This window comes from Oncorhynchus gorbuscha, linkage group LG17 (assembly GCF_021184085.1).
Source record: "Oncorhynchus gorbuscha isolate QuinsamMale2020 ecotype Even-year linkage group LG17, OgorEven_v1.0, whole genome shotgun sequence".
NCBI lineage: Eukaryota > Metazoa > Chordata > Actinopteri > Salmoniformes > Salmonidae > Oncorhynchus > Oncorhynchus gorbuscha.
In genome coordinates this window covers 31997018-32057965 of record NC_060189.1, presented here as the reverse complement: position 1 = coordinate 32057965, position 60948 = coordinate 31997018, and the positions used below count along the sequence as shown (strand labels likewise).

Genomic DNA, 60948 nt, shown 5'->3' with positions numbered 1-60948 from the left:
AGCCCGTCTGGTCAGCATGTTAGGTTTAGCTTAGTTCAAAACATTTTACAATAAACAACAGGAGCGTTCATCAGTGTATTGGTCTCAATCTTAATTCCATTTATTCTTTGTACCCAGCACCTGCAAGTTGTTGGATGTGCTGTTCTCTAGATTTGTGTTAGGACCAAACCTAGTGAGAGAGTGTTGTCTTCAAGTGTTGTCTTCTTCCATAGGAGGATCTGATCCATTTAGACCCAAACAGATTAATGGACCTGTTTTTGTGCTTTTCTGGGAAAAGAATGGCTAGAACACTCCTTTTGACCTTTCAGAAAATAAATGTTTCCAGTCTGTCAAACAGCCATGGTGGAGCTCATTAGGGCCCACAGCAAGGCTGTAGTGTGTGTGTGTGTTCAGAGGAAGACATTGTTAGTGCCATCAGAACCTCTCATCATATCTGCTTTACAGGTGTGAATTCACTCCCTGGGTTTGCCTCAGACAGGGAAGCTGAAATGATCAGTTGACACACAAACGGCGAGTCACGTGCTGCTCGTCAGAGGGGCCAATAGGTCAGCTCGTCAACACTGACACAAGGCAGAGAAATGCCCATTCATGGTTGTCTTCATATTCCCTAATTGGCCAACTGTATGTAGCGGTCTTCAAGCCTTTGCCGCTCTCAGCTACATGTTGAGGAACGATGACTGGGGTTGAGCAGTACGTAGGGGAGATTACCAGCAGCACTTCTGAAAAGGAGTACGTTAATAAACCGGTCTGATTACATCACTGGAAGCAGGGAGACACATATGCTTCCCTATATCACTGGGAGGGATGGTAAACTCAATTGATTGTGGCTTTTACGTGCCGAGGGCCCTATACAACAGCAGATAAATATTCTCTATTTCTCCCTTTACAAACTCCCACATGCCTTTTCAAATCCGTCATCCCAGCCCCAGCATGCGCCCTCCGCTGCTGTTGCTTGGCAACCCACGGTCTCGCTCTTTCTGTGAAGGAAGACGCTCTCGACATCCGACCGCTCTGCTCGGAAAAGTGAAGTCCTCATGAAACAACACGTAATCATATTGAGTAACACAGCGCCCAAAAAAGATACGTGTTGCTATGGTGATCTCAGTCTAGCTCATTCTCTGCTGTAAGTGGTTCCTAGAGTATGGGCAGCAGTGAGCGGTAGATTTGGTTGGCTTGGAAGGGAAGCAGGCTCAGTTCCGGATCGTTGCAAGACTTTTAGGACAGCCATTCGTTTCAAGCGAACGTGTCGACATCTGGTATAGATAGGGGGTACTGCCAAATGAACAGTGGGGTGTTCGCACCAATCCAGTCAGCCACTTAACTTCCCGGATGGTGATCTCCTTCAGGTTTGATAGAATAAAATAAAAACGTTGGCTGTATCTTTATCTAAAATTAGATGCCAGTCATCAAATCATAGGTCAGGCAATTATCAGAATGGGTAATTAATGTCAGTGTAGAAGCAGGGTGAGGGTGTGCATTAATAAATTGAAGGACAGAATGAGATATTTGGGTTATCAAATCAGTCCTATTCTAATGTAACACAATTCCTTCACAACAGACAGATCCACACACACACACACACACACACACAGGAAAGGAGTTAAGGTTAAGTTCATGGTCTTTTATTGGAAAAACAAAATTAAAAGACTAGCATGTACAACTTGGAATGAACTAAACTGAACAAGATGAACAGTCTAGAGAAGACTCAGGTGTTGAAGACCCTAGATGCGCTGTAGATTGATTAAAACCCACACTCAACCATGGTCAGTCGAGAAACAGAAGATAAAAACATTGACGATATAACCGCGTTTCCTTGCCAAAAAGACTTCCCCTAGCAGGTAAAAAGAGTCCGGAAAAACCAGACTCTTCATCTCATCTCCAACCCCCTCGAATCATACCCAAAGTTCAACACATAACAAGGAAACAGAAATCCAAATATTCCCAACATGCCAAACAGTTCTAAAATGATTTTTTTTAAATGATAATTTTCTTAAAAATATATTTTTGTAATTAAGCAAACTGCAAAGGTCCCATTCATTTCATCTCTATGCGAGTTTAGTATGACCCCCCCCCCCCCCCCATCCGAGCACTTCTCTTTCTCTCAACATAGACTGTACCAAAACCCCACGGCGGTACCCTCGACACCGCTGTGGAATCAGTGAGCCCATTGGCTGGACTGCATCACCAGTCTCAAGCTGCATGCATGAAGAACAGAAACAGGAAAAGAAAAGACGATTGGCCAGCCCAAACGTTACCATTAGCAACAGGAACCAATAAGCAGTTTGCCAAGTGCTTTCTTCAGTTGTTGACGGTTTTGTTTACAGGTATTATTTCTGTTATTACTGATGTCTAACTCATCTTTGGGGACAGGACCACTAACCAGTACATGCAGATGTTTATTTTTTAAATTGTATTTATTTTTACTTTTATGTGGACTGATTTTTCAACATTCAGTTATGTTTTCTATACAGAAACAGTATGAATAAATGTATATTTTTGCAAGAGGTAAGTAAAACATTTGACTGATTTTTTTTGTCTTCTAAGGTCAGGAGAAGGGTAGGGGAGCTTCATTTTGCTGTCATCATTTGTACAAACTCTGTGAACAAAAGAACAAAACAAAAGCAGACATTAGGAGAATGAAGAGAAAACCACCAACCACTGATCAAGGCAGCAATTACATGTCAGATCCAGACAATCAAAAAAAAAAATCCATTAAAGACAAATCATAATACAATTAAATCTTATGAAGACTGTTTACATAAGCCAAATATCCTATTAGAGAGATGGACCAATTCTATAAGAAAGGGATGAGAAAATGACTTAAATGTAAAATAAAGGGATCAGGATGACAGAACAGGTGGATCGGGCAGTAATAGGATGATCGCAGTAGAGTGAAGAGAGGGGGATCAGGATGGTAAAATGGAGAGAAGGGGAATGAGTGAAGAGGGGATCAGGCATCAGAAAATTAGAAGAGGATCAGGGCAATAGAAAAGGGATGAGGAGAAGGGGGAAAAATAATAGGGATTGTAGAAAGGAATCAGGGCGTAAGAAAGTGAGAGAAGAGGGGGATGAGAGTGGTAGAGTGGGATCAGGTAGTAGAAAGGGATGAGAGGAATTGGAGCTGTAGAAAGGGATGAGGGGAGCGGCAGAAAACAAAGACTGGCTGTACAGTAGGAGTTTGTGGGTGACAGCTCTACTGACTAGTCCCCCATAGGGACACTGCTGAGATCTCCTACACAGCAGAACGAAGCACTGTCCTCTTCTTACCTTCATAGTTGACCTGTCCGTCTCCGTCAATGTCGGCTTCTCTGATCATCTCGTCGACCTCCTCGTCTGTTAACTTTTCTCCCAGGTTTGTCATGACGTGACGGAGCTCTGCTGCACTGATGTAGCCATTCCCATCCTGCAAGGGAGAGGTGGTGAGCGTGTGACATCTCACGGCAAACACAGGTCCAAAGGGAAACACAGTTCCAAAGGGACTTTACCATACTAATTTAATTTATGCTTGCAGTACGCTCACTTTAGGACAGGCATGCCTGCTACGTGTCACGGTACACTAGTGTGGATATTGGAACAAAGCCATGGTTGTCTTTTTACAAAAGGGACTACCTTGTAACTGTGTATGCAGGAAGAGCTACCATACAGGATATCACTGATCATTAGGGCTAACCACATTTAGTATACTGGTGTTTAGGCCGTTGGTCGCCCAAGATTTTTGGGTCAAGCAGTGGCAAAAATATGTCTGATTGGCACATGTCTGAGTGGACTGCTCCATTATGGATGCTGTTTGGATGGCACGGTTCAGTCTAAGACATTGTATATGGTTACATATATATTATGTAAGAACAATGGGGCAACAAATAAAAAAATATATATATTTTTTATAACAAACGCATTCTCCTGCTTTGGATAGGGGCCACTGTCCACGGTTCTGAAGCACGTTAGTGCGCTGTTGAATTGGCCCCTTTTCCTAGCCCATGTTGCTAAGAGCATAATAGCAAAGTTAACCAGCATATTGGTGTTGAGAACAATGTGGCGGAGGCAGCAGAGTTGAGATGAGAAAACAGCCCTTGCCTTAATTGTCAAAGAAAATGTATTAGGACTAATCAATAGCCTGACTGTCAAGTGTGCCTGGCTTTAGGCTTAGTATAGCAGCCTTGTATAACCAACATTGAGCTGTAGGCCTAAGAGTGCATCATGTTAAGTAGAAATACCGTAACTTAAGCCTTATACAGGGTACTGTAGCAATCATTCATTTGTTCATGTCATGACAGCTGTGTGAGGATGTTGGCCTGGGGGGGGGGGTATGACAGACTCTCTACCCTACTGATGTTACATTTGCAAAACCCTTGGTTAACATAGATTCTGGGAACATCAGAAGGTGGGGGGAAATTAACTATATTCTGGTAATCCGACCAATTGAACATATGCTGTGGTACTTAATGAATATGATGTCAGTTCGGTAGTCAGAGACATTCTCATCAATGATAAGATTACAAACTACAGTGGAAAGTCTACAGAGTTATCGGATTCACATGTAATTGTTCAATTGAAATGTTTGAATATGAAATTATTAATAACGGGATGAAATGTGATTTTAGCATCTAAAATGTGAGATTAGGGTTTTCATAAGATAGGGCTCTGCTCAATCAGTGAAGGGACATGGGCTATAAAACTTTTCAAACACGCCCTCCTCTACCTTCCTATATAAGCCCTTAACGACAATATAACCTCCTGTTCCGAGGACGACAGTCCGATGTCAGAATGGTTCAGACAAGAACTACAGAACGAAGCCAACATCAGCGTGAGCTTTGAACTCTTATTCACTACAGAAGTGATACCTCCTAGCCGTAGAGTTAGCAGCCGCAGGTTAGGAAAGAACAGACCGAGTATCCAGTCTACCACACAACGACATAATCAATTTACCAGCAGAGACATTTTGTATTGCTGACTCAACTTGTTAGCCAGGGTTCGTGCAGATAACTAAGAATTTACAGATTACGATTAATATTAACTGCTATTGAGGTAAAATATTACTTGGCCTTTAAGAATTTATTCGGAAGATAACAGCTCTATAAATATTATTTCGTGGTGCGACTAGTTAATTACATTTACATTATTAGCTCAATCAGGTAATATTAATTACAGAGCGATTATTTTATAGAATAGCAGGTCACTTAATCTGGCATAGCCAAAGACATGACACAGCTTTCATGATTTGAAATGCAACCAAGCATTTTAGTTCAAATAAAGCGAGCCTTGAATAATAAGCTTATACAAACCATTCCATTTCGGAAATTGCATTCAATCGCATAGTCTTTGCTCTAATAGTAGGCTTAACAAAAAAACATTACTCTCTGGTAAGCTTATCATTTATGTAGTGTTGTTTACATTTGTTCCAACCAGTCAGAAGTTGTCACCTATACATTATCTGTTTGGCACACATAATATGCACACAGCAGTTGCTCCTTACCATTCTCTTGACCTCCAGTATTTTCCACAACTAGTCAAGTTACACATCCGACTTCCCCTTTACCTCCTGAGCAACCAGTAAACATTCTGCCGTTTCAAATGTATATTTCATGTCCATTTTGCTGTCACGTGTTACAGTTAAGTTCGTTATAACCAATGTATTAATATGATGATACGCTATAGGACAAGCCCCACTGGTGACATACATGTATCTCATGTATCACAGAGAGGGAGCAAGGGTTGAGGGAATAGTGTTTTTCCCTTAACAAATTAGGGATTTAGGTAACAAAGGGTGCTCGTCACACAGTAACTCTGCCTTAAAAAATAAATATATAATATATATAAAAAATAAAAAAGGCCCGGCATAATCAAATCAATTGCTGGTCAGACCCCCTCTCGGCATTTGTGTGCGTCTTAATTATTTGAAACAGTTCACTTAAAGCATCAGACAAGCGCAGTGCATATAGTTAATTAAAACACGTAGGATGTGTCAATATGGAAAATACACATTTTAACCAATTGATTGATGGAAAGAAGTCTTGGTCGACCAAGATTTTTTATTTAGTTGGGGACAGCCCTACCGATCATTCACTGCTTGACAAACAGTGGAGAAATATAGATAACACAAATACAACAGTACATTTGGAAAGTATTCAGACCCATTGACTTTTCCCACGGCCTTATTCTGAAATGGATGAAATAGTCCCCCCCATATGTGCACACAACACCCCATAACGTGAAAGCAAAAACAGGTTTGTAGAAATGCTTGAGTTCAATCTTGGTTTCATCAGACCAGAGAATCTTGTTTCTCATGATCAGAGTCCTTTAGGTGCCTTTTGGCAAACTCCAAGCAGGCTGACATGTCTCTTTTACTGAGGAGTGGCTTCTGTCTGGCCAATCTACCATAAAGGCCTGATTGGTGGTGTGCTGCAGAGATGGTTGTCCTTCTGGAAGGTTCCCCCATCTCCATAGAAGAACTCTGGAGCTCTGTCAGAGTGACCATCGGGTTCTTGGTCACCTCCCTGACCAAGGCCCTTCTCCCCCGATTGCTCAGTTTGACTGGACGGCCAGCTCTAGGAAGAGTCTTGGTGGTTCCAAACGCATTCCATTTAAGAACGATGGAGGCCACTGTTCTTGGGGACCTTCAATACTGCAAAAGAAATGTGGTACCCTTCCCCAGATCTGTGCCTCAACACAATCCTGTCTCGGAGCTCTACAGACAATTCCGTCGACGTCATTGATTAGTTTTTGACATGCACTGTCAACTGTGGGACCTTATATAGACAGGTGTGCCTTTCCAAATCCTGTCCAATCAATTGAATTTACCACAGGTGGACTCCAATAGAGTTGTAGAAACATCAAGGATAATCAATGGAAACAGGATGCACCTGAGCTCAAGTTCGAGTCTCATAGCAGAGAGTCTGAATACTTATGTAAATAAGGTATGTTTTATACATTTGCAAAAAATTCTAAAACCCTGTGTCATTGTGTTGAGTATTTTCCATTTTAGAATAAAGCTGTAACGTTAACAAAATGTGGAAAAAGTCAAGGGGCCTGAATGATTTCCAAATGCACTGTACAAAGCTTAATCTCATACAATATCAACTATGTAAACGTGTAATCCCTCCCAAAAGTACAGTAAAGACTACACACACTAGGGCTGGTATACCGTATTTTATGATATACCGGTATTGATGCAGCGACCGGTTTGGTTTTTACTTTACCTTCTATACCAGTAATTTAATGTTTGGTTTGTTAAATGTGAGATGCCATCTGTAATTTTAATTTTTACTTTGCTACTTGACTCCTCTGTGCTAATTTCCACACAGACCTAGCCACGCTCCCTGTCACTCAAGGAGCACATTTGATGTGCCTCAACCACGAGACACTTTCGTTCAGGCTGCTTGGTCAATATAGCACATGCAACAATGTTTTCACTTTGACTTAATATAAAACCACCAGCATTCTATAATGGCACTATTAGTTAGTGTTTCTTATATCAGCAAACAGATAGTATTTTCTTAACAAGTTGCCCTAACTAAATCTTGAGACTAATTGTTAACCACTAATGCTAATAAATGTACTGAGTAAGAGCAAACGTAGCTAGCCAATACAGCCTGATCATACCAGTGATGGTGTAGACTTAAATCAGCATGTTGTTTGTGCAACAGTATCTTCTAAATCAGAGGAATATGCAAAGAATATGCTAGCTACATGAAGTAGCTAAGAGAAAACATGCAATGTAGTAAAAGCTTATAAGGTCCCCTAGGAAACGAGTATCAACACTTTAGTTCCTACCCTGTCAACTCCTCCCTGGCATTTTCATTCGTTGTCATCTCAAACACTGTATTCAAAGTGCCCACTAGTTTATTCTAACTATAGAATTAGAATAGTCATTCTATTTCCATGATTCCAACATTCTCTAATTCGCAAGTGAAATTGCAATATTTGGTTAAAAATAAGTCCTAGATTATTATATTATTGCCCATATCGTGCAGCTCTACACGGCAGTGTGGAAATTCTCAATTGAGCAGTGGTGTAAAGTACTTAAGTAAAAATACTTTCAAGTGCTATTCAAGTCATTTTTTTTGGTATCTGTACATTACTATTTTTGATAACTTTTACTTCACTACATTTCTAAAGAAATCTGTATTTTTTACTCTATAGATTTTCTGACACCTAAAAGTACTCATTACATTTTGAATAATTTGTAAGTCGCTCTGGATAAGAGCGTCTGCTAAATGACTTAAATGTAAATGTAATGTAAATGAATGCTTAGCAGGACAGGAAATAGTCCAATTCACACACTTGTCAAGAGAACATTCCTGGTCATCTACTGCCTCTGATCTGGAGGACTCACTAAACACAAATGCTTTGTTTGTAAATCATGTCTGAGTGTTGGTGCTCTGTTGGCCATCTGGTTTGCTTAATATAAGGAATTTGAAATTAGTTATAGTTTTGATACTTAAGTACATTTAAAAGCAAATACCTTTACTCTAGTGTTTTACTGGGTGACTTTTACTTGAGTAATTTTCTATTACCTTATATTTAAATTATTCTCAAGACAAATTGGGTATTTTTTCCACCACTGCAATTGGAGTGCAGGAAATGCAGAAATGTTAAGTGCTGAAATTTGTTTTGGTCAAAATTGAACAGTATAAAAATCAGAATGAAGACTTGAAATCACTTGTCGGCCATGTCACCCAGCCCTAACACACACACACAAGGCTGGCACTATCCTTACCTTGTCGAATACCCTGAACGCCTCACGAATCTCCTCCTCGCTGTCTGTGTCCTTCATTTTCCTGGCCATCATAGTGAGGAACTCTGGGAAATCAATGGTGCCGTTGCCTGGGGGGGAAGAAAAAGGAAAACTTTATTTTTTAAAAGTTTAAACAGAAAGAATTGAAAGTTGTTTATCAGGGATTTAAGCCCCTGTTGCAGTGGGCCATGCATGGTCCAGAGTGGGCTGAGTACCACTACAACAGGCTCTGGAAGGGGTTGAGATGCCTCTAATGCAAAGCAAAAGAGAGCCATGACAGGATCACAGAGAACAGTGAAGGTCACTGGATCAGAACTTCAGGGGGTCTGGCTAAACCATTTGGGAGCAGACACTCACCAACACTGATCACATTTAACCTGGATTAGTCTTGGCTCGTCAAGGGTGTGTGTGTGACGGGGAGGGGGGGGGCTCCAGGTACAGCGGAGTGAGTTTGTGTGTGAGATCATGTGTGATTCCTGGTTAAGAACATTCCTGTGAGCAGAGCTGTTCCCTCTGACATACAGTTCCCCAGTGAATTAATGCATGTCTGTTCTCCACTCCACATGTCCTCGTTCGCTCGGTCTGTGTGTGTATGATATATACAGTTGAAGTCGGAAGTTCACATACACCTTAGCCAAATACATTTAAACTAATTTTCACAATTCCTGACATTTAATCATCGTAAAAACTCCCTGTCTTAGGTTCTCAGTTCGGATAAACACTATTTTAAAGAATGTGAAATGTCAGAATAGTAGAGAATGATTTATTTCAGCTTTTATTTATTTTATCACATTCCCAGTGGGTCAGAAGTTTACATGCACCGAATTAGTATTTGGTAGCATTGCATTTAAATTGTTGAACTTGGGTCAAACGTGTCAGGTAGCATTCCACAAGCTTCCCACTATACGTTGGGTGAATTCTCCCATTCCCCCTGACAGAGCTGGTGTAACTGAGTCAGGTTTGTTGGCCTCCTTGCTCACACACACTTTTTCCAGTTTTGCCCACAAGTTTTCCATAGGCTTGAGGTCAGGGCTTTGTGACAGCCACTCCAACACCTTGACTGTGTTTTTCTTAAGCCATTTTGCCACAACTTTGGAAGTATGCTTAGGGTCATTGTACATCTGGAAGACCCATTTGCGACCAAGCTTTAACTTCCTGATTGAAGTCTTGAAATGTTGCGTCAATATATCCACATAATTTTCCATGCTCATGATGTCATCTATTTTGTGAAGAGCATTAGTCCCTCCTGCAGCAAAGCACCCCCGACAACATGATGCTACATCTGTGCTTCATGACTGGGATGATGTTCTTCAGTTTGCAAAGAGGCACTGAGTTTGAAGGTAAGCCTTGAAATATATCCAGAGGTACACCTCCAATTGATTCAAATTATGTCAATTAGCCAGTCAGAATCTTCTGAAGGCATGACATAATTTTCTGGAATTTTCCAAGCTGTTTAAAAAAAAAGGCAGTCAAATTAGTGTATGGAAACTTCTGACCTACTGAAATTGTGATAGTGAATTAAGTGAAATAGAAATCAGTCTGTAAACAACTGTGTCATTCAAAGTAGATAAGAAATTTGTGGAAAGTTGTTAAAAAAAAACTAGTTTTGGTGTGGTTGAAACTAGTTTTAATGACTCCAACCTAAGTGCATTTGTAAACTTCAACTGTATGTATGTGTAATATATATATTATATATAACACATACATATCTATCGCTCATTCCATTACATATACAGGGCAGTGTAGTACAGACTGACTGTTCCCCAGTGTGTGTGTTACTGTTGCATTCTATAGGCCGAGCGGGCCGAGTCCCTCCTTATGTATAACGCACAGACTGGGTGTTTCAACTCCCCCATTGAGTGAATGGACGGGTACTACAGTGTGTGTAAACAGGGTGTACCACGGCTGCGCCGAGCTCCTTCCCTGGTCCCTCAGAGAATGTGCATCCCAGCAGAGCAGAGCTCAGAGTGGATTATGTCATGGATTTCACTAGGCCATTATTACCTGCTGCCATTATTCAACTGGCTTTGTTGCAGGCAGTCGCTAGGTCTGACTGACCTAAATAGTGACAGTCAGTCATTTATAATCAATTAAAGTACTCCCAGTACTAAGACAAGTTAGGCCGTGGATAAACATGTCCATAACTCTATAAATAAGAATCAATGTTCATCACTGTTGGGTTCACTTCCAGAAGGGAGAGCAGGGAAGTGACTGAACACACCCACAGCTGCATTATAACATAGCCCAAGGAGATAGAGTAGTACTTCGGTCTTGCTTAAATTCCCAGCTTTTACAGAAATTCCCTTCTTGCTTATTCCCCCCAGGAATCTACCACACGGGGATTTCTGGAAAACCTGGGAACTTTACAACCCTAGCAGGATCCACTCCACAGGGATGTTTCCCCATACGTACATATCTAGGATCAGCTTCCGCTTCTCTAACCTTAACTATTAGTGAGAAAAATATGCGTTCTGGTGCAACTTCACCCTACACCGTAGCAGGTAGAACTCGCTCACCATCAGCGTCGACCTCGTTGATCATGTCCTGTAGCTCTGCCTCGGTGGGGTTCTGTCCCAGCGACCTCATGACGGTGCCCAGCTCTTTGGTTGTGATGGTGCCATCGCCGTCTTTATCGAACAAGGAGAACGCCTCCTTGAACTCTGCAGAGAAGACAGCAACAGTTAGTCGTGTCCAAAATAAGGAAAGGTCACAGCTGAGCTACATTAAAACAACTTGATTAGACAGTCACTGACTTCTCATAATGCATGCCATTTAGCAGACACTTTTATCCAAAGTGACTTAGTCATGAGTTCATAGAATTTGCATATGGGCCATCTCATCTAGGTTACATTTGTTAATTGGATTGAGTTACATTTACAAAGCAATAATATAATCACACCTCAGTTTGACCTCATGGGCTATGATATGGTGACGGCTTGAAAGGATTACATTAGTTTATTGTAAAGGTGAGTGGCTAAAAAGTCTCGTCAACAACAGGCATGTCTGCCAGGTCTCAGTCTGCCAGGTCTCAGTCTGCCATTACATACAGAGTAGGAATGTCAAGCAGCCGTCCAGAGCTAGCTAGCCGACATGACTCACGCAAATTAAATATTAATACACAGCTGAAAACTGAAATGTGTGTGTGCATGTGTGTTGAACTGTTTACCGGCAATCTGCTCCTCTGTTAGTTGGTCGGCCTGAGAGGGGGGGGCAGAAAGAGAGGGAGAGGAATAAAAAAATAAAAAAATCTCAATGGCTTGGTATTGTGACTGAAGACTGAACACAAGCAGCACTACATAAAAATGGACCCATTTCTTCCTTTTTCCTTCCCAGTCCACCTCTGAGCAACAGTATGTACACAGTGATCTCTGAGCAACAGATACAATACTACATAGTCTAGGCAATGAGCCATCTAAAGCAGAGCAGAGAATACAGTAATCCGATGTTGAAAACACACGGTCAGGCTGCCTGTCTACTCTGACTGCTGAGCTACATTGCACATTAATGCCACGGAGGAAAGGCCAGACATTTCTCACTTGAATTTAACATAGTCCTGGCCTACATACACACAATGCAGGAGTACACTTAAGACACTGACAGTCACCTACACAGACTCATATACACTTCAAGCCAAACCAGCCATGTTTCCCACAAAATCTGATATCACTCATGCAACTACACAGGTGTACTGACCAAAATGTCTGACAATAAGAAAGCAACAGAAGGGCAGGCTAACTGGTTAATCTAGACTAGAGCCCGTTTCTGCTTACACACCACCGGCATCCCCCCTCAACCAGTTTCACCTCCCCTATCATTCATACAGAGGGCATAGTAGAGTTTGGGGACCTGAAACTCGCCAAAGTGCAGGTCGGTGAGGTCAGCCACCAGCTTCTTTGCCTTAGGCTGGTCCTGCCAGGTGTCCGCCTTCCTCGCGTCTGGCTTGCCGCCCAGACATAGATTACCCTTCTTCGGCTTTCCATCGAACACCCCAGCCTTGGAGGAGAGGGCATTCATGGCCTCCCGCACAATCACCAGCCCCTCAGCCAGGCACTCTGCCCGCTTGGCATTCATGTTGCCTTGGCGCCTGACGTCCACAAGTTCAGTCTTGGTAACATGCAAGCCGTTCTTCATGTCCTGGACCTCTTTGACCACGTTGTCGATGCGACTGTTGATAGAGTCCACCAGCATCTGTAAGAAGGTCTTGAAGTTCCTCTCCTGCTGCTCAATAAGCTCCTTGTAGAAGAACTGCTGCTGGTCCAGAAGCTCATACACCATGGACAGAGAAACCAAGTCATCATCCTGGTAGCAGTGTGTCTTCTTGGGCAACATGGTTCGCTTACGTCTCCTCAGCCTGCCTGTCTGGAGCTATGTTGTCAGGTCTCTGGCTCCTAGACGTGGGGAGCAGTGTCAAGCTGTGTCAAGTCTCTGGGAGTGGGGCTCAGCTGGCTGAACTTAGCACCAGACAGAGGAGGACTAGACTGACCGATAGTGAAACAGGGTTTACCTGACCTGAAGCAGGCTACTGTGGCAGTGATGTGACTGACTGGCTACCTCCCACTGTAGTGGCAGCCTAAAACATGTGGAAGTTAGGATATCCAAATACAGACAGCAGCCCCATGGGTCGTTTCAACAAGCTCTGGGGTTGATGTATCGTGTCGTGCTTTTCGCCACCTCGCAATCTGGGCTGTCAGCGTGGTGGTATGGTTACAGAAACCAACAAGGGGCCCTGAAGGATCATTTCCATGATTAAAGCCCGGTCACATGGTGCTTAGGGCCTCCCACCAGGTTGGTTGGACAGAGAGAGCATCCAGGGTCAGAGGCTAGATGCTGATGGCTCCCTGTCTGGCAGCCCCACACACACACACACAGAGCCTGGCAGGGGCTGACTGTCACATCAAGGTGTCAGGTCTATTGTACAGTCACTGTCAACTAACCCCTCTGATATATTGGCTTTCATCTAAGCTATACCTTGGCTTTGTTTCTCTGAACCATCAGCAGTATTGTTTGGCAGTGTCCCCAGAGGGGAGGTCCTCCTCCTTACCCCTGTTGGCTCCTCAGGGCTAGCCCAGTACAGCCCCAGCCTACAGGACCTCAGCCAGGAAAACCCTTCTTCCCTCCAGCACCCCAGGCAGGGAACAAGACCCCTAACACAAACACTCACGCCACTATACGCACAGCCACACACCCATCTGCCAGGAATCTGACCTGGATTCACAAGCGCAACACAACCTCCCCAGGAATCTGGCCTCCATATGAGAACTAAAAACAGCATAGCTGCTGATCAGCGTGGTATTGCCACTTTCACAACATTGAAAAGTAGTCCCCGAGGGCCATGTGGTGGTAGAGTAGTGCCACAGAGAAAAACATTTGTGAGTGATAGGCTTCTTGTCACTGCCATGTCTAGTTTGTGCATCTGCCCACATGACTAAAGCTCCACTTTCCTCCTGAACACATCACATAGGCCTGTAGCAGAGGGATGGAGTTAATCAGACACTACCACATCATATGAGCGTGTGATATAATGTGCAGTGATATCACAGGGCATAGTAATCCTCTATGCTATATGATCACATACACCAAACCCACCCTTGCTCATCAATCGCTTGCAGAAATATTCAACACATTGGTTATTGCTACTTATTGTTGAATGGCATGAACATGGTAAATGAGCAACTTTGTCACAGAATGGTATATAGCCAAGGCTTTTTTCATGCATTAGAATCACCCTACTTTGGATAAATAATATAATTTGAGCTGGTTGTCCACACTGAGTTGGGAGGCTCTGCTAAGACAGTCAGTCACCGTGCATGTATACTAACAAAGCCTGTGGCTATTCAATGCCAGTAAAGCGAGAGAGAAAAAGTCCAGTCACAGTAATGGCATTTTTTTCCCTACATCGTGTCAAAATACTAACTAATAGAGCAGATAATCTCAGAGTCCATCTTTTAGCCATTTCTGCATGGAAACACACATTCATTTCCTGGTCATGGCACACAACAGGACGCCGTGTAAGGGTCAATGACTCCACAACTACAGCAGAGAGCACAGAGGACCGACAATCTTTCCGTTCACGCCTTCACAGCACACAAACAAACACACATCTAAAAAGATTTTCTGATTGCCCACCACACCCAAGCAAACATCCGAGCAAGAGCCAAAACAGTGGACCCAGTGTATCCAGGCAAGTGGGCACACTGATGTGCGTGTCCATATGAAAGGCTTTATTCAGTCTACAATCAGTAGCTTTGTTATCACCACTTTGGTGGAGACATTCCTTCCATGCTTTCAGAGAAACAATGTGTGCATTGAGCACAACAACATAATTTACTTAGAGATGAAGGTTTTCACGCCGTCCTCCCGCTGCTTATACAGCACAATTAAGCCCTCCAATTTAGGCAGCTGAGAGATATCTCATGGACGTTGATCCTCCTGTGACAACCGTAAAGTTAATTACGAACGGGAGAACCACATGATATTCAATACATTGTTCTCCATCCGTGTATAAAAAGTGATAAGACCAAGGCACAAGTCAAGCATCTGCATGTCCGGTCAGAGATAGGGCAGCTATTCTAAAAGTATTACCATGGAGGCTATATCATCACTTTCGATCTCACACACAATGGCGCAGATTACATTTGATTAAATAGAGAGTGTCCATAAATGACCGGAAACCGTGATAAAAATAAGTCCATAAATGATTTGTAAGCATTGAAAAGTGGGATAAGCAGATTGAATCAAAACACCATTAATATTCCAACAAGTAGCATATAGTTCCATAGATGGAGTTCCCCTGATGTCTCCAGAGGCCAAAAGATACATGAAACACATTTACATTGCTCAGACTAGTAACAGAACCTGAAAAAGATTGATAATATATCAAATGATACGATCAAGTGCATTGCTGAATCAGATCAAAGTCACCTAATAAAAAAAAGAAATAAAAAATGCAACATCGTGTCAAAAGTACTTAATCATTTATATAATTCTGAATGATAGTGATTTTCTGGGGGGGGGGGGGTAGGCACAGCAGCATGCACTGGTCCCTCGAACAGCATTAACAGATCGCTACATTCGTTCGTCTGCCTGTGCATGTGGAAGTGACAGAAATCTCAAGGGTTTCACAGCTTCCGTTTGATCAAAATTGGATAGCTCACATTTTCGGTTACATGACCTTAACACGTAACATTACCGGCTCAGAACACCGATTTTGTTAAACATTTAAATCAAACTGCGCCTGATTCACGGACGCGTATAGTTAGGTATGGCTCGCTGACATGATGAAAGCCATTGCCTCGATTATCAGCCTAAAATAAACTTATTAAAGAGTTATCATGCGTCTTATATCCGACGAATGTGAATTGCAGCCTCCAATAAAGATATGACACCCAACAATCTGACAAGCCAGCATCGACGCATGATCACTCGAACCGTTCAACGTTTCACGCGAATCCTCCTCTGCAGGCAAACTTTGCATTCCTGCCTTTCATTATATTTAACTAAAAATGATATTTCGAATCAATCACAAAATATTATACTTACCATGTCTGACGGCGCTGGATGGATGGGTTGGTTGGTTTGTTTTCTAAAACTAGACTACGAGACTGACCAGCTCCCGTGGACCTCTAACGATGGGCTGAAGTTGTGTAGCTCTCGCGATCTGTGTCTATATAGCTTGGTGTATTCCTCCGCCGCTGAAAACCGTCCTCACTCACTTCCGCATTTTCCCACTGCAGGACAGACAGCCTGGATCCCTCACTCCTCAGCATCAACTTGCCTAGCAGAGATTCATTGGCACTAAATAAAGTTATTGACCACACACAGCACAACAGTGACACTTACATGGTGAAAGTAGGCTACTTACACACTCAACTATTCATACATCTACATTTGACCAGCCTTCCTTTATTTTTGCATTGTAGATGAGCAGCACCAGATAGATATTTATATTTCAAAGGAAAAGGCACACATATGCATTACATTATTCTATTGGTGCATATGGCGATAATGATAATCTGAGAATATAATAGATTTATTTCAACAGATGATAGAGCTGGGAAAGTAAAAAACATATAGTGGTTCAAAGTTTTCATGACAAATTAACCATTTAAACTTCTGCAACAGAAGTAGGCAAGCATATTAATATTGAATTCATATTAATTCCCTAATATCAGTCATTGGCAAATGTACCAATAATGGAGTTTTATAGTTGGACTCCTTGGTAGTACAAATAAAATATTTATTTCCAATATTTTGCAAACTCAGAACCAACTTGTTTCCAGAAGATTTCATGATATCCTAAATCTGTAATTTCTTCCAATAATGAAATTATAGAGAGCATGCCTTAGTAGGGGATCCATATTCAATATATATAGCCTATTCTTTGTTATTCTCAAATAAAGTGAAAAGCATATATTTAGTTCATGCATTTGTATTTTGATCGTTGTATGCAAATAATTACTAGGTTGTGTATCTCAATTCTGCATGCTGTTTGTGATAATAAAAAACACATAAAGGTGTCCTATTTACAAAAAAACAGTTGCAAAAAAAAAACAGTAAATTGTTGACATAGGCAGAGAATATGTTGTGGAAGCGGCTTTGGTCATATGGCAAACAGTACAGATTGTAGTTTACTTCGACAAATGTATGTCTGTGCACTGTAAAGTACTCAATGCAACCCGTGCCTATGAATTGGCAGGATTCTGATGAGCTCGAGCTGGAACACGGGCGCTCTACTTTTTGCAACGCACTGTTTTATCTCTGCGGAAGAATACTTTAGAACACACGGGCCTGTCTCTTTGTTGACGCTGGAGAAATTGCGGTTATTTTTGAGACGGCGCTCCTCATTGGCTACTGTGGACCTGCAATATTCTGTTCACTGTACGAGCGCCTAAGATTGGCTACGTTGGATCTGCAATGCGTCAAGCAATGGCGGCTAATGTTACCTCAGTGGTTTTGGAAAATGGTGTAACCGGACAGTCTACATTGTAACACAGAGTAGTTTCGCAATACTGTAATAATTGCTTACGACAAGACGTTTCTTTCAGTCTTTGTAGTTTCTCAAAATGTTTCCTCCTCACCTGGCAAGGGCTCGATTTGAGTTTTTCGGGAGGAGTGGTGGTGATTGGCGATTGGTCACCGCAAACATACACGGAACATGTAGTCGCGGAATTTTAAATGGCGGGTTTCGATTAAGGAATATAGAATTACAATATTAGAAAGCTTGTGCTGATTCCAAGTCTATTTTGTAAATTAGACCAGTACTGGATACAAAAATCAAGATTTACCAATTGACTATGGCTAAACAAACTGTTTAATAGTAATGATGATTGATTTTAGACAATTATCTCGCAGCCTGCAACAATCAATGGACTGGCAAACCATTGAATTAACGATGAATCCCAACAACATTCACGCTTTAATCAGTTTATGGAAGTAACTGATTGATTCATGCTCAAAGATGAATAGGCTAAACTAAATCATAAAATGTGCCATCAAGATAACATGATTTAGCCTAAAATTATAGCTACTACCCCTCCAACAAACCACAGTCGCTTCCGAGATGACGTCATATTTATCCGACTGTTTACATGCAGGGGAGAACAACACATGGCTCTATTTCCAGCTTTTGTACGATTATCAAATACAAAACCTGAGAATGCACCTAAACGTAATACCCAAAATGTTTATTTATGTTTAGTGTGAACCAGCTAACCCTCTTTCTGTGACGGCCCAGGACTATGAAAGAGAGATCTAGTGAAAGTAAACGCAAGTGCGACGTTTCTGCCTTTGACAGAACGTAGTAAAAGAGCTGCCAGTGTCAGCTTGATAGTTGATCTAGTTTGTTAGCTAAATAGCTCCCAACACAATTGTACTATAGCTAGCTAAGTGTCTTTGCCATCGGTAACACAGTCTGCTCGTAACATAGCTAACGTCCCCCCAAAATGCAAAACCCTAACCCATGGACACAGTGCGAGAACTAATTTCGATTGATTAGACATGCCCCCTCTCTCTCCTCGGAACTAGAATGGCTGAGCAGTCAAAGTTTCTGCACCGACGATGTTCTTTCTGTCCACCAGTGAACCACTGAGAAAGCCAATGAGACACAACCAGCAGAAACAAGATGTTATTATCATAAAATTCTTTAATCGTTATTCAGTTATTTCCCTACCTCTGTGACAGAATAGTATTTCATGCTCAATTGTACAGGAGACAGGATAAGGCATTCTGCCCTATTTGAGAAGCACTGGAGGTTTTATTGAGTGGCTTTGAATGTTGGGATGATATGACCTGAGCATTGACCGTTGTTGAGAATTTCACCCAAAAGTCAATAGCTTGTGGTATTTGTACTTAAATGTTTACTACTAACATTTCTGACACACACCAGATAGGGAGGATAAGAATGGCTACCCATCCAAGAAGAATAAAAAGAAGCACAAGAAGAAGAATGGAGAACCCTCTACAGCAAGCAGTGGCTCATATTCAAATACTATCTACTCCAGTGATCTCCTGAAAAAGGCTGAGACTACACCTCACACGTATGACCTCACTCCCTTTGTTCCCAGTGAGACCCAGTCACTCAGGTTTACATGCTCTGGTAGGGATTTCAGCACTGGGCTCAAATGTATAAAGCATCTCAGAGTAGGAGTGCTGATATAGGATCAGTTGGACAAGGGGTGAACTGTTCCTAGACCAGCACTCCTACCCTAGGATGCTTTTTAAATACTTGCCCATGACTGGTAATACTGTACTAGTTGTTGCTGGGTAGGACAGAGATTAAGTGTCTGTGGCTTAGTGCGTTACATGAGGTCTACTCTGGGTGTCTAGGCTGACTGCCAGTTGAAGGAGCTCTTCTTGACAGACTCTGAACTAACTACGACACACACACACACAAACGTCTCTATGCCTCTCTTTCAGGGACTGACTCCTAAACAGGAGACTTGTGTAACTCTTCTTTGAAGCTACAGTTAAATTAGCCTAATGTTAGGATTATGTTTTGGATCTGTTCTGTACTGTACTACCAATGTTTTACGACTAATCTGTGCTTTACTATCAATGTTTTCTGACTTAAAAGTACACCATTATATTTGAGCTCTGTACTCTACTCTTATTGTATTTGTATTGTATTTTTATACAATCATGAAAACACTAACTTGTTACATGTCAGCCAACTCTTCTTTAGAGGTGTATACTCTGCATTGATCCTAACGTTGTTGTTCTTTCTGTCTATAGTGAGGAGGTGCAGTGTCAGCTGGAGGGGTCTTTTGTGTGGCTGGACGACCTCTAGACCCCCACCGATTGGCCCTTCTGCGTGGACAGAAGAGCAGACCTTTCCAACTTGGAGTACAAATCGCTCTACAGAGAAGACATCGCTAGGTAGGTAACCTCCCTTCCACTGCACCACTGCAGCACATTCCACTCTCCGTCTCTCCCCTTCACTCCCCCCTCATCTCTGCACCACTACAGCCATATCAGCTCTTGTGTAGCCGCTCATTAGCCATCATCTGCCCACTCTTACCCTATCCATGCTAGTGAGCTGAACAGAGCTGAGCCAAGCTAAACAATACTGCACTGGCCTGGCAAATAAAATATCTGAGCCAGCACAGTCCGGTTCAGGTTGGCACAATAGTGTGAAAAGGGTATCTGTTGGCCAGCAGCCTGGTTCTGCTCCCAACTCAAGGTCAGTCAGAGGGAGTCAGTCAGCTCCAGCTGCAGGTGCCAGAGCCTTCATTACAGTACGCATCATCACGGGGGGGTTGATAATAAATGCTGCACTGAGAGTTTTGGGTCTGCAGCCCTGCAGTAATCCATATCTCACAGGTGGTTTTACTACTTCAGCCCTCTGCCTGCCTGCAGCCCACAGTCAGGGTGAGGAAGTGAAAGAGTTTACCTGCTGTAAATTCCTTCCTTCCTGTCAGAGCGCTTCTTAGATATAAGCCATATGTCCTAGTAAGTTTAATAATAGGATGTATGCTTGTGGAGGTGTATATAGAAAGTGCTTGTGGAGGGGTATATAGAAAGTGCTTGTGGAGGGGTATATAGAAAGTGCTTGTGGAGGGGTATATAGAAAGTGCTTGTGGAGGGTTATAGAGAAAGTGCTTGTGGAGGGGTATATAGAAAGTGCTTGTGGAGGGGTATATAGAAAGTGCTTGTGGAGGGTTATATAGAACGTGCTTGTGGAGGGTTATAGAGAAAGTGCTTGTGGAGGGTTATAGAGAAAGTGCTTGTGGAGGGTTATAGAGAAAGTGCTTGTGGAGGGTTATAGAGAAAGTGCTTGTGGAGGGTTATAGAGAAAGTGCTTGTGGAGGGTTATAGAGAAAGTGCTTGTGGAGGGTTATAGAGAAAGTGCTTGTGGAGGGTTATAGAGAAAGTGCTTGTGGAGGGTTATAGAGAAAGTGCTTGTGGAGGGTTTTATAGAAAGTGCTTGTGGAGGGTTATATAGAAAGTGCTTGTGGAGGGTTATATAGAAAGTGCTTGTGGAGGGTTATATAGAAAGTGCTTGTGGAGGGTTATATAGAAAGTGCTTGTGGAGGGTTATATAGAAAGTGCTTGTGGAGGGGTATATAGAAAGTGCTTGTGGAGGGTTATATAGAAAGTGCTTGTGGAGGGTTATAGAGAAAGTGCTCGTGGAGGGTTATAGAGAAAGTGCTCGTGGAGGGTTTTATAGAAAGTGCTCGTGGAGGGTTTTATAGAAAGTGCTTGTGGAGGGTTTTATAGAAAGTGCTTGTGGAGGGTTTTATAGAAAGTGCTTGTGGAGGGTTATATAGAAAGTGCTTGTGGAGGGTTATATAGAAAGTGCTTGTGGAGGGTTATAGAGAAAGTGCTTGTGGAGGGGTATATAGAAAGTGCTTGTGGAGGGGTATATAGAAAGTGCTTGTGGAGGGTTATATAGAAAGTGCTTGTGGAGGGTTATATAGAAAGTGCTTGTGGAGGGTTAAAAAGAAAGTGCTTGTGGAGGGTTATATAGAAAGTGCTTGTGGCGGGGTATATAGAAAGTGCTTGTGGAGGGTTATATAGAAAGTGCTTGTGGAGGGTTATATAGAAAGTGCTTGTGGAGGGTTATATAGAAAGTGCTTGTGGAGGGTTATATAGAAAGTGCTTGTGGAGGGTTATATAGAAAGTGCTTGTGGAGGGTTATATAGAAAGTGCTTGTGGAGGGGTATATAGAAAGTGCTTGTGGAGGGGTATATAGAATGTGCTTGTGGAGGGGTATATAGAAAGTGCTTGTGGAGGGGTATATAGAAAGTGCTTGTGGAGGGTTATATAGAAAGTGCTTGTGGAGGGTTTTATAGAAAGTGCTCGTGGAGGGTTTTATAGAAAGTGCTCGTGGAGGGTTTTATAGAAAGTGCTCGTGGAGGGTTTTATAGAAAGTGCTTGTGGAGGGTTATATAGAAAGTGCTTGTGGAGGGTTATATAGAAAGTGCTTGTGGAGGGTTATATAGAAAGTGCTTGTGGAGGGTTATATAGAAAGTGCTTGTGGAGGGTTATATAGAAAGTGCTTGTGGAGGGTTATATAGAAAGTGCTTGTGGAGGGTTATATAGAAAGTGCTTGTGGAGGGTTATATAGAAAGTGCTTGTGGAGGGGTATATAGAAAGTGCTTGTGGAGGGGTATATAGAAAGTGCTTGTGGAGGGTTATATAGAAAGTGCTTGTGGAGGGTTATATAGAAAGTGCTTGTGGAGGGTTAAAAAGAAAGTGCTTGTGGAGGGTTATATAGAAAGTGCTTGTGGCGGGGTATATAGAAAGTGCTTGTGGAGGGTTATATAGAAAGTGCTTGTGGAGGGTTAAAAATAAAGTGCTTGTGGAGGGTTATATAGAAAGTGCTTGTGGAGGGTTATATAGAAAGTGCTTGTGGAGGGTTATATAGAAAGTGCTTGTGGAGGGTTATATAGAAAGTGCTTGTGGAGGGGTGGCTCGGGTGGTTCTTGTCCTTAATGATCGTTTTGGCCTTCCTGTGACATCGGGTGTTGTAGGTGTTCTGGATGGCAGGTAGTTTGCCCCCGGTGATGCTTTGTGCAGACCGCACCACCCTCTGGAGAACCTTGCTGTTGAGGGCGGTGCAGTTGCCCACCCAGGCTGTGATAAAGCCCGACAGGATGCTCTCGATTGTGCATCAGTAAAGGTTTGTCAGGGGTTTGGGTGACAAGCCAAATTTCTTCAGCCTCCTGAGGTTGCCTGTGTGGGTGGACCATTTCAGTTTCTATGTGATGTGTACGCCCAGGAACTTAAAACTTTCCACCTTTTTGATGTGGATGGGGGTGGTGCTCCCTCTGCTGTTTCCTGAAGTCCAGATTTTTGTTTCCAACCGCTGTGTCTTTGAGAGACGCAGAGTATGTGAATGGATGATCTCCACATGTGTGGTTCCCACCTTGAAGCATGGAGGAGGAGGTGTGATGGTGTGGGGGTGCTTTGCTGGTGACACTGTCTGTGATTTATTTAGAATTGAAGGCACACTTAACCAGCATGGCTGCCACAGCATTCTGCAGCGATACGCCATCCCATCTGGTTTGCGCTTAGTAGGACTATCATTTTGTTTTTCAACAGGAAAATGATCCAACACACCTCCAGGCTGTGTAAGGGCTATTTGACCAAGGAGAGTGATGTAGTGCTGGATCAGATGACCTGACCTCCACAATCACCCAACCTCAACCCAATTGAGATGGTTTGGGATGAGTTGGACCACAGAGTGAATGAAAAGCAGCCAACAAGTTCTCAGCATATGTGGGTTCCCCCAAGACTGATGGAAAAGCCTTACAGGTGATGCTGGTTGAGAGAATGTCAAGAGTGTGCAAAGCTGTCATCAAGGCGAAGTTACTTTGAAGAATCTAAAATCTATATGCGGGTGGACAAACAAAACCCCCAAAATTTGGACGAACTCCAAACAAGAATGGGCTGCCATCAGTGGCCCAGAAGATAATTGACAGCATGCCAGGGCGGATTGCAGAGGCCTTGAAGGGTCTACACTGCAAATATTGACTCTTTGCATCAACTTCATGTAATTGTCAAGAAAAGCCTTTGACACGAATTAAATGAATGAAATGCTTGTAATTATACAGTATTTTATACCATAGTAGCATCTGACAAAAATATCTAAAGACACTGAGGCAGCAGACTTTGTGGAAATTAATATTTGTGTCATTCTCAAAACTTTTGGCCACGACTGTACACACAATAACCCATAATGACAAAGCGAAAAAAGGTTTTTAGAAATTGTTACAAATCTATTCAAAATAAAAAACTGAAATGCCTTATTTGCCTAACTATTCAGACCCTTTGCTATGAGACTCGAAACTGAGCTCAGTTGTATCCTGTGTTCATTGATCATCCTTGAGATGTTACTACAACTTGAAGTCCACCTGTGGTATATTCAATTTATTGGACATGATTTGGAAAGGCACACACCTGTCTATGTAAGGTCCCACAGTTAACAGTGCATGTCAGAGCAAAAACAAAGCCATGAGGTTGAAGGATTTGTCTATAGCGCTCCAAGACAGGATTGTGTCGAGGCACAGATCTGGGGAAGGTTACCAAAAACATTTATGTAGCATTGAAGGTCCCCAAGAACACGGTGGCCTCCATTCTTAAATGTAAAAAGTTTGGAACCACCCAGACTCTTCCTAGAGCTGGTCAGGGAGGTGACCAAAAACCTGATGGTCACTCTGACGGAGATCCAAAGTTCCTCTGTGGTGTTGAGAGAATGTTCCAGAAGGACAACTATCTCTGCAGCACTCTACCAATAAGGCCTTTATGGTAGAGTGGCCAGACGGAAGCCACTCCTCAGTAAAAGGCACATGACAGCCCGCTTGGTTTGCCAAAAGGCACCTAAAGGACTCTCAGATCGTGAGAAACAAGATTCTCTGGTCTGATGAAATTCAGATTGAAATCTTTGGCCTGAATGCCAAGCGTCACGTCTGGAGGAAACCTGACACCATCCCTGCGGTGAAACTTGGTGGTGGCAGAATCTTGCTGTGGGGATGTTTTTCATCGGCAGGACTTGGGAGACTAGTCAGGATTGAGTGAAAGATGAACAGAGCAAAGTACAGAGATCCTTGATTAAGACTTGAGTGGCCCAGCCAGAGCCTGGACTTGAACCCTATCGAACATTTCTGGACAGACGTGAAAATAGCTGTGCACCTATGCTCCCTATCCAACCTGACAGCTTGAGAGGATCTGCAGAGAAGAATGTGAGAAACTCCCCAAATACAGGTGTGCCAAGCTTGTAGCATCATACCCAAGAAGACTCGAGGCTGTAATCGCTGCCAAAGGTGCTTCAACAAAGTACTGGGTAAAGGGTCTGAATACTTGTGTAAATGTGATGACCACTTTTTTATTAACTGCTAAAGGGCAACAAATAGAGCTCCTGGCACATGTCCAGTTGATGTCGGGTTTATTGTGTTGTCGATGTGGCATCTGTATCTTAAGAGACCTGCAATCAATACCTGTTAATACACTCACTCACTCACTCACTCACTCACTCACTCACTCACTCACTCACTCACTCACTCACTCACTCACTCACTCACTCACTCACTCACTCACTCACTCACCCACTCACTCACTCACTCACTCACTCACTCACTCCACAGCAAGCTAAGAGAAATGTGATTAATGATTGCCAATGATTGGAATGGTGCTTGGTCTATTGCTGTAGGGGGGACTTTGGTTTTACCTTTTGGATGAGGTCATGTGATGCTGCACCCCTTTCACGACTCTCAAAACAACCATTTCTCAAGACATTGCACTACTGTGTTTTCTTTACAGAGATTCTACATGTTACTGTAATGATTATAATGTCTTTCAAGGTACAAGAGGAAAAGCCGTTCTTCTCTGGGTTTGGACCCGCGATCTCAGGCCATGAGCTGGTCTGAGTCTGGCCAAGAGAAGAAGAGAGGGGACAGAGACGCGACCGCTACTTCTCCCTCACTGTCCGCCAGCTGCTGAGGTCAAATCCACGCTGCCTAGACCACCACCAGAGGTCACTACCACCTTACCCTTCATCCCTGTGCTCCCTTGCCTGGAAGGTGAGTCTGAGGGGGGTGGTTCTGCCCTGGGCCAGGCCCCCTGGGTCAACCCACTGGGGGTGTATGACTCCTGCACCTCCCTGTGGCTTCAGAGCAGGGCAAGCAGGGCGGAGCAGGGCAAGGCAGAGGAAAAACCCTCTACTCCCAGAGACAATGCTGCCGCCCTGCTGGCTGAACAGGTGGAGGACTTTAACAGGAGGTTGAGGGAAACCTCCAGACACACACACCTGGCTGCAGTTTGTCCACTTCCAGGTTCGGTATTCAACGTTAAAACCCCACAATTACACACCACACCAATCAGTGTCATCACATCACATGAGATTTCACTAGGATTTCAAAATAGTTTTTGCTGGCCTTTTCACTAGGACAGGAAATGTGTCGTGATACAAAAAAAAATCATATGATTATGTACTAGCTACTATCATTACTTTTAAATTATACTAACATCCCGATCTGTATTACAGGACGAGGTGACGAGTGCCCCCGGGGTGTTTGGTGACATCTCTGAGAATGAGACAGAGCGCCAGAAGAGGTTAGCGAGGCCACGCATTTTGGATCGAGCGGTGGACAGTAACCCCAGCTGTGTGGAGCTAAAGCTGGAGCTACTGCGTCTGTGCAGGGAGCTGTGGGAGCCAGCAGCTCTGTTGAAGGAGTGGAAGAAACTGGTGTTCCTGCACCCCAACAGCCCCCCCCCCCCCCTACCTGCTGTTTGTGCAAAGCCACTCAGCACCTTCTATGTGTCAAAGGTCAATACGGTGTACGGGAAGTGTCTGAGCACACTGGCAGTAGTGCAGGATGGGAGCATGTTGTCTCACCGGGCGCAGCCGGGCACTGATGAACACATGCCACATGCAATATACACTACATATTATTATGTTTTAAATTCAATTTAGCACAAATAACTTATTTAAGGTAGACTCAGCGATATGGCGTCGATGCAGAAAGTAAACGGCATAGTGGGGCAATTTCCGCAGCAACTAAGAGCGTTGACGCGTGACGCTCAATTTCTCCGCTGTTTTGGTGCTCTAGCTACCACACTGTGAACAGCGCGTAGCGAACCCGTTTCACATACAGGTCCTGTGTGAGAGCGAAGTCTTGCATCTTATTCATCTTAATGTCTGCCCTGCTGCTCGTGGCAAAATAATTTCTCACTCACTGCCTGCTCTGTGGACATAATACTGTACATTCAAGCCTGTTCAGATTTTTTGTTCTCATCCTTCGTTCGCACAGGGCCGTCCCGTAGAGGGGCCGTCCCGTAGAGGGGCTGACACAGAGAGCGAGAATTATGGTTCAAGTTTCTCCTCGTCAGTATGTTATGTGCTGCTGCTGTATTGAACTGTTTGTGGTTCATTCTGCATGTTTGCACTGTTACCGTGAGAGTGGAAGAGAAGAGTTGATGAGTCGTCATTTTGGTGGAAGAGAAAGGTGCCGTTGTCTCTAATATCATGTTGTAGGGATTGTTTCGATGGTCTAGACATGGAGGGAGTGATTGAGAGCTGTCATTCTTCTACTGGGGTCAACTAATAGATGACGTGTGTGTGTGTGTGTGTTGTGTTTATATATCTTTCAACTCGTATGGATTTGATGAGCTTGTAATCTCTTGTGATAGACTAAATTGAGTTAGCTGGTTAGCTGGGCTCCCGAGTGGCTCAGCGGTCTAAGGCACTGCATCTCAGAGCTTGAGGAGTCACTACAGACACCCTGGTTCGAATCCAGGCTGTATCACAACTGGCCGTAGTTGGGAGTCCCATAGGGCGGCGCATAATTGGCCCAGCGTTGTCCGGGGTTGTCCAGTGTAGGCCGTGATTGTAAAATAAGAATTTGTTCTTAACTGACTTGCCTAGTTAAATAAAGGTAAGAAAAAAAAGAAAGCTAGTTACATTATTGTGGTTATATCATGATGTCATTGCCAGATGTCTATGGGTGCAGCAGAGCCATAGTACCAGAGCCTCAGCAGGCGAAAGTTGTGGAATGGTGCAAATAGATGTCATAAATAGAACTGACATAATTCCTTCTACAAGACAGTTATATCTGCAACTTTCTGTAACACCTTTCACCTTCCTGAGAAGACCCCTAAACGGGTTTGTGCTGTGTCATGTTTCTGACCACTGACAGGAGAAAAGGACCCGGGAGGAAGGGAGGGAGAAGGAGAGACTAGAGAGGGAGTGGGAGAGGCAGAAAGAGGGAGGATAATGGATATCCAGTGTCCACGCTGCTGATCCATGATATGAATACTGCAGCGATGGCTTAGCCTCCTGGCCCTCTGGCAGCTGCCCCTCAATTTGTCTAATGAAACTATTATCTAGTTAGACTGGCTGGCCATTGTTCAGTCTGGGTAGGGCTGCCACTGGGCTGATCCTGGAACTATCCTGTCAGGGCTTTAGCCTGTTGAACAATGATAAGGATGGGACGCACTCCAGGAACAATTCAAGCCTTTCCCCCCCGTCTAAATAATAAGATTTAGACAAACAGAAGCCAGTATTCGGCATTCATTAGAGCGTCTGCTAAATGACTTAAATGTAAATGTAAATGTCTGTCTACCACAGCTTACTGTTATTATAACAATGGCTGGTTGTCTAAGGGTGGAATAACATGATATACATTTGATGTTATCCAGTGATGCCTCGCTTATTCAAGTCACCTGGAATTTTGTTTAACATACTGTAACTTTTTGGGTTCACAGATCACCTGCTGCAACTCGGAAAACAGGCTAGCTGTTTCAGGTTCAACACATGTACGTAATCACTTGTGGAATCTTTGGTATTCTCAACTCGACTTGATAGGTACAGAAAGCTCTTTTATTTGAGTGATTCTCTTGCTATAATATGATGGTCACAGACTCCCTCTTGTGGTTGGATAGTACATATTTGAGCGTTTCTGCAGCTCTGACAGATCAAACAGTGTGGGAGATCTAAGCATGGAATAAGCAGCATGTAATAAAACTGGACCATAGCCTCTGCCTACATAAGAATGCTGGTCATATATCTACACCGGGCTCCTTGCATTCCGCTGAGGGAGACTGTCAGTATCTTTGACTGTTTGCTTCATTTTAGAAAAATGCTGACAGCAGGTAGCCTGGTACCAGATCTGTGTGTGCTGTCTTGCCAACTCCTATGGTCAGTGTCATGCCAATGATTATAGGTGTTGGGCAAGACAGTACAAACAGATTTGGGACCAGGCTACAAGGCAGAGCAATGCAAACCCCAACTTGTAGAGAAGGAGACGGCAGCATTAATTATAACTCGATAAGGATTTAATGAATAATGAAGGCCGCTTTTGAGAAGCTGCCATTTCATGTGACCTCAGGGATGTGTGCCTTTAATTCGCCAGCTGAATTTTTCATTCAGGAAAGATTAGCTATCTGTTATTACTTTTCAAACCTTTTTTCCTGACACCTCTCACTTTATTTTCCTCATCCTACTCAGTTTTCTCTTTACTCAAAGTCTGAGTATATATTCACCTTTAAAAGCTCGCACTAAACGAATGGACCTGTGCTGGTTCTAATAGGCGGGATTGAAGTGGGTGCTTTGTGTCACGGCACGAGTCAAAAGGCCTCCTGTGGGGCAGGGGGCAGGAATACAAAAAAAGTAAGACAAGACGGACAACACAGACGGAAGACACTTGGCAACAGCACAGATGCCTCAGCAGACAGACAGTGGAAACAGCACTTCACTACAAGAGACATCATCACCACACTACATGAAGGGAAACCTATGACAACAAAAATATACATGGCACAAACAACGTTAAGGCCAGGCAACAGCACGAGGGAAAAAGACTGTCACAGTACAAGCAACATAGCCCTACTGAGCAGACAAATAGACAGACCGCACCAACAAATAATGGCAGCGCAAGCGGACAGACAGAAAACGGACACCACAATCAACAGTATAGGTTATTGGCTCGCATAACAGCTACAGCTGTCAGTGAGAATGTCCACCATTGAGTCCTTGAAAGCTGAGACGGTGACAAAACTTTCCAGCTTTATCATTTTTTGCAGATGTGTTCCAGTCGCTATCTGCAGCGAACTGAAAAGAGGAACGACCCAGGGATGTGTTTGCTTTGGGGACTTTTAACAGAATGTGGCAGGAAGGTTACTGTATATAGAGGAGGATGGTTGCAATAGGTATCTCGGGTAGGGGGGAGTGAGGCCCAAGAGGGCTTTGTTAATGAGTATCAACCAGTGGATGTCGCGTCTAGTATAAAGAGATGGGCAGTTTACAGAGGAGTACAATAAGGATGTCATTCTCAGATTGGCAGGTAAGGGTGCACTTGATCGGCTAGATGTTCTGTACCATTCTGCCGTTCCGATTTGCAACGGCAGAAAGGTACAGAACATCTAGCCGCTCAAGTGCACCCTTACCTGCCGATCTGAGAATAACATCTCCATAATCTAACATTTGATTCAGGGTTAGTTTGGCAGAGGAGCGATGACAATACAGAAAACCAAGCCTAGATTAGACGGCCTGATTTAATGATGTGGTATTGAATGTTCTCTCGGGTCTTTGTCTTTATCTCTGCAGCCATCTTCCTCCAGCAGTGTCATTTCCTCAGGCATGCAGGCCACTCAGAAAAGGCTGTGCGCCTGTTCCAGTGCCTGCTGGATTTGACCTTCTTCAAGCCAGACACTGTCAAGGACCTATCCACCAGACAACAGGTAGACAGACACACACACAGTCATTCCCCATGTACCTCTGCAAAGAACACATATGCATCTGGCTGGTTGCTCTCTCCAGAATAGACTCGTGATGAATTGGGGGTCTGTGTTACCGTATTGGCTGTTTATCCAGAGTCAGTGCACCAGTGGGATGTGTTTACCTTAGACTAGGGCTGTGTGTTTTCCGTCACAGGCATTAAAGCAGTGCTGGGGACCCATCCAGAGAGTGCCCTTCAGGCTATGGTCTGGGCCTTGTCACTTTACTTTAATCTCTACATGGAAACTTTGCTAACAGGGCATTTAAAATGCATGACCAGCTTTTAATAGAGGCTTTTTACCAGCAGTGGTTCATTCTAATTCCTATCCAACTGAGCTCTGGCCTTCTCAGCCAAATCCCTTTCTGCTGAGAGAAAGGTAGAGGAATATTACCCGTATCAAGTACTGGGAGAGAGAGAGGTCTCCCTTTCCTCTGTGAGTTTATACTGACAACTAGCTGGCCAAATAGAGAGGTACAATAGAAAACATTTTGAGAGGTTTCATATTCATGGAATATTCAAGCATGGGATACGAATTAGTGTTTAGTAACTTAGCTATAATACGTGCTGAATTATGAACAATGTTGCTTGCGATCCTCCGAAGGATGTGTCTGGGGGCTAAGCTTTCTCTCTCTCTCTCTCTCTCTCTCTCTCTCTCTCTCTCTCTCTCTCTCTCTCTCTCTCTCTCTCTCTCTCTCTCTCTCTCTCTCTCTCTCTCTCTCTCTGTGTGTGTGAGAGACAGAGAGAACTAATAATGGCCTGTTTGCAGTGGCTCACAGCTCGCTCTCCCCCCAGGACATGTTGCTGTGTGTGTCTGCATGGAAAACACAGCATTAACTGTTTTAATTGATCAGAGATTCTTTAGTGGATATTGGAACATAGTCTAGGTCAATTGAGCTTTGTATAGTTAAAATGTAACACCATCTTGAGATGTTGCTTCAATATATCTACATCATTTTCACTACTCATGACGCCATCTATTTTGTGAAGTGCACCAGTCCCTCCTGCAGCAAAGCACCAACACAACATGATGCTGTCACCCCCGTGCTTCGCGGTTGGGATGGTGTTCTTCGGCTTGCAAGCCCCCCCTTTTTCCTCCAAACATAATGATGGTCATTATGACCAAACAGTTCTATGTTTGTTTCATCAGACCATAGGACATTTCTCTAAAAAGTAGGATCTTTGTCCCCATGTGCAGTTGCATACCGTAGTCTGGCTTTTTTATGGCGGTTTTGGAGCAGTGGCTTTTTCCTTGCTGAGTAGCCTTTCAGGTTATGTCGATATATGACTCGTTTTACTGTGGATATAGATACTTTTGTACCTGTTTCCTCCAGTATCTTCACAAGGTCCTTTGCTGTTCTGGGATTGATTTGCACTTTTCGCTCCAAAGTACGTTAATCTCTAGGAGACAGAACGCATCTCCTTCCTGAGCGGTATGACGTGGTCCCATGGTGTTTATACTTGTGTACTATTGTTTGTACAGATGAACGTTTGGAAATTGCTCCCAAGGATGAACCAGACTTGTGGAGGTCTAAAAAAAAATTCTGAGGTCATAGCTGATTTCTTTTGATTTTCCCATGATGTCAAGCAAAGAGGCATTGAGTTTGAAGTTAGTCCTTGAAATACATCCACAGGTACACCTCCAATTGACTCAAATTATGTCAATTAGCCTATCAGAAGCTTATAAAGCCATGACACAATTTTCTGGAATTTTCCAAGCTGTTTAAAGGCACAGTCAACTTAGTGTATGTAAACTTCTGACCCACTGGAATTGTGATGCAGTGAATTATAAGTCTCAAAACAATTGTTGGAAAAATTACTTGTGTCATGCACAAAGTAGATGTCCTAACCGACTTGCCAAAACTAAACTTTGTTAACAAGAAATTTGTGGAGTGGTGGAAAAAAAGAGTTTTATTGACTTCAACCTAAGTGTATGTAAACTTCCAACTTCAACTGTACACTACCATTCAAAAGTTTGGGGTCACATAGAAATGTCCTTGTTTTTTTACATTTTACATTTAAGTCATTTAGCAGACGCTCTTATCCAGAGCGACTTACAAATTGGTGCATTCACCTTATGACATCCAGTGGAACAGCCACTTTACAATAGTGCATCTAAATATTTTAAGGGGGGAGGGGGTGAGAAGGATTACTTTATCCTATCCTAAGTATTCCTTAAAGAGGTGGGGTTTCAGGTGTCTCCGGAAGGTGGTGATTGACTCCGCTGTCCTGGCGTCGTGAGGGAGTTTGTTCCACCATTGGGGAGCCAGAGCAGCGAACAGTTTTGACTGGGCTGAGCGGGAACTGTACTTCCTCAGTGGTAGGGAGACGAGCAGGCCAGAGGTGGATGAACGCAGTGCCCTTATTTGGGTGTAGGGCCTGATCAGAGCCTGGAGGTACTGAGGTGCCGTTCCCCTCACAGCTCCGTAGGCAAGCACCATGGTCTTGTAGCGGATGCGAGCTTCAACTGGAAGCCAGTGGAGAGAGCGGAGGAGCGGGGTGACGTGAGAGAACTTGGGAAGGTTGAACACTAGACGGGCTGCGGCGTTCTGGATGAGTTGTAGGGGTTTAATGGCACAGGCAGGGAGCCCAGCCAACAGCGAGTTGCAGTAATCCAGACGGGAGATGACAAGTGCCTGGATTAGGACCTGCGCCGCTTCCTGTGTGAGGCAGGGTCGTAATCTGCGGATGTTGTAGAGCATGAACCTACAGGAACGGGCCACCGCCTTGATGTTAGTTGAGAACGACAGGGTGTTGTCCAGGATCACGCCAAGGTTCTTAGCGCTCTGGGAGGAGGACACAATGGAGTTGTCAACCGTGATGGCGAAATCATGGAACGGGCAGTCCTTCCCCGGGAGGAAGAGCAGCTCCGTCTTGCCGAAGTTCAGCTTGAGGTGGTGATCAGTCATCCACACTGATATGTCTGCCAGACATGCAGAGATGCGATTCGCCACCTGGTCATCAGAAGGGGGAAAGGAGAAGATTAATTGTGTGTCGTCTGCATAGCAATGATAGGAGAGACCATGTGAGGTTATGACAGAGCCAAGTGACTTGGTGTATAGCGAGAATAGGAGAGGGCCTAGAACAGAGCCCTGGGGGACACCAGTGGTTAGAGCGCGTGGTGAGGAGACAGATTCTCGCCACGCCACCTGGTAGGAGCGACCTGTCAGGTAGGACGCAATCCAAGCGTGGGCCGCACCAGAGATGCCCAACTCGGAGAGAGTGGAGAGGAGGATCTGATGGTTCACAGTATCGAAGGCAGCCGATAGGTCTAGAAGGATGAGCGCAGAGGAGAGAGAGTTAGCTTTAGCGGTGCGGAGCGCCTCCGTGATACAGAGAAGAGCAGTCTCAGTTGAATGACTAGTCTTGAAACCTGACTGATTTGGATCAAGAAGGTCATTCTGAGAGAGATAGCGGGAGAGCTGACCAAGGACGGCACGTTCAAGAGTTTTGGAGAGAAAAGAAAGAAGGGATACTGGTCTGTAGTTGTTAACATCGGAGGGATCGAGTGTAGGTTTTTTCAGAAATATATATATTTTTTGTCCATTAACATAACATCAAATTGATCAGAAATACAGTGTAGATATAGTTCATGTTGTAAATGACTATTGTAACTGGAAACGGCAGATAAAAAAAAAAAAATGAATATCTACATAGGTGTACAGAGGCCAATTACCAGCAACCATCACTCCCGTGTTCCAATGGCACACAGTGTTAGCTAATCCAAGTTTATAATTTTAAAAGGATAATTGATCATTAGAAAACCCTTTTGCAATTATGTTAGCACAGCTAAAAATCTGTTGTCCTGATTGAAGACGCAATAAAACTGGCCTTCTTTAGACTAGTTGAGTACATCGCTGTGTACTACTCCCTTCACAGAACAGCGCAAACTGGCTCTAACCAGAATAGAAAGAGGAGTGGGAGGCCCCGGGTCACAACTGAGCAAGAGGACAAGTACATTAGAGTGTCTAGTTTGAGAAACAGATGCCTCACAAGTCCTCAACTGGCAGCTTCATTAAATAGTACCCGCAAAACACCATCCTCAACGTCAACAGTGAAGAGGCAACTCTGGGATGCTGGCCTTCTAGGCAGAGTTACTCTATCCAGTGTCTGTGTTCTTTTTCCCATCTTAATCTTTTCTTTTTATTGGCCAGTCTGAGATATGGCTTTTTCTTTGCAACTCTGCCTAGAAGGCCAGCATCCCGGAGTCGCCTCCTCACTGTTGACGTTGGGACTGGTGAACAGCTGTGGGCAAGGTTCTGACAAGCTTCTGGGTTTTGTTGGTGGTGGCAAGGACACACCCAAGAAACACCAACATCAAACATCAACTCACGTTTGGCTTCTGTCATGGCTGCCAGCCTTTCTTGAGGAGCGAGCCAAAAAACTATGCCAAGTCAGCGGGTGCAGTTCCCCTTTAATGAGGAAGAGAGAGCCTCCCTGTGGCTTTACTCTGTAATCATCAGAATATTAGAAAATGATCTGAGCAATTTGTCCAGAAATTAGAGCAGTATTAAACAGTACCACCTTAAATTCTACACTAATGAGTTTCTGCTGTTCTCCGTGGAGGTCTGGTTTGCTAATCACTGCAGCACTCTGTTGATGGCAGCCAGAAACGTGCACTGACAGCATTATGTTGATGGAAGAGAGACACATGCTGTCCTGCCATGGTCCTGTTACTGTCAAGCAGGCTGTCCTGCAGTGCAGCCTAATGTTCTTCCTGTCAGGAGAACTGCTGACCTCAGCGCAGACAGAGACAACTGCCCTCAACCCATAAAATGATTACATTGTTGAAATAACCGACATTCCCACTCCTCCACCGACTCTGATTGTGCTTAGTGTTAATTACTGTGTTATTTAGGAATTGATTGATATAAATATATGTAAATATAAATATATACGTGGTAACACGTTACATGAAGTTTGCTCACAAAACGACTTCTAACTTCCTTCATACTGGACACAGAGACATACAAATGGTACCCACAAGTGTCCCTTTAACCTTCCCTGTGTTGTATCACTAATTACACTAGTAACCTCATAGCGCAAGGAAATGTTGGCGATATAAGTCGTAATGTTAAAGGAATACTTCAGGATTTTGGCAATGAGGCCCTTTATCAACTTCCCCAGAGTCAGATGAACTCGTGGATACCATTTTTATGTCTGCATGGGATTTGAAGGAAGTTGCTAACTAGCCTTAGTGCAATTGCTAACTGGCGTTAGCACAATGCCTGGAAGTCTATGGGTGTCTGCTAATGCTAGTTAGCCTTGGCTCACAAAACGACCTATAACTTTCTTCATACTGGACACAGAGACATACAAATGGTATCCCTTGAACCTTTAGAACCTCTGTGTGACAGATGATAAAGATCAGGAGGAATCAGAGGTGAAGGATAAGACCTGGCTCAAGTGGAGGATCTGGTTGGACGCGGAGACGTTACATGAGGCCATCTATTGGCTGCCGTGGAGGGCAGACAAAACCAAAGGCCAATCGGTGGAGGACTGTGAGGACCCGGACTTACAGGTATTGGCTGTAATCACTGGTGATAGTGGTGCCAAACCTGGGATATATCTACCATTAAAAATGGGTCCTAGCGTTGCTATTTACAGTGCATTCGGAAAGTATTCAGACCCCTTGACTTTTTCCACATTTTGTTACGTCACAGCCTTATTCTAAAATGTATTATATAGTTCTTTCCCCTCATCAATCTACACACAATACCCCATAATGGAAAAGCAAAAAACGGTTTTTAGAAATGTTTAGAAATGTATAAAAATAAATTAAACTGAAATATCATATTTACATAAGTATTTAGACCCTTTACTCACTACTTTGTTGAAGCACCTTTGGCAGCAATTACAGCCTCGATTTGGGGAGTTCATCCCATTATTTTCTGCAGATCCTCTCAAGCTCTGTCAGGTTGTATGGGGAGCGTCACTGCACCTCTTTTTTTCAGTTCTGTCCAGAGATGTTCAATCGTGTTCAAGTCCAGGCTCTGGCTGGGCCACTCAAGGACATTCAGAGACCAGAAGCCACTACTGTGTTGTCTTGGCTATGGGCTTAGGGTCGTTGTCCTGTTGGAAGGTGAACCTTCAACCCCCGTTCGAAGTCCTGAGCAGGTGTTAATCAAGGGTCTCTATACTTTTCTCCGTTCATCTTTCCCTCAATCTTGACTAGTCTCCCAGTCCCTGCCGCTGAAATACATCTCCACAGCATGATGCTGCCACCATCATGCTTCACCGTAGCGATGGTGCCAGGTTTCCTTAAAGGCCTGATTGGTAGAGTGCTGCTGAGATGGTTATCCTTCTGGAAGGTTCTGCCATCTCCACAGATGAACTCTGGAGCTCTGTCAGAGTGACCATCTGGTTCTAGGTTACCTCCCTGACCAAGGCCCTTCTCCCCCGTTTGCTCAGTTTGACCGGGCGGCCAGCTCTAGGAAGAGTCTTGGTGGTTTCAAACTTCTTTCATTTAAGAATGATGGAGGCCACTGTGTTCTTGGGGACCTTAAATGTTTTTCTTCGACCTCATGGCTTGGATTTTGCTCTGACACACACTGTCAACTGTGGGACTTTATATAGATAGGTGTGTGCCTTTCCAAATCATGTCCAATAAATGTAATTTAACACAGGTGGACTCCAATCAAGTTGTAGAAGGATGATCAATGGGAATAGGATGCACCTGATGTCAATTATGAGTCTTATAGCAAAGAGTCTGAATCCTTATGTAAATTATTTCTGTTTTTTATTTTTAATACATTTGCAAAAATGTCTAAACCTGTTTTGGCTTTGTCATTAGGGGGTATTGTGTGTAGATTGATGAGGAAAACATTTATTAAATCCTGCTGACACTTCCTATTATAGCCTACAGTTCCTGAAGCCTGCTGCTGGATGACCTGGCTCTGCTGGGGGACGTTCATGATCCTGACTCACCTCTGACGACCTTCCCGTCAGCCCTGTGGGTCACATGACTTCGCTGCAGGGCACCAGGAGGGGGGCGTGGCTGTGCAAGCAGGGGGAGGAGTTTCTGTTCTCTACTCAGGAGAGATCCGTCTTCTCACTGCACTGGATCCAGTATGAGAAGCTCAAGGTAACGCCAGGTTACCCTAGCTACAAGCTTTAGAGTCAGGCAACCATATGCTCAGCCAAGGGCAATTCCTTTGGTTTGAAAGGCTTTTTCTAATCGTGAAGGAATTAAAAGTAATTGTAAGTGGAGGCCTGGCGAGGGGGTACGGGCAGAGCAGTGGCAGGGAAGACTGTCACTAGGTTAAGTAGGCTCTAGTTTAGTCTAATCTTGATTATTGTCCAGTCGTGTGGTGCAGTGCTGCAAGGAAAGACCTAGTTAAGCTACAGCTGGCCCAGAACAGAGCGGCACGTTCTGCTCTTCATTGTAATCAGAGGGCTGATATAAATACTATGCATGCCAGTCTCTCTTGGCTAAGAGTTGAGGAGAGACTGACTGTATCACATTAATCTGTTGAAAATCCCAAATTGTTTGCATAGTCAAGTTACACACAGCTCTGACACACACACTTATCCCACCAGACATGCCACCAGGGGTCTTTTCACAGTCTACAAATACAGAAAAAGTTCAAGAAAGCATACACTATTATATAGAGCATTTAATGCCTGGAACTTTCTTCCATCTCATATTGCTCAAATAAACAGCAAACCTGGTTTCAAAAAACAAATAAAGCAACACCTCACGGCACAACTCTTCTCCCCTATTTGACCTAGATAGTTGGTCTATATACATTGATATGTAGGCTACGTGTGCCTTTATGTAGTTCTGTCCTTGAGCTGTTCTTGTCTAGTGATGTTCTGTATTATGTCATTCTGTATTATGTTTCATGTTTTGTGTGGACCCCAGGAAGAGTAGCTGCTGCTTTTGCAACAGCTAATGGGGATCCTAATAAAAGACCAAATACCACTACCGCAGTGTCTTCACGAGCGGTCTCTATCCTCACCAAGCTAGCAGAGGGTAGTTCGTATGCCCCTTCGCTGGACAGGTGGCTCCAGTGGCCGTTCTGAAGCCCAGGAAGGCATATGAGCAGCCGGTGGTGAGCTCCCTGCCGGGCAGGTCAAAGGACTAGTGGGGTGGTATGCCCTGTTCCATTACCTGACTGTGGGGGTTGATGCTGCAGATGCAGTCTACAGCCTGGCCAGGGAAAGGCTGGAGCAACACCCCAGTATGTCAGCCCAGGGGTCAGCGAGCAGCGAGCGACACACAGACACAGAGCTCTACTGCCTCTGAGGGTGATGCCCTGGCTGTCCAGCAGGCGGCACTGCTGTGCTACCACAGCAGCACCTGCGTGTACCCAGTCAGCCATCTCAGACTGGAGCTGACCTCGGCGCTAGCCTGCTCTGCCTCGAGTGCCCCCCTGTGGCAGCTCTATGTGCCTACCACAGCGGCGGCAGGGCATGTCGCTTCTTCCACAGCGTGACCAAGGCTAGCGCCTGTTCGCCATCAGTGCAGAGCAGGAGAGGAAGCAGCTGGTGGACTCTACAGACGTGGGAACACTAGGATGGAAGACTTTAATCAGTATTAATTTAATCAAATAATGTTGATAACAGAACACACACACAGATAGTACTAGTCTGCAGTAGCTCACATTTAGATTGAAGTTCATTGGGTTAGCTAACTGGATGATTTTCCGGAGTTGTTATTGCTTTCTTGGCAGGTCTGGTTGCTATGGCGACACCTTCTCCAACCTTCCAGAGAACGGCCTAAGCAAACGTATTCGCTCACTGTTTGAGAACGCCATAGCAACAGAGCACGGGGTCCCACTGTCCGTTGCTGTGGAGGATGTACATGAACTTCCTGGTAAGACACCTCTTTAAAACATACCCCTAAATCATTATCCAGTTATCAGTTCCAATAGCCGAATGATGAAGGAGCATTGGAAGTATGGCTGAAGCTGACGTCAGGTGTTTTGTTGTGTACTATAGGATGTCAGAAGGGAAGGTGGAGAAGGGAAGAGTGCTCTCCAGGATGTCCCATGGGCCAAGGTGAGCACAGTGATAGATGAAATGATGAAACAGTGATAATTACTAGCTCTTTGGTGTGTTTTAGTAAGAATATATGAACTTGTTTCTGACGTGTGTGTGTGCGTGTGTTCATCCACAGGGTTTATACATGGACACGGTGCAGCTCTTTCCTGAGCACGTGCAGGAGTTCCTGGACCTGATGAAAGAGAAGGAGCTCAGACAGAGTTCCCATGGAGCAGGTGGACATACTGCTGGAGGACTGAGGCTCTAAAACTCAGTGCAACAGGAGCCTGGCTTCCTCAGACACTACTGTGGACACCCAGACGTCGTGCACTGACCAATAGAACAGTGTCCTCAGAAAAAATAGCATTTTACTTTTCAAACAGTGTGAATAAATGATTTTACACACGCTGTATTATGTGTTAATTAAAAAATGTCCATATTTTGATGGATTTAATATCTATTTTTATATCAAAGACTTGAGTTTAAACTGATTTAAAAAAAAGATTACTCTGATAATTTAAAATGAATGTTTTGTTTCCCAACACTGGTCTGCCAACCTTTATTTAAAAATAAGCTCTAAGCCTTTCACGCATTGTGAATCCTGAGGGATGCTAGTGTGCATTTCCTGCGGGATAACGACATCACAGCTAAATGGTGTGGAACGGAGCACACCGGAGTGTACACTTTGGAGTCAGGAGGGAAGGAGAGAGGAAACACAGACATGAGGTTAGAGAAGGTTTATATAGTCTCATTACTGCTTATCCTTCAGAGTAGTAGAGCATCCACTCTGGCTGTCTCAGGTGAGTCTGACACTTCTGATGACCTTTACCCTATTATAATGTGCCTCTGTGAGTTTACTGGATTGGCCTCTGCCTTTACATGCTACTAACTAAATGCTACATTTCTACTTGATACCAACTACTCAGGCTGTGCTATGGTGATGTAGAATTCCATTAGTGAAATATATGGTAACATGGATATCATGTAGTCTTCATAGCTTCTCACTTCATAGCTGTATTTGTTTTTTCTTGAAATCAAATCAACAGAACTTTTACCTTCTATATTTGAAAATGACTTCCATTCATGATGATCTATATTCTGATCACAGATAAAGAATGTAATGATGATGCATTTCCTGTCCGGGAAGACTGTGAAGTTGACACAGTGTGTGGAGAAGCTATATGTCATCACAACCAGTATGTCACCTGCCATGTCAACCGCTGTGGCACCTGTGAACCTGTGTTCCGAGGCTATGACAACATCACTGTCAACTGCACCCAGTGTAAGACCATCTTCTGTGGCTTATATCTCTTATCTGCAGTGGGATTGGCCTTGTATATCAGTATGATTTTAGACATTTAGGCTTGGACATAAATTAAGTGGTTCAATTGTTTCCTTTGTATAAATTCACACACATTACTCTATAGGCTATGTCTATCTGATATGAGTAAATTTGGAATGATATATGAAATTGGAAATATCTCATGTTATTGAACTCTTCATCAGTGACTCCCAAGTGTCGTCTAATACACCTGGAGATGTTGAGCAAGCACAGGACAGGAACCATGTTAACTGGGGGGAGTTTAGGGACAAAGTACCATCCAAACTGTGATGGAGCTGGTATGTTCAGACCTAAACAGTGCAGAGAGGAGGACACCAAACTATGCTGGTGTGTTAACAAGGCTGGAGTCCCAGTCTCTGACAAGACACATGACCCCCTCAAATGTGACAGGCTGGTCACAGTCCAGTGAGTGAAATCCTGAAGAAAACTATATATTTTATTATGTATTATATATTGTTTCTAAAATACGTAAGTGATCAATAATTATGTTCTGTCTTTCATTTGTAGTGTAATTGATATTCAATTCACATTTAAAGTGGAGTTCACACCTGTTGCAAAAACCGTGGATGAGATACGAAGGTTTGTTTCCTTCTGTAGTAACCCATTGATATGCAGTTTTATATTAAATACAATTTTTATTGAAAAGTTATGTTGTCACGGCACCATTGTTGTTTCAGGCAGTTGGTATTAAAGCTGGACAGGGAATATACGCTGGATAAAACACAGATCCTAGACATAACTGTGAGTAAGCAGGCATGTTTCCTCATAGATTATCGTTTGAGATTGTAAGTGAGCTCTGTCTTTATGAATATGTTATTTGTGCCGGTCGGCCACGTCCTCAGGTGCGGGAACTGTACCAAGTAGTGTCCATCCGGCTGACTGATGACAGGACAGACAAAGAGCCAGTGGACATAGCAACTGTGGCCTACTACATTGAGAGAGATGTGAGACATTTTGTAAGAGCTGTATCTGTTTTCAGACCTTTCAAAAAGGCTCTGTTTGCTTGTAAAGTCATTGAATATATCTTTAACAGTCGACGGGGGCTCCATATTTTAAGAAATAATATTTTTTTTTGTATAAAGGTCTGTTTAATCTGGCATGCCTGGTGCTAATATTTTGCTTTAACTATGCAGTGAAATGTAACTGTTTTGCCATCCTGTCTAGTTGAAAAGCAACAGGTTTGGGTTTGAGGTGGACGGCCGGAGACTAGAGGTGGCGAGGGACTCCGTCAAGGTCCTATTCTTTCACTATGACCACCAACACATGGACATGATGACCATCAATCCAGGCTTTGCTGCCCTCATCCTCATCATTGCCCTGGCCATTATCATTGGTGTTTCTGTGTCTGTGAGTAAGAGCAAAACTAATTGTACACTAGATTCAGTACAATACCACTGCAATCCTCACATCACAACTTCTCTCTCTCTCTTTGTCCATCACTATTGTCAGGTGGTGGTACAAAGGAAAGCTCTGCTGGAGAGGAGATTCCAGTTTGAAGTCATTGAGGTATAGTCTGATACAACAAATTGCAGCATTAATCTGAACTCAATGTATTGTCCTGTGTTTTACTCTCCCTTTTTAAATGCAGGTTCAAGGGCAGAACAACGACCTGGAACAGCAAGAAGCAACCATGACCTACTTTGTCATGTGACATACTTTATCTTTGTTGGTTATAGTAGATTTGTTTATTTTTTTAGTTGTCACTCAGTTCATTTATATGCAAAGTTGTTGTCCAATTATCTATTTCCCTGACTGAAACAATAGTCAGCTGCACATTATGGAAATATTGTAATTGGTTGATTTCTTAACATGGATTCTAACCTGTTGCTTTAATGAAATAGTAAACAAGAATTGACCATGGTTGAAAAAAAAAAATTCAATATGTACTTTATTTGAAATAAAAATCAGAATTGTTTCAAATGGTTTATTTACTATTATTGTACTTCAAGAGGTGATACTTAGGTTATGGTAACAGACCATAATACAAGATTGTTCATTTGTTCAGAAAGCCAACTTACTTTAACAGCTGCAGAATTGAATACCAAACAGCTGGTTGCATCTAGTCCAAACTATACAATGAACATGTATGAAAGGTTTTACTAGGCAATAAAAGTTTTGAAGCAGTAAGTGAAAGAACAGGACATTTCTGAAGTGCGTTCCGCCCCTGTTAGAGGTATAGTCCCTCTGGTGTCCCTTCCTGTTTCTTATATAACACGTTCTCCTTTGACTTCTTAAAGTCCTCGTTCGTCACCTTCATCCTGCGCTCTCTCAGAGCCATCAGCCCTGCCTCTGTACAAATGGCCTGAAGTGAGAGAAATAAGTTAAACACTTCAGTGAAAATTCTTTTGAGGTGCCACAGGATGGCAGCAAAACCAGAAGGTAAAAGTTAAATAGAAGGGCATAAAGTCTTTCTATCTCCCAGCTTGTTACTGCACCTTGATGTCAGCTCCGGAGAGGTCATCCTTGGCTAGGATCAGTTCGTCCAGGGTCACATCGTCTGCCACAGTCATCCTGCTGGTGTGGATCTGGAAGATCCTTCGCTTGGTCTTCTCATCCGGCAGGGGGAACTCTATTTTACGGTCAATACGGCCTGAGGAGTGGGATATACCAAAAGATATACCAAATCAGAGGACATGCTCCTTGGGGCAATCGCATAAGATACGTGATCTTCCTGTCTGGATCGGGTTCGTGCAGTGGGTGAGATCTTCATGGGCTATACCCGGCCTTGTCTCAGGGTAGTAAATTGGTGGTTTGAAGATATCCCTCTAGTGGTGTGGGGGCTGTGCTTTGGCAAAGTGGGTGGGGTTATATCCTGCCTGGTTGGCCCTGTCCGGGGGTATCGTCGGACAGGGTCTCCCGACCCCTCCTGTCTCATCCTCCAGTATTTATGCTGCAATAGTTTGTCAGGGTGCTAGGATCAGTCTTTGTGAATTTAAGTATGCTCCCCCTAACTCTCTTCTCTCTGAGGACCATGCCTCAGGACTACCTGGCCTGATGACTCCTTGCTGTCCCCAGTCCACTTGCTGCTGCTCCAGTTTCAACTGTTCTGCCTGTGGCTATGGAATCCTGACCCGTTCACTGGACATGCTACCTTGTCCTCCCGCACCTGCTGCCTCGAACTCAATGATCGGCTATGAAAAGCCAACTTACTCCTGAGGTGCTGACCTGTTGCACCCTCTACAACCACTTATTATTTCACCCTGCTGGTCATCTAGGAACGTTTGAACATCTTGGCCATGTTCTGTTATAATCTCCACCAAGCACAGCCAGAAGAGGACTGGCCCCCCCTCAGAGCCTGGTTCCTCTCTACGTTCCGGCCTTTCTAGGGAGTTTTTCCTAGCCACTGTGCTTCTAGAGCTGCATTGCTTGCTGTTTGGGGTTTTAGGCTGAGTTTCTGTATAGCACTTTGTCACATCGGCTGATGTAAAAAGGGTTTTACAAATCAATTTGATACTGCATCTCCTATCATTACTTGCTAAAAGTCAGTATTAATTTAGGTTGGCATAGCCTGCATTGTAATTTCAATTGAAGATTCATAGTCGTATAATAATGTTATCGTGTACCTGGTCTGATGAGGGCGGGGTCCAGGGTCTCTATCCTGTTGGTGGCCATAATGACCTTGACATCACCTCTGGAATCAAAGCCATCCAGCTGGTTAAGCAGCTCCAGCAAAGTCCTCTGGATCTCCCGCTCTCCTCCTGAGTTAGAGTCATACCTGCAGAGGACCCAGTAGTCAGCCCACAACCTCAACCACTGAGACACACCATAAAATCGTAGCGATTACCTCCTATACATGGAGGTTCATTGAAGTATACAAAACATAGTACTGTAATCCAGTGGCGGTCGGTGCCGTTTAAGATGAGGACAGTTTTATTTTTTTTGAACATGGCCTTATTATCTATTACTATTATTATTTCTATTATTATTTCTTATTTCTATTACAGCATATTGGATGATTGTCATTCATATTCCATTCACCCAGCTCCATAAACAGCATTTACATTTAAGTAATTTAGCAGACACTCTAGATAAGAGCGACTTACAACAGCGAGTGCTAGTGGCGTAACGGACTGCAGTTGATCTGTGATCCGTACGGATCCCCCCCTCCCCCACGGTTCAGCACGCATGTGAACCACGGACCTCCCCCACCGTTCAGCACGCATGTGAACCACGGACCTCCCCCACTGTTCAGCACGCATGTGAACCACGGACCTCCCCCACTGTTCAGCACGCATGTGAACCACGGACCTCCCCCACTGTTCAGCACGCATGTGAACCACGGACCTCCCCCACTGTTCAGCACGCATGTGAACCACGGACCTCCCCACTGTTCAGCACGCATGTGAACCACGGACCTCCCCACTGTTCAGCACGCATGTGAACCACGGACCTCCCCACTGTTCAGCACGCATGTGAACCACGGACCTCCCCCACTGTTCAGCACGCATGTGAACCACGGACCCCCCTCCCCCACGGTTCAGCACGCATGTGAACCACGGAACCCCTTTTTCCACCGAAGCACAACAGCCACTCATGTGCTTAAGACCAAGAAAGAAATGTTACAGCTACTGACCCACAAGCTCATACACCATGTCACAACAACATGGAACTCCACTTATGACATGTTGGAGAGCTATCTTGAGCAGCAGGCAGCTGAATACTCTGCACTGACAGACAAGACCCTGAAAAGACACCGTCACCTTGTCTGATGATGGCGTGAAAAGTAGCAGAGGAGGTCCTCCAGGTGCTCAAATGCCTCTAAACAGTTAAACCCGGCTGAGCACTGAAACTGCACTGTCTGTGTTCATGATCCTACCTCGGAAAACAAGGATTCTACAATCCATGACCCCAAGTGAGGAAGACAGCACCATCACTAGAGATGTCAAGGCTGCCATTAGAGAGGACCTGAACCTCAGATACCCCCCTAACGTAGACGACTACTTTCATAGATCTACTGCACTGGATCCAAGGTTAAAGTCCCTGTCTCACCTAGACCCTGCCCTTTGTCGGAAGACACAGTGAGCTCACCACTGAGATTGTGGCCACTGAAGAGGTAAAAAATAAGAGTGAATTGCCTAAATAATAAATATACTGCAGTCTAATGTTAGTCTATGCTAATGCGATTATAGAATCATCCATTATTGATCTGGAATAATAATGGCTTTTATTAAATGTTAATGCCACAATTATAGTTATATGAAAATAAATAATTTGTTTTATAGATCAAGTAATTTCTTCTGCAGGGTCAAGCCACAGAGCCGACAAAAGCAGACTGAGGCATCTCCTCCACAAAATTATTTGGCCATAAAGGAGCTTTTCGGGGAGAGCTTTGTGAGCAAGGACACAGGCAAGACGTTTGCCAACACCATCAAAGAGGAGGCGGCATCCTACAAGGCAGCAAGCGGCGTTCCAGTGGATGGTGATCCACTGGCATGGTGGAAAAGCAATGAGTGTAAATACTCTCACATTGCCATGATGGCATGACACTACCTGGCTGTGCCTGGCATATCAGTCACTAGCGAGAGGGTGTTCTCCAAGGCAGGGGACATAGTGACTGCAAAGAGGTCTCCCCTCTCCCCAGACAATGTATACTTCAAATAGTTTTTTTTAAAGATGAGGAAGTTTTAAGATCAGGTCTGCTTTGCTTTCCTTCTTTTTGATGACTTGGACATTCATTCACTATTGTTCAAAGGTAACCCGTCTCATATTGGGTCCTTGCTTTAAGTGTTCTTTAAGTAATAAATGGAAAGCAAAGTTATTCGTCTCTTTTTTTTTTTGCGGATCAGAAAAAAATGATCTGATCGTGACTCAAAACTGTGAGTTTAGAGATCCGTTGCACCACTAGTGAGTAAAATACATTTTTCATACTGGTACCCCTTTGGAATCAAACCCACAACCGTGGCATTACAAGTGCCATGATCTACCAACTGAGCCACAATCCTTTGATTGTTGTACAATTCCTTCTCGCATCTAAGCGCTCTCCTCCTCTCACCTTTTCCCTTCGCTTGTGGACTTCAGTTCACAACACATCAGCTGTCTGTGACCAGGCAAAACAATATTTTTAAGCCAAACCTTCATATCATAACTGCCACACAGCCTACATCGTTGTCACCATATTAACGTCATAGCTACTAGAATTAATGCGTTAGTAAAACTGCTACAATCATGCTGTACAGAGTACAGTCAGCAGCAAACAGCTTAGCAGTTACACTAGCGGGTCCCGGTGGCAATAAATTAATAAAACCAAAATCGTACCTCGACTTGGAAGAGTTCCAGTGTTGGATAGTCATAGCCAGCTAGCTAACATAGCATCCATCTGGGGTGTTTGAGAAGGCTAAACTAGCTAGCTGCATTTGCTAGCTAAGTAAGTGAATTTGTGTTATAGCACTCTCGCTCTCTCTTGCCTCATTTTTCGAAGAAATTAATTTGTTCATAACTATTGTCTTTCTCAGAGTCAACTACTCACCACATTTTATGTACTGCAGTGCTAGCTAGCTGTAGCTTATACTAGATTATCTGATCCTTTGATTGGGTGGACAACAAGAGCTCCTATAGGTTGGAGGACATCCTCCAGAAGTTGTCCTAATTACAGTGTAAGTCTATGGAATGAGGTGAGAACCACGAGACTCCTAGGTTTTGTATTGAAGTCAAAGTACCCAGAGGAGGACGGAAGCAAGCTGTCCTCCGGCTACACCATGGTGCTACTCTACAGAGTGGAAAACAGTGTTTTAATCAATTATTTGGTGACGTGAATATATTTAGCATTGTTTGATCTAAAAAGGATAACTTTAAATGTTTCACTATTTTTTGTTTTATGAAATTCACTGAGGATGGTCCTCCCCTTAATCCACTGCTGTAATCACATTGTGTCCATTGTACTGCTAATTCAATCACTTAGCAATAGTAAAGAAAATAAGCTTTGTACGAGCCAGAACGGCCCTTAGGGCAGGCGCCTATCTCCTGTTTCTGTAGCAAGAGGCAACTTAATGTCGGCCTACCAATACACTCCCTGGACATAGAGATGCATGAAGGTTTTTGTATGACTCGACCGGGGATGGAACCCCCAACCTTCCAATCCCAAGGTAGACACTATGGCATTATATTGGGCAACCATTGGAAAGTTGGGTGATGACTATTTATCAGAGTTCACATACAATGCCTTCAGAAAGTATTCACACCCCTTGACCTTTTCCACATTGTGGGTTACACATAAGAGCGTCTGCTAAATGACTTAAATGTAAATGTAGTCAATGATTTACACAAAATGCTTCGTATATATAAAAAAAAAGGAAATAACATTTTAAAAAACACTAATACATCTTGATTAGATTAGTATTCCTCCCTCTGAGTCAATACATGCTAGAATCACCATTTGCAGCGATTACAGCTCTCTGCACTGATTACAGAGTCTTTCTGTGAGTCTAAGAGCTTTGAACACCTGGATTGTATAATATTTGCACATTAATCTTTCAAAAATTCTTCAAACTCAAGTTGGTTGTTGATCATTGCTAAACAGTCATTTTCAAGTCTTGCCATAGATAAGCCGATTTAAGTGAAAACTAACTACTCCACTCGGGAACATTCAATGTCGTCTTGGTAAGCAACTCCAGTGTATATGTGGCCTTGTGTTTTAGGTAATTTGTTCCTAACTGACTTGCCTAGTTAAATAAAGGTACAATTTTTTAACGTTTTTTTTTTTAATTGTCCTGCTGGAAAGGTGAATTTGTCTCCCAAGGTCTGTTGGAAAGCAGACAGAACCAAGTTTTCCTCTAGGATTTTGCCTGTGCTTAACTCTATTTAGTTTATTATTATCATTTAAAAAACTCCCTAGTCCTTGTCGATGACAAGGATACCCATAACATGATGCAGCCACCACCATGCTTGAAAATATGTGGTACTTAACAATGTCTTGTGTTGGATTTGCCCAAAACAACACTTTGTATTTGGGATAAAAAGTTAATTTCTTTGCCACATTGCCATCTACCAAAGGGTGCAATTCTTTGTGAACCATTGGAAAACCTCCCTGGTCTATGTGGTTGAATGAGGGACATTACATCGAATTGTATATGTGGGGTACAGAGATGGGGTAGTCATTCAAAAAATCATGTTAAAACACTATTATTGCACAGAGTGAGTCCATGCAACGTATTATGTGACTTGTTAAGCACATTTTTACTCCTGAACTTATTTAGGATTGCGTTAACAAAAGGAGTCAATACTTATTGACTCAAGGCATTTCAGATTTTGTATTTTTCAGATTTTTCATTTTGTATTAATTTGAAAACATAACTCCACTTTGACTTTATGGAGTATTGTGTGTAGATCAGGGACACAAAATCTAAACGGTATCAATTTTAAATTGAGGCTGGAACACAACATGTGGAAAAATTCAAGGGATGTGAATACTTTCTGAAGGCACTGTAGGTCTCCGTGATTAAGCAACCAGGAAAATAAGGAGTGCTCAACAATAATCACAACATACCTTTTTTTTTGTATTTAAGAAAAACGCCCAAATTATTGAAACCCTTGATGAAGATGAGCAAAAAAAATACTGTATAAAATAAAACACAAATACTGAACTATATTGTATGCTCCCCTAAAATTGGGAAATTCTATTTTATACTAAAACAATTGCACAGAGAAAGAGTTTGATTTAACAAGTAATAAAACAATTCTCAAAACGCCTCCACTGGTCCTGTTGCTTTTAAGGTCAACAGCATCCTGAACTTTACATTTACATTTAAGTCATTTAGCAGACGCTCTTATCCAGAGCGACTTACAAATTGGTGCATTCACCTTATGACATCCAGTGGAACAACCACTTTACAATAGTGCATCTAAATATTTTAAGGGGGGTGAGAAGGATTACTTTATCCTATCCTAGGTATTCCTTAAAGAGGTGGGGTTTCAGGTGTCTCCGGAAGGTGGTGATTGACTCCGCTGTCCTGGCGTCGTGAGGGAGTTTGTTCCACCATTGGGGAGCCAGAGCAGCGAACAGTTTTGACTGAGCTGAGCGGGAACTGTACTTCCTCAGTGGTAGGGAGGCGAGCAGGCCAGAGGTGGATGAACGCAGTGCCCTTATTTGGGTGTAGGGCCTGATCAGAGCCTGGAGGTACTGAGGTGCCGTTCCCCTCACAGCTCCGTAGGCAAGCACCATGGTCTTGTAGCGGATGCGAGCTTCAACTGGAAGCCAGTGGAGAGAGCGGAGGAGCGGGGTGACGTGAGAGAACTTGGGAAGGTTGAACACTAGACGGGCTGCGGCGTTCTGGATGAGTTGTAGGGGTTTAATGGCACAGGCAGGGAGCCCAGCCAACAGCGAGTTGCAGTAATCCAGACGGGAGATGACAAGTGCCTGGATTAGGACCTGCGCCGCTTCCTGTGTGAGGCAGGGTCGTACTCTGCGGATGTTGTAGAGCATGAACCTACAGGAACGGGCCACCGCCTTGATGTTAGTTGAGAACGACAGTTTGTTGTCCAGGATCACGCCAAGGTTCTTAGCGCTCTGGGAGGAGGACACAATGGAGTTGTCAACCGTGATGGCGAGATCATGGAACGGGCAGTCCTTCCCCGGGAGGAAGAGCAGCTCCGTCTTGCCGAAGTTCAGCTTGAGGTGGTGATCCGTCATCCACACTGATATGTCTGCCAGACATGCAGAGATGCGATTCGCCACCTGGTCATCAGAAGGGGGAAAGGAGAAGATTAATTGTGTGTCGTCTGCATAGCAATGATAGGAGAGACCATGTGAGGTTATGACAGAGCCAAGTGACTTGGTGTATAGCGAGAATAGGAGAGGGCCTAGAACAGAGCCCTGGGGGACACCAGTGGTGAGAGCGCGTGGTGAGGAGACAGATTCTCGCCACGCCACCTGGTAGGAGCGACCTGTCAGGTAGGACGCAATCCAAGCGTGGGCCGCGCCGGAGATGCCCAACTCGGAGAGGGTGGAGAGGAGGATCTGATGGTTCACAGTATCGAAGGCAGCCGATAGGTCTAGAAGGATGAGAGCAGAGGAGAGAGAGTTAGCTTTAGCGGTGCGGAGCGCCTCCGTGATACAGAGAAGAGCAGTCTCAGTTGAATGACTAGTCTTGAAACCTGACTGATTTGGATCAAGAAGGTCATTCTGAGAGAGATAGCGGGAGAGCTGACCAAGGACGGCACGTTCAAGAGTTTTGGAGAGAAAAGAAAGAAGGGATACTGGTCTGTAGTTGTTGACATCGGAGGGATCGAGTGTAGGTTTTTTCAGAAGGGGTGCAACTCTCGCTCTCTTGAAGACGGAAGGGACGTAGCCAGCGGTCAGGGATAAGTTGATGAGCGAGGTGAGGTAAGGGAGAAGGTCTCCGGAAATGGTCTGGAGAAGAGAGGATAGGGTCGAGCGGGCAGGTTGTTGGTTGTTACCAAGTACTGGGACATTTTAGTCAAAAACCTGGTTGCCTCTGCCAGGAGGCTGGCACTTGTCCGCAAGTGGATCTTCCAGCAAGACAATAACCCCAAGCACACATCAACATCCACAAAGAAATGGTTCATTGACCACAAAAATCAACATTTTGCAATGGCCGTCTCAGTCTCCAGACTTGAATCCCAAATCAAAACCTGTGGAGGGAGGTACACTGAAGAGGGAGGTACATAAGCGCACACAAAGGATATCAAGGATCTGGAAAGATTAGTGATGGAGGAATGGTCTAAGATTTGCCCAGTGTGTTCTCCAATCTCATAAAACATTTTAGAAAAGGGCTCAGTGTCATTATCGTCACAAGGGGAGGGCGCCGGAGTATTGAAAACAGGGGTGGCAATCATTTTGACCCCTATGCGTTTTAGATTTTTCTTTGCTGTTAAAACAAAATTCTTTCTCTGAGCAATTTTTTCCAACCGATACGCATTGAAACCTTGGTACAACAGTGAAGGGAACAGGAAGAGGACTGCGCCTAGGCCGAGGGTGGGCCCTATTAGCAGAACACATATGTACTTGTTATTGCTAAATAACGAGGTGAACAGAAGGACAACGGTCTTTTGCAGATTCTGTTTTGCAAGCTGTGGCTCCTCTCTATAACGGTCACCTATGTAAATGATGCAGACTATCGTAGCGATGACACATTGAGGTATACAAAACATAGTCATGTAAATCACATTGTGTCCACTGTACTGCTAATTCAATCATTAAGCAATAGTAAAGCAAGTAAGTCTTGTCCGAGCCAGTACGGCCTTTAGGCTCCTGCCCCATCTCCCGTTTCAGTAGCGAGAGGCAACTTAATGTCGGCCTACCAGCACACTCCCTGGACAGGACGCTAATGCTGAGTGCTATACAGAGAGGCATTGGAGTCTTTGGTATGACTCCACCAGGGATTGAACCCCCAACCTCCCAAACTTAAGGTGGACACCAATAAGGACACTGAGTTTGTGCAAAGCACAATAACATATTTGCCAACAGGCAAATATTGGTTGAGTAAGCATCGTTTCCTTGTTATTTTGGCATAGGCAAACATAGAACCTAAGTAGTTGCTTTCGTCCCAGATTTCAACTTGTGCCTAAGAACAGCCCTTAGCTGTGATATATTGGCCATATACGACTCCCCCTCGGGACTTACTGCTTAATCAATTTTCAGTTTGTTGCTAACCTAATCAAATACCATGTAAATGTGGGTGTTGGTGGGTCTCCGTGATTCAGCAACCAGGAAAATAGGAGGGGTGCTCAACTTCAAGGTCTTACTCATGAAAAACGTGGTATTGTAATTGCTAAATAACAGAAGTGAAAACAAGAACATGGGTCAACAGACAAGGGTGGGGAGGGCATGGTTCCTGTTTTGTGGTTTCTGTTTTGCAAGCTACAATATTGCCTTTTCACTCTATATCTGTCACCTATGTTAACGATGCAGACGGCTTCGCACCCGGTTTATGTAAATGCGTTTGTGGTTAACGAAACAGACCTATTAGCGTGCAACAAGTACAACTCATCCCTGAACCCAGAGTATAAATATTGGCTCACATGCTGTGTGCCTCTCGAGTGTCTCCAGAAGCTGACGAACTATTGACAAAGTATTGGAATTGACAAAGTAACTGCTGTGTTGACGAAGAACGGCTATATAAACCTTCCCTACTTGAAGCCCTGCCTAGTGTCATCTCGGAGTCCGGTCCAGCCTTCAGCAGACATGATGTACTGTTCTCTTCTGCTGATGATCCCTCTCCTGATGGCGCAACACACGTCATATACAAACCCTCCACTTCTGGGTAAGGCTCCAGAAGTTCCCAAGAGAGAGAAGTTACTAAGAGATAGGTGCCTTTACATTGCCAGAAGCTGCCAGGAAATAAGGGCGCGCTATTTTGAATTTGAAGACGGGCTGTACTACCTGACCACAGAGAACGGGGTGGTGTACCAAACCTTCTGCGATATGACCACAGACGGCGGCGGCTGGACGTTGGTGGCGAGCGTACACGAGAACAACATCTATGGGAAGTGCACGCTGGGTGACCGTTGGACAAGCCAGCAGGGCAGCAACCCCTTTCGGCCAGAAGGGGATGGCAACTGGGTCAACATGAACACTTTCGGAAATGTTGAAGGCGCCACTGCTGACGATTACAAGAATCCTGGCTACTATGACATCAAGGCACAAGACATGTCGGTGTGGCACATTCCCAACAATAAACCGATGAAAGACTGGAACCCCACTGCCATCCTGCGCTACCACACTGAGACACGCTTCCTGAGCCAATACGGGGGAAACCTGTATGAACTCTTCCACAGGTACCCAGTGAAGTACAACGCTGGGGCACCTTTGATCAACAATGGACCCTCGATTCCCATAGTTTATGACCACGGGGACAAACAGACCACCAAAGCGTTTTACGGCCCTAACGCTCAAAGGGAGTTTGAACCAGGCTTCATCAGTTTCAGAGCAATTAATTCGGAATGGGCAGCCACGGCTATTTGCTCTGGGACCAAACCCAAAGGTGGACAGGTTGATGCATACTGTATTGGTGGTGGTGGGCATTTCCCTGAGGCGGCCCCAAATCAGTGTGGGGACTTCACCTCCTTTGCCTGGAATGGCTATGGGACCCACGAAGGCTGGAGTGCATCAAAAGACATGCTTGAGGCAGCTGTGTTGCTCTTCTACCGCTGACGGCCAGGCCATTTTACTTTATTACAGTAATTTTGTTAATTATATTACTGTAAACTAAAGCAATACTATAAAACAGTGGGCTCCAACTTTTCCTAGCATGAGTTACTACTAACATTTTTCTAGCTTTCAAATAGGCACATTCTTATCCTCCCCCCTTCAATTGTCACTGTTTTCTGTCAATGTACCTGGTAAAATAATGGCTAATTAACAACTAAGGGGGGCCTAAAAATCTGCTTATTTCCCCAAATTGTGTTCTCATTAATTTCCTGGTTTTAGAAAAAAATGACAATTGTTCATAAAGAAACAACAAAATGGGATGTTCTGAATCCACGTTAACGCTTAAATAAGAACGTTTTCCAGACTTTAAAAAAATACACATTTAGATTTGAGTTCCCCTTTAATTGCGCATCTATCGAGTCAGAAATGTCCCGTCTAATGTGCCAGTTAAGCGATGGTTCTGTACTGTTGCTGCTAATTTCATGGCAAAGTTACACATAATTTCAAGGCAAAGATACAAATAATATACTTACTCACTTACTCAATATACTTACTTACCCTACCCTACTTTGCAGTTAGCATTTAATTGAGAAGGTTATGGGGAAAGTATTTCTTTCAACCCACAAGATGGTTATCACATCGTTTTTGACAGGTGGAATTATTTGACGAGCTACTGGGCTGCAAGCTACTGGCAGCTCGCGATCGACCTGTTGCGAGACCCCTGCTATAAAACAATAACTATTCAGTACCATCACATGTGAAGACGTGTGCCTTATATAATCTTTAAGTTGCTGATATTGTGATTTGCTCTAGGCCAGCCCAAGATAATGTAAAACACTTAATGACAACTGTTGTATTTAGGGGGATGGCGGTAGGAAAGTGGGTTTGTGCTTGTTTGTACTTTTTTCTCCCACTGTGCAATAACGTAACAATATAGTAGTCTATAGATTTGTGAACATGAAATGAGCCTACTGTATTTTTTCATTATAATCATGATGAGCTCCTCATCAACATAAGACACATACTCTGCACAGAACCTCAATGACCACGGTCTGAAAACCCTGCTAGCCTTGCCTTTTAGTCCCGATGGCATCGATCTCATCGATGAAGACGATGGAGGGCGCGTGTTCCTCGGCCACCCTGAACAGCTCTCGGACCAGCTTAGGCCCATCCCCCAGGTACTTCTGGATCAGCTCAGAGCCCACCACACGCAGGAAAGTTGCGGACGTCTGGTTAGCCACCGCCTTGGCCAGTAGGGTTTTCCCTAACGCATCATAAGAACAGTGTCAAACAATGCCACTTTTAGAGGCAGTTTCTAGATGTAGCTTTGGACTATAAAGCAAGTTCAATGGAGAATCTCCCCTTTAAATGCTTTTTAGTCCAGGATTAGGCTTAAAGGTGCAATCAGCAGTTGAAACTATAACAAAGTGTTTCAGTAAAAAGCTGAAGGATGGAGCAAGATGTAACCAATCTTAAATTCATAGACTGAGCGATGGACTAACCATCCATGATATCAAAATTATAGCTTTAACCATGTTGAGGCTATACCGTGTTTGTTTACATTTACTTTGTTTACAAACACTGGAGTAGAAAAAGCTCATATTTTGGGTTCTGATGGGATATGACAGTTGAACTAAGTCCATGAGACATTTCTAAGTTATATTCTTGAAGAATCAATGGGAAAATATAATATATATATAATGATATCAGAGTATATATAATATCAAATGTAGCAACTGCAGATTGTCCTTTTCCTGTGCACACATTTAAACACCCCTTTAAGTATTACCAGAGAAAAGACATATCCAAATGCTGTTCTGTCTGCAATTGTTTTAGTTGTTTTACCAGTCCCTGGTGCGCCATACAAAATGACTCCTTTAGGAGGTTTGATGCCCATCTCTTCATAGTACTCCGGATGGGTCAGAGGGAGCTCCACAGACTCCTGAGAGGAACACAGGGAACCACAAGTACAGTTGTCAATCAGGAAAAATGGTTACCATGTGTTTGATATCGTTCCATATAAGCCATTACAATGAACCTGTACCTCCAATTTGAAGTGACACTAGCCTCCAAGGACACAGCTGTAACCATTTACATTAAGCATACAGAATAGTTTGTTCGGAAAAATCTTGGTAGTCTTATGCATTGAAACGCTATGACTGAGTAGAGCATTAACATGAACTGTTGTACTATACTCTACTGCTCTACCTTAATTTCCTGGATCTGGTTATCCAGTCCACCAATGTCAGCGTACGTCTCCTGTGGGGCCTTCTCCACCTTCATCACTGTCACAAGAGGATCAGTGTCATCCATTAGGACCCCAATGACGGCATGGACCTGTGAACACACACGTCACTCAATGGCAGTGTACAGTAAATATCAGCTTTCAATTAATTATTTGCCTGAGTCAGGGCAACAGTCAAACACACCTTAGTGGCAGACTCCGTCAGTAATGGCAGACTCAGTCAGTACCTTGTGGTTGAGAAGGACGGAACAGCCCGGCTCCAGCAGGTCCTTGTCTACAAAGGAGAGGATGCTGACATAGTGCTCAGAGCCCACAGACGTAGAAACGATGGCGTGGTTGTCATCAATGATCTCTTCCAGGTTCCCCACTGACATGGGGGTTCCTCTCAGATCATCTACCTTAGACCTCTCCTCCTGCAGGACAACAGAGGATGGATGAATTCATTAATATTTAGATAAAAAAGGTGCAGTGTGAAGGCTTTATAGTGTTATGTTTTATAGGGATACAAAGAGATCGACTGATACATATTTTACTGATAGGACCATATGAACAGTATGTAGCCCGCATTTTATATGCTGCCTGCACATTAAATGCCCGTCGGGAACAATAAAGATCAAGACTTTTTAATAGATTTTCCAGAACACTACCTCTTGTTTTTCCTCTAGGGGCTTCATCTGTTCCTGGTTCCTGATGAACTCCTCCTCCATCAGCAAGTAGTCTTTGATCCGCTCCTGCTTCAGCAGCTTCAGCCTGCAGTGTGTATGTGGAGTTACTGAAAGAGAGCGATCATTCAGCTGTATGGAACGGGTAAAATTGTCTGGAAAAATAGCCGTTGTAACATTGTAAACAGCAGTCTGTTGCGGTTTACAATTCAAAATCAGTAAGTAGAAAGGATCTCTGCCGTGACAATGAAAAGTATAAAGTTAACTGTAGCCCAACTAACTTACCAAGAGGTAGCTTGCTGGCAGCATCAGGTCCCTTGCTCTTCTTCTTCCTCTTCCCAACCCTGGTGGGGATTGGTGGTTCATATTTCTTTTTCTTATCCTGAACAGTCCAGCAAAAGTTACAGAACAGTGTGACCAGTTATCAGACAAAGAGTCGATGTGTAGCAAACTGGTTATATGAATATTCAAGTTTTCACAAGATTGGCTTTAGTGTTATTAGCAACATTAGATCGCTAGCGTTACTACATTTTGAGACAGAGTAACGTTAGCTAGCTACTAGTATGGATTATTTACCTTGTCGTCTTTTTTTCCTCCCCCGGGTCCATGTCCTCCACTCTGACTTTGACCCTGTCAAATAAATCACATATCGGAAACACAGTGAAGATAGTCAAAAGCACCTAGCTAGTAACAGTAAGTTAGCTGTAACGTTACTTCAAAACTATAACAAGTTGCTAGCCATAATCTACCTAGCTAGCTAACATGTTTCCACTGGCTGCAAATGGCAGATTGGAATTAAAATGCAGCAAACACGTTCAACAAAATTATAGTTTAGAATGTGATCATAAATTAAGTTAAAAGGTGATGAAATCCTTTTAAAACACTAGAAATATTGATTTGGAGAAACTGCTGGCTCACCATAGCTTGCTATCCGGTCTGTCAGCGTCGCTTACCTAATACGTCAAAGTATGGCAAGCGAAGCATATCAAAATGAAGAAAAATCGACATTATGAAAACTGATGGAAAATTATGGCTGTTTTGTGAGAACCAAATAAATGGCGAAGAGGCTGTCGCCAGGACATACAGAGTTATCAATAAATTAATATTCATGGTGATTCATTTGCATTTTAAACCAATTCCCAACACATCCAACCAGACTTTTAAACATTTATGTACATTCATTCGGCACATTACATTTACATTTAAGTCATTTAGCAGACGCTCTTATCCAGAGCGACTTACAAATTGGTGCATTCACCTTATGACATCCAGTGGAACAGCCACTTTACAATAGTGCATCTACATATTTTAAGGGGGGTGAGAAGGATTACTTTATCCTATCCTAGGTATTCCTTAAAGAGGTGGGGTTTCAGGTGTCTCCGGAAGGTGGTGATTGATTCCGCTGTCCTGGCGTCGTGAGGGAGTTTGTTCCACCATTGGGGAGCCAGAGCAGCGAACAGTTTTGACTGGGCTGAGCGGGAACTGTACTTCCTCAGTGGTAGGGAGGCGAGCAGGCCAGAGGTGGATGAACGCAGTGCCCTTATTTGGGTGTAGGGCCTGATCAGAGCCTGGAGGTACTGAGGTGCCGTTCCCCTCACAGCTCAAGTAGGCAAGCACCATGGTCTTGTAGCGGATGCGAGCTTCAACTGGAAGCCAGATGAAGCCTATCATGCTCTGCAAATGGGTCCTGGCTAGCAGGAGTGTAGCTTTGGTCAAATTGAGATCAAAAGTAGATTTTGTTTAGTATTTTGGCTAACACTAACCCAACCCTTTTCCTAAACTTAACTTAATTATCATAACCTGATATGTTAACTCTCCTTACCTGCTGGGTAAATTCTCCTAACCTGGTACAAAAAGTCAAATCTTACATAATCTGTGTCCCATCTAGTCAAACCCCTGAAAATGGTGGAGACCTCCCAGTGAGTAAAATTAGACATCTCATCCAGATGTTGAAATTAAGGAAACGGTTCTGAATTAAAGTTGAAAATACATATTTTCCAGATGTTTAAAATCTTTTTTTCCAGACGTTGAAAAACGTATTTTCCAGACATTGAGAAGACATCTTGCATGTCTAAATGCATGCTCTTTAACCGATCACTGCCCGCACCCGCACCCGCACCCGCCCGCACCCGCCCGCCCGACTAGCATCACTACTCTGGACGGTTCTGACTTCAGAATATATGGACAACTACAAATACCTAGGTGTCTGGTTATACTGTAAACTCTCCTTCCAGACTCACATTAAGGATCTCCAATCCAAAATTAAATCTAGAATCGGCTTCCTATTTCACAACAAAGCCTCCTTCACTCATGCTGCTAAACATGCCCTCGTAAAACCGACTATCCTACCAATCCTTGACTTCGGCGATGTCATTTACAAAATAGCCTCCAACACTCTACTCAGCAAAGTAGATGTAGTCTATCACAGTGTCATCCGTTTTGTCACCAAAGCCCCATATACTTCCCACCACTGCAACCTGTATGCTCTCGTCCAGACCCACTGGCTCCAGGTCATCTACAAGTCTTTGCTAGGTAAAGCCCTGCCTTATCTCAGCTCACTGGTCACCATATCAACACCCACCCGTAGCACGCGCTCCAGCAGGTATATTTCACTCGTCATCCCCAAAGCCAACTCCTGCTTTGGCCGCCTTTCCTTCCAGTTCTCTGCTGCCAATGACTGGAACGAATTGCAAAAATCACTGAAGCTGGAGACTTATATCTCCCTCACTAACTTTAAGCATCAGCTGTCAGAGCAGCTTACCGATCACTGCACCTGTACACTGCCCATCTGTAAATAGCCCACCCGACTACCTCATACCAATATTGTTATTTATTTTTGCTCTTTTGCACCCCAGTATCTCTACTTGTACATCATCATCTGCACATCTATCAAATTGCTAAATTGTAATTATTTCGCCACTATTGCCTATTTATTGCCTTACCTCCCTAATTTTACTACATTTGCACACACTGTATATTTTTCTATTGTGTTATTGACTGTACGTTTGTTTAACCCATGTGTAACTCTGTGTTGTTGTTTTTGTCACACTGCTTTGCTTTATCTTGGCCAGGTGACAGTTGTAAATGAGAACTTGTTCTCAACTGGCCTACCTGGTTAAATGAAGGTGAAATAAAAATAAAATAAAACATCTTCTACAGAAGAGGTCTTTTACGGATGTTGAAAATATGTCATTTTTTGGTCATTGTTTCTATGGCCAAATTTCAACAGTATACATTCACTTATATCTACATGTCAATGAAGAAAGCATTATATCACATTCAAAAAATTTGAATTAAAATTGAAAAATGGAGTGAATTGAAGATTGCAGTATAAAATCTGGTTGCCAAAATAGTCCAGGAGAGATCCCCAAAACGACCATATTGTTCAATTTGGTATAGAAACGTGAAAATTGGCACACTTGTATAATTTTTTGCTTTCAACAAAACCTGATATTGTGCTATTTCAGCGAAGTCTCGGGTCGGCCTGTAGCGCACCCTATAGTTCAATGGTGAAAATGCATTTGCCTGATTTTTTACGTTTTGGGTCATGGCTTCCCTTGTGTTGTGTCAACATGGCCCCAAAATAGCGTTAAATGTTGATATTGGTTTGGGGAACACATTGAATCAATAACCAAAACCATATGGTCCTTGCTTTTACCTTGATGATTGAAACAATGATGAAAAGCCATCAGATATCACAGTCAGATTTGTATATTCTCACTTTCAAAGTGGTGTATTACATAAAAAGTGACCTTTTACATTCTAGTTAGGTAAGTTAGGTAAGTATTCCTTAAGTCTGCTGGTTACAATGATATATATATATATATATATATATATATATATATATATATATATATATATATATATATATATATATATATATATATACTTTTTTTCCATATTGTGACATTACAGCCTTATTCTAAAAATGATGAAAAGATTTGATAATAAAAATGTCTTCTTGAAAAAATGCATTAAAAAAAATACAACTTAAATATCACATTGACGTAAGTATTCAGACCCTCTACTCAGTACTTTGCGTAAGCACCTTTGGTAGCGATTACAGCTTCAAGTCTTCTTGGGTATGACGCTACAAGCGTGGCACACCTGTATTTGGGGAGTTTCTCCATTCTTCTCTGCAGATCCTCTCAAGCTCGGTCAGGTT

The 60948-nt window shown here is 43.5% G+C and overlaps 5 protein-coding genes and 2 long non-coding RNA genes across 9 annotated transcripts in view; 5 read left to right on the top strand and 2 right to left on the bottom strand.

The window, feature by feature from the left end:
- Nucleotides 1-1606: 1606 nt before the first annotated feature.
- LOC124001270 (calmodulin-1) lies at nucleotides 1607-16503 on the bottom strand. The gene is made up of 6 exons (XM_046307930.1): nucleotides 16274-16503; nucleotides 11901-11931; nucleotides 11251-11394; nucleotides 8717-8823; nucleotides 3268-3403; nucleotides 1607-2596 (listed from the first exon to the last, which is right to left on the bottom strand). The coding sequence occupies exons 1-6, from the start codon at nucleotides 16274-16276 to the stop codon at nucleotides 2568-2570; spliced, it is 450 nt and encodes a 149-aa protein (XP_046163886.1). The 5' UTR covers nucleotides 16277-16503; the 3' UTR covers nucleotides 1607-2567.
- A 955-nt stretch (nucleotides 16504-17458) lies between these two features.
- Nucleotides 17459-26353, top strand: LOC124001272. Of its 2 annotated transcripts, XR_006832765.1 has the most exons (4): nucleotides 17459-19269; nucleotides 19964-20107; nucleotides 25534-26004; nucleotides 26217-26353. It is a non-coding gene; the product is annotated as an uncharacterized LOC124001272 (long non-coding RNA). The 2 variants fall into 2 exon arrangements; XR_006832764.1 differs by having other exon boundaries at nucleotides 17467-19269; nucleotides 25534-26338.
- A 287-nt stretch (nucleotides 26354-26640) lies between these two features.
- Nucleotides 26641-37524, top strand: LOC124001271. The gene is made up of 4 exons (XR_006832763.1): nucleotides 26641-28486; nucleotides 30276-30409; nucleotides 35802-35965; nucleotides 37303-37524. It is a non-coding gene; the product is annotated as an uncharacterized LOC124001271 (long non-coding RNA).
- Nucleotides 37525-39387: 1863 nt separating this feature from the next.
- On the top strand, nucleotides 39388-42683 carry LOC124001268 (epithelial cell adhesion molecule-like). Of its 2 annotated transcripts, none has more exons than XM_046307928.1 (9): nucleotides 39388-39447; nucleotides 39566-40155; nucleotides 40538-41176; nucleotides 41279-41350; nucleotides 41449-41512; nucleotides 41614-41715; nucleotides 41936-42118; nucleotides 42221-42277; nucleotides 42360-42683. In XM_046307928.1, the coding sequence occupies exons 3-9, from the start codon at nucleotides 40914-40916 to the stop codon at nucleotides 42420-42422; spliced, it is 804 nt and encodes a 267-aa protein (XP_046163884.1). In that variant the 5' UTR covers nucleotides 39388-39447; nucleotides 39566-40155; nucleotides 40538-40913; the 3' UTR covers nucleotides 42423-42683. The 2 variants fall into 2 exon arrangements, with proteins under 2 accessions (XP_046163884.1, XP_046163883.1); XM_046307927.1 differs by having other exon boundaries at nucleotides 39566-40711; nucleotides 40936-41176.
- On the bottom strand, nucleotides 42633-57766 carry LOC124001267 (26S proteasome regulatory subunit 4). Its single transcript, XM_046307926.1, has 11 exons — nucleotides 57702-57766; nucleotides 57360-57413; nucleotides 57069-57165; nucleotides 56769-56893; nucleotides 56349-56534; nucleotides 56085-56213; nucleotides 55722-55818; nucleotides 54951-55140; nucleotides 44335-44486; nucleotides 43207-43361; nucleotides 42633-43073 (listed from the first exon to the last, which is right to left on the bottom strand). Exons 1-11 carry the CDS (start codon nucleotides 57702-57704, stop codon nucleotides 42939-42941), a joined length of 1323 nt encoding a protein of 440 aa, XP_046163882.1. The 5' UTR covers nucleotides 57705-57766; the 3' UTR covers nucleotides 42633-42938.
- On the top strand, nucleotides 52641-54839 carry LOC124001269 (intelectin-like). The gene has a single exon (XM_046307929.1). The coding sequence runs from the start codon at nucleotides 52911-52913 to the stop codon at nucleotides 53877-53879; it is 969 nt and encodes a 322-aa protein (XP_046163885.1). The 5' UTR covers nucleotides 52641-52910; the 3' UTR covers nucleotides 53880-54839.
- A 919-nt stretch (nucleotides 57767-58685) lies between the features above and the next one.
- The window catches only part of LOC124001409 (proline-rich protein 36-like), an 8675-nt gene continuing 6412 nt past the window's right edge, over nucleotides 58686-60948 (top strand). Inside the window, exon 1 of the mRNA XM_046308150.1 lies at nucleotides 58686-58702. Coding sequence (XP_046164106.1) covers nucleotides 58686-58702 — 17 coding nt within the window. The remainder of the gene's footprint in view (nucleotides 58703-60948) is intronic.

Excerpts from the sequence above, each read along its gene's own strand:
- LOC124001269 (XM_046307929.1), top strand. The coding sequence starts at position 52,911 with ATGATGTACTGTTCTCTTCTGCTGATGATCCCTCTCCTGATGGCGCAA.
- LOC124001267 (XM_046307926.1), bottom strand. Across the intron at positions 56,535-56,768 it reads CCCTAGAGGAAAAACAAGAG|GAGGAGAGGTCTAAGGTAGA; the intron begins GTAGTGTTCTGG and ends GTTGTCCTGCAG. Across the intron at positions 44,487-54,950 it reads GATGCCATCGGGACTAAAAG|GTATGACTCTAACTCAGGAG; the intron begins GCAAGGCTAGCA and ends GGTCCTCTGCAG.
- LOC124001270 (XM_046307930.1), bottom strand. Across the intron at positions 8,824-11,250 it reads CAACGAGGTCGACGCTGATG|GCAACGGCACCATTGATTTC; the intron begins GTGAGCGAGTTC and ends CTTCCCCCCCAG. Across the intron at positions 3,404-8,716 it reads CGTTCAGGGTATTCGACAAG|GATGGGAATGGCTACATCAG; the intron begins GTAAGGATAGTG and ends TCTCCCTTGCAG.
- LOC124001268 (XM_046307927.1), top strand. The coding sequence starts at position 40,513 with ATGATGATCTATATTCTGATCACAGATAAAGAATGTAATGATGATGCA. Across the intron at positions 41,513-41,613 it reads CACAGATCCTAGACATAACT|GTGCGGGAACTGTACCAAGT; the intron begins GTGAGTAAGCAG and ends CCACGTCCTCAG. Across the intron at positions 42,119-42,220 it reads TCATTGGTGTTTCTGTGTCT|GTGGTGGTACAAAGGAAAGC; the intron begins GTGAGTAAGAGC and ends CACTATTGTCAG.